General features: G+C 46.4%; 1 protein-coding gene, 1 long non-coding RNA gene and 2 pseudogenes across 2 annotated transcripts; 2 read left to right on the forward strand and 2 right to left on the reverse strand.

The window, feature by feature from the left end:
• Positions 1–4255: 4255 nt before the first annotated feature.
• On the forward strand, positions 4256–60138 carry LOC142563964 (juvenile hormone acid O-methyltransferase-like). The gene is made up of 4 exons (XM_075674719.1): positions 4256–4563; positions 35362–35926; positions 50310–50466; positions 59650–60138. Exons 2-4 carry the CDS (start codon positions 35402–35404, stop codon positions 59814–59816), a joined length of 849 nt encoding a protein of 282 aa, XP_075530834.1. The 5' UTR covers positions 4256–4563; positions 35362–35401; the 3' UTR covers positions 59817–60138.
• On the forward strand, positions 28026–28942 carry LOC142563400 (uncharacterized; annotated as a pseudogene).
• On the reverse strand, positions 28965–30581 carry LOC142563401 (uncharacterized; annotated as a pseudogene).
• LOC142564931 (uncharacterized) lies at positions 30682–32634 on the reverse strand. The gene is made up of 3 exons (XR_012824714.1): positions 32280–32634; positions 32021–32196; positions 30682–31356 (listed from the first exon to the last, which is right to left on the reverse strand). It is a non-coding gene; the product is annotated as an uncharacterized LOC142564931 (long non-coding RNA).
• Positions 60139–60948: the final 810 nt, after the last annotated feature.

Below are 60948 nucleotides of genomic sequence, written 5' to 3' on the forward strand. Positions count from 1 at the left end.
TTCGCCTCGCTCCATTGTGCGTAAAACCGTTAGCCCATAGATAATTGGTAAGAACGAAACTGGAATACGCATCTGCCATCTGGGATACGCATCAAGCATATCTCGCTACTGCCCTCGAGGCAGTTTAAAATCGCGCCACCAGATATATTCATTCCAAATACTCTTACCCCCCCTCCCCCAACGTCAGCATATCATCTTTAAAAAAAGAATCTTTTTTATCGCTTCTATCCCATCGTCGCCGCATTGTTACCATTTCCCTCTTCAACAGGTTCTACTATTCGACTCAATCGACCACTATAAATTGTTCCCCCAACGCGCCGGTCACGCCGCATTGGCCATCCCCAGCAGGTAGCACAACCACATTCACGCACAAATACATTTCCAGCCTCATTTTTCTACCAAGCATCTAAAGACTGGAATGACTTTTCTCATCAAATCGCTGCCATCACCTGCTCTTCACACTTTGCTCAAGGTGTAACTTTTTTATTTACAGAATTGAATGTATAGTAACGCTTGTTTATATATGTTGTATTCCCACCCCTTATGTAATACCCGTACTACGGGGTCTTCAAGCAAATAAAATAAAATGAAATTAAGAAGTTAAGTCCTTTCGTATACGGCAAGCATATTACTATTGTTACTGACTACGTTGCACTGCGCTTGCTCCAAACAAAAAGAAGACGAATGCCAAGCATACCTCTTGGGCCCTCAAACTTCAAGCTACAACTTTACGGTCGTTCATCGTAGTCGTTCTTGTCGCCAACTACTATGCGCCGACATTTGCAGTACTAGATCTCCGAGCTGCAGAATCAAGGGTACCGGCATCGTCTGGTGCCTCTCTGGTAACAGCAGTACACCTAAGCGACGCCTCGAGAGACTTTCATTAGCTTATAGAGTCCGAGGTGGTATGCTTTATCATCGACGTGCGTAAAGTGAGTCGTATCTATACTCTGGTTCATGTGGTCATGCGACCATCCATGCTTTTCATGTGTCTGCTGGTCACCTGAGTCGGCACAAGACTCTGACTCGCGTTAACGAAAAGTTTTGATGGTCTGGCATGCGTGCCGGTGTCTACTTTTAAGTGTCGTCCTGCACCATTTGTCACGCTCGTTAGGTCGTCACAAATCCACAAAGTGAGCCCTTACAGCCAATCGCCCCTTCTAACGAGCAGTTCGACAACGTGGGCATTGATTACATGGGCCCGTTTCCTCGCAGCAAGCGAGGCAACACATTTCTCATTGTGGCCAAGGACTACCACGACTAAGTTGGTACAACTTCGAGCCGTCCCTGATTCTGCAGCCGCTCACGTCATGACCTCCATTAACGAGTGCCTCATATTCCGGCATAGCACGCCTATAGGTAGCTGATTTCCGACAGTGGCACGGCATTTATGTCGCGTGCCTTCAAAACTTTCTCCTTTAAACATGGAATACTACACGTTGCAGCGTCCCCTCAACATCCACAAGCAAATGGACCAGTCGACCGCACCAACCGCACCATGAAAGACCTAATTTCTTCCTACGTCCCTCCCACACACGATGGCTGGGATGATTACGCCACTGCGGCAATTTTCGCTCTAAACACGTCCCAACAGGAAGTCAGTCACACCATGCCGTTTCAGCTGCTCTGCAGCAGGACATCAATGTTGCCACGAGAACATCTTTTTGGCTTCCACACGTCTCCACAAGAACGCCCCGCAAAATTGGATTCTAGCGAGACCCTGCACCAAATGTGCCTCCGAACTAGGCTAGCAATATTGCACCACCAAGCGCAGTTCAATGCGTCTCCTCAGAAAAGCCGTGCTCGCTCGTTCCAATCGGGCGATTTAGTCATGGTTCGATGGGCACTGCGTTTACCACGGCATTGCGAAATATTCTTACCCGGTTTTCTGGCCCTCCCTTTGTTGTGAAAGCTCTGGGTAATTAATGTGACGTTTGGTTTAACCGCGATTCCCGAACTTGACGACAATCATCGCGAACGCACTTTTCCTACTCATACAAGCCAGGTGAAAGTTTACGGCCGTCGTAAACCTGTACTGAACTCCTGTCTTACTCTTGTGCGAACTTGAAAGGAGACGGGGTGGCTAGTGTAACGGTAACGAGGAATGCTACAAGTGGAAGAAGAAGAAGAGAAGTGCAAGCAGTGTAGCAGTGGGTCAGGGGAATAGTTCGTTTATAGAACGGCTGAGATTTGGGCGGGTCGCCGACCGCTTCGAGCCCGTTCAAGGCGCCAGACTCCCGTTACATATGTAGTCACAATACAGTGACCATCTACATTGAGTAAATTCTAATTTTCCCTAGTTCCAGTTAGCACTTATATTTAAAATAATCTACCTCAAAATTAGCATTTTTTTTTATTGTACCCTTGCACCGCCCGATTCTCGGCCGATACACCAGAGAAGGTTTCGCCCAGGTCAATGAAGAACAAAAACTTCTCATATGCTTGGTTTCGGCATATGCGGTCGGCAAAGGCAAAATTTTATGGTGTCTCAAACTGCCTGAGTGTATCAGAATGTTGACAGTTCTGGTTGGCGCTGAAGAGTTATGGCATCCATTTCCGGCAATTAGGAATTACAATAAATATTATCATCATCAGCAGCAGCAGCCTATTTTATGTCCAGTGCAGGACGAAGGCCTGTCCCTGCGATCTCCAATTACTCCTGTCCTGCGCCAACCGATTCCAACAAGCGCCCGCGAATTTCCTAATTTCACCGCTCCCCCTATAGTCTTCGGCGCTCCTCGACTGCACTTCCCTTCTCTTGGTGCCCATTCTGTAACCCTAATGGTCCAACGGTTATCTAGTCTGCGCATTACATGACCTGCCCAGGTCCATTTTTTTCTCTTAATGTCCTTTAGAATATCGGCTAGACCCATTTGCTGTCTGATCCAAACCGCTCTCTGTCTGTCTCTCAACGTTATGCCTAGCATTCTTCCTTCCATCGATCTTTGCGCGGTCCTTAACTTGGTCTCAAGCTTCTTTGTCAATCTCCAAGTCTCTGGCCCATATGTCAGCACCGGTAAAATGCACTGTCGGTACACCTTCCTTTTCAATGATACTGGTAGGCTTCCAGTCCGGAGCTGACAACGTCTGCCGTATACGATCCAACCAATTTTTATTCTTTTATGAATTTCTTTCTCATGATCAGGATTTCCTCTCATTATTGACCTAGGTAAACGTACTCCTTCACAGACTCTAGAGGCTGACTGGTGATCCTCAACTATTGTTTCCTTGCCCGGCTATTCATCATTATCTTTCTCTTCTGCATATTTATCTTCAACCGCACTCTTACACTCTCTATGTTAAGGTCCTCAATCATTTGTTGTAACTCGTCTGCATTGTTGCTGAATAGAACAATGTCATCGGCAAACCGAAGGTTGCTGAGATATCCGCCATCGATCTTTACTCCTAAGCCTTCCCAGTTTAATAGCTTGAATGCTTCTTCCAAACACGCAGAGAATAGTATTGGAGAGATTGTGTCTGCCTGTCTGATCCCTTTCTTTATAGGTATCTTCCTACTTTTCTTCTGTAGAATTAAGGTAGCTGTGGAATTTATGTATATTTTCTAAGGTATTTACGTAAGTGACCTGTACTCTTTGATTGCATAATGCATCTATGACTGCTGGTATCTCTAATGAATCAAATGTCTTTTCGCAATCTATGAAAGGCATATAGACAGGCTTATTGTACTCTGCGGATTTCTCAATTACCTGATTAATGGCATGGATGTGATTCATTGTAGGGTATCCTTTCCTGAAGCCAGCTGTTCCCTTGGTTGACCAAAGTCCAGTGTTGCCCTTATTCTATTGTAGATCATATTGGTGAATATTTTATATAATGCTAGGAGTAAGCTAATGAGCCTACAATTTTTCAAATCTTTAACGTGTCCCTTTTTGTAGATTAGTATAATGCTTGCATTGTTCCAGTTTTCTGGGACCCTTGCAGTCGATAGACACTTCGTACAAACGTCGGCCTACAATAACCGTTTCAACCTAAAAAATAATAGCGGCTTTTTGTGCGATGTTTCAGCGAAGCTTCATTTCCGGTGTGTAACTCCGCCCTCCCCACATGTGAAAAAACCATCTGCGCTACCTTTATAGAACACATACTTTTCAAACTATAATATGTAGAAGCAGCCCGCGTAGAAACTATTATGCGAATCCGGACTTTCGGCTTCGACATATATTTAGCCGTTGCAATATTTCCACTTTTTTTTCCAGTTCTGCCGTTCCACCACAGGCACACATACGAGTACACAGCTGGGCCACATCGTATCCGCAGTAATGACAAATGCTGGCGAGCACGAATGGGGAAAGTTTCGCCGCCGTACCACGAATGCAAGCAAGAAGAGCAGACGCTAAATCGCCACGAGCGATTTACGTCACCTGATAGTCGGTGGAGCGCCGCCAGGTGCCTCATCGCATAAAAGTTCCCAGCGGGGTGAGAACGTAGCTTCAGTCCATTGCTGCCCGAACGCTGCCACAGTCCATCGAAGTTTTTCATTCCTACTCCCTGCTGTTGCTGCTTTGTCACAATCGAAAGGCGGACAGTACCGTTCCTGTTAAGGTAAGCTTAAGGGCTTGATACTTCAGTATAAAGTATGTTGCCTTGCTGCTAAAAGCAGTGAAGCGCTAGTTAGCGCTAAAAGCGCAGCAAGCGTGAACGTTCTGCAATACCTGCGCATTAGTAGGCTTCGCAAGTCCTGATAAGCGTCAGTTTAAGTGTGGTAAACTACACGTAATGCGGCATAATGAGTTCTTTTCAAACGTGACAACTTCCATTCCAAGAAGCAAACGTGCTGCCGATAATACGCGTCTCCGAGCACCACAAGCGCGGGGTTGAATCCAGCTGGGTGCAACGGCGGTGCCACAGTGTGCCCCTTTGGTCACACTGAGACATGCGACTTCTGGAGGATTGGGCAAGAGCGGTGCATCCCCAGTGGCACATGTACTGAGCGGCTACATCGAATAAAGTAAATCAAATAATCTGCGAAACATAGTTCACCAGTCTTTTAAGGAATCGGTGTGCTTTTAGAGATTCGTATAGTGGGACCTGTCCATGCTGGAGAATTAGCCAACAACGGGCACGTGCCCAGTGGCACACATACTGAGTGGCTGAATCAAGGAAAAGTAAGTAAATCGAAGAATCCGTTCAACATAGTTTGTCATTCCACCTTTTGTCAGTTTTCCCCGCTGATACAAAGGCGCCCATGCAAAAGGCACTTGCTCTCATAATTTCGGGCTGCGTTCTTCACCGAAGTGCTCTTTAAGACGCGCATGCTTTCGCGCGAGAGCTTTGGAGTACGACCACATGGACAACGGGGCACGACCACATGGGGCACAGGGTACGCGCCTCCGAGTCCGTACGCGCGCGACGAAGGGAAGGAGCGCGCAGCCACACGATTTGTACACAAGTCAGCCCTTCATTGCGCGTAGCAGTGCTGCTAGGTCACCGTCGAGGAAAACATTCGTGTTTGTATTTGAGGAAAGTTCCTTCTTAACTTGTGCAGAAGAGTTAGGCGATCGCAATCGAGAAATATTATACCGATCGAGCTCGATCGCGATAGACAGTGAGCCGCATATGACAGCCGTATAAGATTTTGTCACTTTGTAGTGGCGGTCAACGACACCACAGCAAAGCTAACTATTTGGCCGAACCTTTGCCCCTAAAAGCAAGTAACATTCAAAGCACAACGATAGCGGTGAACATAGACGGTGATCGTCGAAAATCTCATCTTCAGGTCAAGAGCGTCGGCTTTATTATGCACGACTCGACGAAGCTTCCAGCGTAATCGCTTGTGCCCGCGTGCATTCCACAAACTGCTACACAATTGACGTCGCACATACAATGAGATTCGGTGACAACAGAGAAATGTATGGAACCATCGATAACACGCGAGAAACTTCCGATTACATGCGAGCGCGTCCTGTGGCAAGCAATAACATTTACATATGGCAGCCGGCAAAAGCGGTCACAGGATAGAGATAAACAAGCACACGCGCCAATAGAGACTCTTACATATAGATTAGGGGACGCAAGCGTAGGAGCCCGCTAGCGTTTGGGGCCACGGTACAGCGCATGCGCAGCACCGTGGCCCCAACGTTTGCGTCCCCCTAACCTAAGCTCTCTAATGAACTGTTTTAGCAGAACGTTTCTGATGGTCCGCTCCGCTCTCGCATTCCCGCTCACAGTTAGGGGAGCGGTGGACGAAGAATCGGTTATAACGGAGCGCCCGGATGCGTCCAAAAGACATGTGCTCGCTTGCTGCGCCACCTTGCCGCAGTAGATATAACTGCTATAAACATACTATTGACACGTGTACTTTCATATCTCTATCGGGCGGCCACGTGTCACCGCCTAACAAATGTTATAGCACAGCGCAGGACGCGCCTGCATGCATCGGAAGTTTCTCGAAAGTTATCGATGGTTCTATCCGAAGTTGTATGAATTGCCACAATAAAACATTATTTTTGCATTACTCAAGTGTTTGAAGGCATTTCACGCAATACATTGAACTTTCATTTGTTATAGATGTAATCCTTACATTAACAAAGCCATTACGCTGCGTTCTAGCCAAGGCAAGGTCTTCTGCTGTGTCAATACTACTAACGCGTGGTCCGCATCAACAAACGTGCACACGCCGCGACAAACGTGTTGTTCACCTTCGATTTACGCCTCCACTGTTCTCCCGGAGTTTCGGTGCATCGCACTACTAGAGCAAGAAGGCATGACAACAAGGCAGAGCGTCTTGCAAGAACCGGTGCTGTTGAATCTACTGAAATGGAAGACAGTTTGCTGTATGAAGTTCTTTGCAGCACGCGAAGAGACCCGCTTTCGGTCAACGAACTTCTGGACGCGGGTACCATGGATGCTGATATTTTTAGGTCGTATTTCCGATTAAAAAAATGACATATTGAGGCTTCATAATGCCTTAAGATGTCATCACAACAGCTCAACGAGTGACGGCGCCAGGAGACGAGGGTTTGTGCATTACGCTACGCCGGCTCTCGTGCCCCAATCGGCTGTGCAATCTAGAGCACTTTTTTGGCAGACATTGTTCAATTATATCACCAGTGACAAATATCGGTCTTTGGCATATGGAAAGTAACTTCAAGCACCTTTTGAAGGACGCAAACAGTCACTCCTGGCTTGACATCGCCACCGTGGCGGAATTTTCACAGGTAAATATCAGGCGTTTGGGTTCGTCGCCCGTCTTTATTTATTGATGTTTTTTTCACACCTAAACTTTGCAGGCCGTGCATTCCAATAGTGCACCCCTGGCTAACTGTTGGGGCTTCATCGACGGCACCGCGAGGGCTATCTGCCACCCGTCGAAACATCAAAAGATGTTTTTGCTCCAAGCACAAGCGCACCCATGCTGTAAAATACGAGTCCATCATGTGTCCAAATGACATAATCTGCCAGCTAAGTAGACCGTACTTTGGCAGCAGAATGATGCAGATGAGTTGATACAATAGAGACGAGAGTTCCTATTCCCAAGTCGTTACTAGACGTGATCGACGCAGCCGTCATGTTTAGTTTCATGTTTATTATCGTAAATGCATTCACAATATATAGGTCAAGAACGGTATATTTTCAGTAAACGCAGCAAAGTTAGGAAAATAATACATGCGATCAAAGCACATAAGCAAGAACATCAACTGTAACACGTGTATTTCAATAAGGTAACAATCATGCTTAGTAGGCAGAATAAAGCAAGTACGTTTTCAAAAAATATCAAGCTGCTTTACGGCAACATTTTAAAATGTAACTCTGGATTTTTTCGAACGAAAGGTCACTGAAACGGACAAGTTTTTTCATAATTTGTTGTAACTTGCGGCAGGGGAATGTTGTTTGGTAAAGCAAATGTAGTTAGCGTGTATGAATGAATGCGTGGTAAAATGAGAGAAGTGTAGCAATACTGAATACTGAACGAAATTTAATTAGGGCTCTCCTGACAAAACCAGCATATTTCCTAATGACTGAATCAACATTAATATCGAAATTTTTATTGAAATCTGCAACGACTCCTGAGAACTCTCTATCATCAACTTGTTTATTTCAATATGGCTTATCAATAATTGTAAATTCAAAGCAAATAAACTTTACAGGGTGTGCGACTGGCACATTTGTGAGGAGTGATAAGGTTCGTTAAGTTCAGAAACGGTGCAAGCAGCGCAGGTTGTTGTCTGCCGGGTTGCACACGCTTCAAGGTTCAAGGGTGCAACTGTGCCACGGCAGCACCTTGTCTTGCACCCCGTGAAATCGAGGGCCCAGTTGCAGGCAGCACAGCTATACCACAGAGTATCAGGGCCTATGTGCAGAGAAACTTGGTTGAATAGAATAGACCTCTAGGTTAGTTTACCTTGTGTACTTTGAGACGTCAAATATGATGCGACATGTAGAGTGAGGTGATGCAACCGATAAAACTGTCTACTATTGCCTATTTTGTCTTGTTTGCAGCGGTTTTGGCAGATTTGTGCATATTTTTAGTGCAAAAATTATTTTGTATTCTTTCAGGCATATTCCTAAGAAGCAAGACGTATGATAAACTAGAAGAGCTCGTCCAGGGTCACAGCTACTGCATCTATGGTGGTCCTGCATATCCTCTGAGCCCACTGCTGCTGAAGCCCTGCAGCGGAACGTCTTCAAGTGGACACCAGTTGCTGTTCAACAAGGAAATTAGTGAAGTGCGCCAAGCTGTCGAATAGGGTTTTGCCAAGATTGCAGGCTTATTTGCATTTGTTGATTTTCGCGAAAATAAAAAAAAACTGTACCGCCAGAATTTGCCACGAATGTATAAGGTAAGTGCTCTTCTGGCCAACTGTCACACCTGCTTCTATGGCTCGTAGGTGTCCACTTACTTTCGTCTTGAGCCACCAACCATGGAAATATACCTTAATTCGCAGCACAGTTAAAGTGTGAGGCCTAGTTCTACCAAACATTTTTTCAAAAAGTAAGAATGAAGATGAATGTGTAAAGAAATTGTTAGCAAATGTGAATTGCACACCAGCCCATTAATTTTAATTTAGTGCATCAAGAAACCAATTTTTGGCAGTCGTATAAGTAATTGTTTCACTTGTGAATGAAAAGTTAGTAAAATCTGAAGAGTTTGGCAGCTTGATGATGAAGCGACAAAAAACGCACGATTTGAATAGGTATGTGTGATGCCGGCATGGCCGCCATGATCGCCCCACCAAGCACGTTGGACACGCCAGAGGCCATTTTCCAGTACTGTCTAAGGTATCAGATAACACATTTAAGCTAAATGAGGGCAGTATTTGAAAACTTCCAAATTATATCCCTGTGCATGCAGAAAGAGACGGTAATGGTAATCGGAACACACAGTCCCCTAGCAGTGTTCCTTTGTTTCAGCAAAGCTCTCAGTCCTGTTCATATAAGACTCCTACTTTGGTAGCTATCCCCATTCCTGCGGTGAAATCATCTTTAGCAGAAAGGCGAGATGATCAGGTACGTGTTCAAATTCCGACTGAAGTGCCCAGTCAAAATGCTTTCCTAGCAGCGTCGACTGCTGAGCGCTTAATATGAACTGAGGGTTCTATTCAGGCACCAGTTTCTACGTCATTCACAGTTCTACGTCCGGCTGTGGCGCCCAGCCATCATGAAATTCTTTTGCTGATAGGCGTGTAACTGAACCTAGTGCTTCAATGCAGGTACCGTCACAACGAGTGACTCATGTGCTCAGTCCCCATGCTCTCTCTGAAACATCTAACACTCATGCCTCTGAGCCTTCGTGTTCACATACAGTTCTTCAAAGTATTCGCTCCAAGCTGTGCCTGAGGAGCATGTCAGTGAATTTTCATATTCTTTTGAATCTTGTCTCTTAGTCGTCTGACAAGCGCTTCAGTGAGCTAGGGAGCTCAAACGTCGTCGGGTGCTCAGCTTAGCAGCAAACCTCATAAGTATCTTCGGAGTCAGTGCTGGCCCCTGTAGAGGGAACTCAACTTCATGTACCGCAATTGCCTCGGTGGTCAAAAAGGTGACGCCAGAAATCGCGCCGCCTAAAAAAAATTTGTTGCATGATTATGTTTCATGTCTTCAGATTTCCTGTTATTGTTTTGCTTTTCTATGTGACATACCTGGACAGGTGTTCAGATAATTTTTGGGCTGTTGTGAAGGCCGTTGTGTTCTTAATTTTAGTCGTGTTCTTAGTGACTATGAACACAAGTATGGTCTTTCTGGTGTTTATCTGCTCTGCAGTGCGCTTGCAACATGTCTTATTTTTCTGTTTCACCTCTTCTGCGTGTTTGCATTTGCACTGAAAGAAAAAACGAGTCATCTAATTTGCATCACTGTTCTCCTTTTCTTTTTGTTCTAGAAGAGGGGAAAGAGTTCTGAATTACTTCGGTATTGCATAATGGTACCATTAACGAATGTATAAGGATGTTCCTTCCCCTGACTTATTTTCAAAAAGAAGGGAATGAGGTTATATCGGGGTTTTGATTTCGGAAGCGAAGCTCCGATATAACAGTGTGCCTTGTTTTAGAAATGTTTACTTTTGTTGTTCATTGCTCGCCAACCTATGTAAAAACATAATGTGTAATGTCACTAAAACGTGTTTCCTCGAAAAATACGTGCTTGGTGTGTGATAGAACTGCAAAAAATGATTTAGGGAAAACAAAAAAATTGTTGAGACATTTGCTTTATGCAGTAAAGACTTTCAACAGTTAAATTGAGACATATTTGCAGTTTGTCGCCTCCAAACTTCTGTTCTTGTCTTTTTCTTTTTTCTTTTTCTAGCTTGTGCAGCACTAGTGCAATCAGAGGAGACCTTTGGCAAGTGATTTGCGAGATAATCTTTAACAATCCGAAGGCCAGGTTCCAATCTAACTTGTTTCATCGTATCTACTGTGCGTGTACTGCCATTGTTGAAGTGAATGAGTATCACTGCAGCAAACCTGAGAGTCAGCACGTCTAAGCAAATAATAGAAAAATCGATACTTATGTAAGAAATCTGGTATCCAACTTAGCCTCATGCCTTAAAGAGCTCCTAAACCCTTGTGACCTCGAAAATTTGTTGTTTAGCAGCAAAGGTGCGTCGGTTTCTGCATTGAACATCTAACCGCAAAAATGTTCTACTTGTAGTAACCGCAGCGGCGCGTAATGCTGCTATGTTCATAAAAGATTGTTGTTGCAGTTCCATGCGTACAATCTATGTTCAAAATGCCTAGGGTGGTGTGAAGGCCTTTTAAGAACACTACAGTTTCAGTAGTGACATCATGAACGTGTACCGTGTTGCTGTGTAGAAGTCACCACACTTTGATCACAAGGAAGCAAAAACAAAAGTGAATTACATGACCCAAAGCTCACAGCACAGGGACTCTGTGTAGCTTGCATTGTAAAACAGTTTATTACGGTGGAAGCTAAACAAAATGAGTTCATTACAGGATCGGGTGGCACTCTTTATCCACATGTCTTTCGAGTTTTTCCAGACGTTCCAGAAGCTGCTCCCTTTCTTCTGCTCGACACTGCATTTCATACCTGTGAAGGTGTCAAAATGATGTTGACAATTGAATCACAAATTGAGAAATACTCAAGCCACCCACAAAATGCTTCTTTGTGAGTGCAATTCATTTGGCTAAGAAGAAATTCATTATTAATCTGGCCCAAAATAAAATCGTTGCGAAAGTTGAGTGAATAATAAGCATTTTTGTAATGGCTGAAGTGTACTTAATTTGGCAACGATATATATATATATATATATATATATATATATATATACAGTCATATCATAAGAAGCCAACAAACACTGACACCAAGGACAACATAGGGTAAATTACTTGTGCTTAATAAATGAAATAAAGAAACGATAAATTAATGGCAATTTAAGTGGATGAAAAAACAACGTGCCGCAGTTGGGAACCGAACCCAGAACCTTCGCATTTCGCGTACGATGCTCTACCAATTGAGCTACCGCGGCACCGTGTTCCCATCCACTTTCTTGGGTATTTATGTTACTTTCCATTTCATTACCTATGCATTTACCTATGCAGCGACTGGCAACCTTTTTAGCAGTGCTCACTCGCCCAGCTAACGACATTCTGTCATGGGGACGCTCACAAAAACATTGAAAAATAAGCTTTGGAATGCGTTCTACAAGTAAGCTTGCTTGTGCCTAATCTTCTAAAACGCAAGCCAACGGGAGCCTGACTGATGGCTCCCGCTCTCCCGCGCCGGATGTCGCAGATAGCGCACGATGTTGGCCAGTCTTCTATCTCGTGTGGAGGTCAGTTCCTATACCTCTCATATTCTTCTACTGTGGGCAGAACAATCATTCACTGAGAAACGAGTTTCTTCAAATATGAGAGAAAGCCGACAATGCAAACCAGTAGTGAGAAATCTTTCACAGATATCTAAAAGCTTCAGATAAGTGCCATTTCACTGCGCAAATTATCTCACAAGGCTCTACAAGATTTTCTCGTAGGCAGTGTCTTTATAAGTTTCTCTTAAACAGTACTTTACATTCTAAATTATTATGTGTTCCCATGGCCTGTTCATGATTGTGTTCTTGTATTTTTATAACCGTGTAGACTTTGGCAGTGTTTTGTTATTTCATTACCTTTTTTCCTTTCCTTAGCAACAATTCCGGGATATCCGGCCATTTCTGTGGTGAAATTTCCCATGTTTCATAGCTATGAAGAAGCAGTGTACTACATTAAGAGTAAAAAATAGTGTGAGCATCCTGTGACTGAAGATATCTTATAAAGAATGCTGCGTGAGAAATCATTCCATACGTGACAAAAAATGCATGTAGCACTCCTGATAGACTCTGATCAGCAATTACTCAGTAAATTATGGTCCTCACTTCGTGCAGTTCCTGGAACGCGCTTTCGCTTGCGCCGAGTTTGCTGCACTTGCTGTTTGGTTGTTGTTATATTACCATCATCTTAGGCATGTTCTACTGGCCTGGTGTCCGGAGATGCAGGAGAGTTTGGCATAAGGCATTCATATATTGGAGACTGTGACTCCACAGTATAGATGCCGCAGAGCAACTCTGAAGCTAACTAAAACCCGCCGTGGTTGCTTAGTGGCTATGGTGTTGGGCTGCTGAGCACGAGGTCGCGGGATCAAATCCCGGCCACGGCGGCCGCATTTCGATGGAGGCGAAAACACCCGTGTACTTAGATTTAGGTGCACGTTAAAGAACCCCAGGTGGTCAAAATTCTCGGAGTCCTCCACTACGGCGTGCCTCATAATCAGAAAGTGGTTTTGGCACGTCAAACCCCATAATTTTAACTCTGAAGCTAACGACTCAATTTTTACAGAAGCAAAACAGCAAAAAACACTGTTAATGGAATGACAGATAAGGCATTCTGATCTGCTCAAAAAAAAGCTATGCAATACCACACTTTTTGTAGTAGTAGAAATTGGTGCGAAAATTATTATTACTATCTTGCTGTACTCTGTAGTTTGTCCTCCTTTTGATGTTACGCAAGCAGTCGAAGCAATACACTTGACACTAGAGCGATCATTTGTTTTTTCGCATGAACACACACGTGCACAAAAAAGCAGCATCTCAAAAAAGTTATGATTGTTCAACGTGAGCTGCTTCAATACAGGAGTTCCAGAAGCAGATTGCACAGCAGCAATATTTCATCCAGGCTTTCTGTTCTTTCAATGTGCTGCACTGTGTGATTGCCGCGATACCCAGTGGAATTAATGTATCAGTAATTGGAGGGCTACACACTTAGCCTCCACCGTTGCCTGAAGCACGTTCTGCTTGTTTTTCACTCTTAAAAGGGCCGTGTAGCAACTTTATTTTAGATATCAACGTCTAATAAAACAACAATTGCATGTTACTCAGAGCAAAATTGTTTTATAATTTTTTGATGCAAAAATAGTTGAAGCGCACTTCCAAGTTAACGCAAGCATCTCCATTTTTCCAGCTATAACCACGCGTGTGTCAATTCCGCATCCAATCCATTTCGCTGCGCCCCACTAGGATGGTGGCTACGTCAAAACAGCTGATCGGCTCTGCGGTCCGAATATTGCACGTTTGCCCGTAAGGCTGCCCGATTAGATGAAATCTCGGCGTCCGAGATGTACTTTCACCCGAGAAGAATTTTGGAAGCTGGAAACATCATGGAAACCGTGAAAGCCTAGTTCATGGTGAGTAAACAACATCATTCTTTCTTGTGCCTAACGCCTGGGCAATAGCATCTGAACATCTGCGGTGATCACGTGATGTTAACTTTTGCTTTTTGCACATAGGATACTCAAGAATCGATGAAGATTGAAAGGCAGTATATCTCAACGGATAGCTGGTAAGAAAACGTTTTTTGTGAACGATCATAACTATCTTGAAATGTCGACATATTGCGCAGTGATAAATTGCCCCTGCGCACAGTACAAATATTTCTGCTGGATTCAACTTGGACGGAAAAATGTTGTGGTGTCCTCCTTTATTTATCCCGATTTAGTCTGTACTTTTTCAGCGGTTTCTGGTCGGGATTATTTTTCTGAACTTTCCCATATGATGATGATACGATAGATTTTCTGCACAAGAGAGCATGAAAATTCCTTATCCTGTTTATTAATTTACTTTTAAGGACAATCAACCGGCATGAGCCCCACAGGCCACCTCGCCGACAGCAGCTGCAGGTTGCAGCCTGCATGGGAGCAGAGTATGCCGGCAGGTGCAGCTGGCGGAGAAGATGCAGAACTCGCGGGAAGCGACTGTACTCATCCCAGGCACCCTGTTCCCAGGCTGCCATTGCGCATGGCATCTGCTAGCCGCCTCAACTGCGATGGACTTCAGTGTTTTTTTTTTCTGCATATGATCCTTTAGTGCAACCAGACTACAAGTATAGCTTACCTTTCAATTCAGACTGACGCTGGGTTATTCGGTGGTGGTGCTCGCATGTCTTCACAAGCTATCCAGACCTGTGCCAGTCAGCCCTCTAAATTTTATGCAGGTAATGTATGACAGTGGCAACAAAAAGTGATAGTGCCATGACGTCGCTTCAAACACGAATGCACATGATATGTTTTTACAGGTCGTATGAAATGATGATGTGACTGTTTGCGGCTCACAGGCGAAACAGTGGCTTCACAATCTGATTACTGGCCCTACAGCAACACACAATAGGTTGAACAATGTGTGTTGCTATTTGATAACTTCTTTAAATATATCATCGTCATGCGTAGCTTCACTTACCGTACGAGTTTGTCCTAGTGAGAGAGTTATTATTAACTGCATGTCTAATTTTTTCACCTTTGGGTTAGGTGGGTCCTTTTATTTTTCTGTAACCGCAATGTTTCAATATGTACTGCTCTGCAGGGAACATGCAGACTGTGTGATCGTTTTATCTTGTAATTTAACCACAGCAGTTTTTCGGATACATCGACTATAGAAGCACTTGAATAGCATGCTGTGGTAGCTGCTATTGAATATTTCCGTAAGTGTTTTTACGATATATTTTGTAAAGTTTGCATTTTCACATCTTTAGTGCCTATCTTTAGCCACAAGTGGCCGTATTATAAAATTCCTGCTAACAGCGAGTCCATGTTACCAGTGATAGCAATATATTCTGGCCTCATGGTAATTAAGCACAGTCTGTGATATACCTAACGTAGCCATAGACGTGGCCACTATCTTACTACAGTTGCTGCCAGACTGTTCTTGTAGTTGTTACAAGAAAGATAATTGAAGTGAGAAGTATTTCCTCACTTGTGTTGTTTTCTACAAGGATGTGGCTGCTTTTTTATACTGGTGGTCCATAATAGGATAATAGTCATTGAGAAGAAATTCTATTTTGTGCTAGCATGTTGCATGCATAACAAGCAAGACTCGCAACACCTTTTGTACTGTGAAGCCGCTGGGAGAAGGTTAATGGTTGTGCATGAGTTTCAAAAGATCACTGTGTTTATGTGACATATATTTGTGTGATTTCACACTTGCCAACTGTCCATTTACAGTGTATTGGATCCCATGCAGTGCGACATCACGCTGTTATTTTGTTAGCATGAAATTGTGCCCTTTGTACGCAGAGCTGTGCATATGAATGACTATCATTTACGTTTATGAAAGATGCCACTGAGGATGTGTTATATGCCTTTATTTACTCCAGGGACATGAATAGACGATTTTCATCAAGGTTACTGGTACTTGACATGAATATTTACAAGTAAATGTAGAATTCTACAACAATTTGCAAATGAATGCTCTTCCAAGGGAAAATAATGGTTCTATCACAAAGGAACTGCGCGGTGGCTGTATGAGAAAACTACACAGCGCCTACGAGGTGTGTGTGAACAGTACATATGATGAAGCGAAAAGTTCTGTGCTTTGATGCAGCTGAAACAGGGAGCGAGGAGACGAAGACAAATATCCTCCGATGCACAGTGCAGATGGCGGTGACAGTGTCAGCGATGCCAGTAGTGAAAAGCGTCAAGGTAGCACTAGCAACAGCAAATCTATTGGCAAACGCCTTCTGCCCAGAGAAGTGGCTATGGTATTCTGCTGATGAACATAAGGCGTTCTCTTCACAGCTACTAAATGAAAGGCTCTCGCGTAATGTCACAGCCGATTAATGCAATCATCTCCAATAGCGACAGCTTATTGGCACAGGCTACGTGAAACACTGGTGATAGTTTAGCATATGTGATAAAAAACAGCAGACTATTCACTAATTGCCGAAACCTCTTCACCTTTGTTCCTTCTTCTATTAGGCATATATGCCTGACGTTACAGGCACGTGCTTAGCGCTGCTGTCGGTGCTGCTGCCGGCGCAGCCGCCTCTGCACCCTTCTCAGGTAGTGCTGATGCTGCTGCCGCATTGTCCCGAATAAGCTAATGACACCATCCCGGGCAGCACATCCACGGAGGTACATTATACGCGATGCGCTTACTCGGGGAACTCCCTGTAGGTGGAGGTCACCGTCGTCATCATCACAGCTGTTGTTGCTGCTGCCTTCATCGAAATCATCAAACAAGCTGTCACCTTCATCAAGACACGAATTGTGCAGCACTACACATGCTGCACCAATGTTGGCTGCACGGTTCGGTTCATACTGAAGGGCACGGTACCACTGAAGGCAGCGGAAGCGGCTATTATGAAGCCCAATGCCCCGCGCCACTACGAAGCGCATGCCAGCATGTGCAGTGCTGTACCTGCCTTCTGCACTGTGCGTGGGAGGATGGCCTGGTACCGGTGTCAAGAGCCATGGTTCAGGAGGGTATCCGCTGTCACCTGCGTGACCAAAAAAATATTAAGTCATATCTATCTACACAAGGTTGAGTGAGTGAAGCATGGGTTATATAACGTATGTCTACCACATAGACGCGCTAATGGAAGGATATAGAGGCTGAGAACCTGATACTGCTGTGATGTGTACCGATAACAATAGCTGGTACATAGTAAAATGCCACTATGTAGCATTCAGCAACGTGGTTCTTCAGGAAAGTTGGTATTTCATTTTTTAACCAGTATTAGTGCTAAAAAGAAGGTGGCAGGACACATGCGCTGTACTTTAAACTGCATATGCGTAATATTCTTTTTAGGCACAACACGTGTGTCGTCACTTTCTTTCGCGCTGATATTCATTCAAAAATTTTAACACTCCTTCAAGGCTTATGTCACTTACGTAGTTAAAACTTAACCTAAGCGGTTCGGGCTGGAACATTCTGTTGCTGCGCCAGCACACTTTAATGTATGCAGCCAAATTTGTAAGTGTATCAAGTTTTCCCTCTGCTCACCGAGGGCCTCGGTCGCTTGCTTACCTGCTCGGCGGCCTTGGAAATGTGTCCCTCCTTAGAACGACGACGCAGCCACGTAGTCTTCTCGACGTAAGTGTCGTGATCCGACCCCGGTCGCAGAGTATTCATGACAAGTATCCTCAGGCATGCGTCACAGATCTGACGAAAGCGTACCCAGCATCATCCAAGCGTTGCTATGACGGGCAAATTAGCAAATGAAGACCGATGCGTACGTGGTGTTAAGAGCATAATAACCCTTGCTACACATGGAAGCTGCCTTCTCCTCGCCCTTCGGTGCGATGACGGCGATAAGCTACCGTGCGCACATCCGATGACGCCGGCAATGGCGCCGCGTCGAAGGAACTCTTCTTTCACGGCCGCCTTTTCCTCCGACGACCTCGGGAAGTGGACCAACTTGTTGCGGGTCCCGGCGTCGACGATTGCCTCTACCACGCGTCGCACGCATTTGCAGGCTGGGTCACGTAAATCCGTCTCCTAACTTCGTACCGAGGCCTGAGAACTTCCAGTGGCGAAGAACCGCAACGCGCACAACAATGTCGCTCCACCGACAGCGCTGTTGCTGGCACGCCTCCGAGTCCCTCCTTTGCTTCTTCGCACAGCCACCGCGCAGTTTCTGTCTTCTGGCGAAAGTGCCACCGAAGCAGGTCGCCTGTCATGTCAAAGGCGTCCTCAGGCTCATACCCCCGACGCCCGAACTGCCAAGCCGCCACCGCTAACACCAATAAGAAGGCAGTCATTTTCTATTCCAAAGGAAACTGACGCACTTTCCGGGGAATCCATGATATTGCCTGGTTGGTTCGGCATAATTAAGCATAATTAATGCGTGAACGTCACTTTCACGTGTTGGTTTTTGAGGAGTGCTGATGTCGCTTGAGAGACAGGCAAAGTGTGCGCGGCATGAAAAATTTGGTCAAGTCAGCGAGGGGAAATGGCGGATTTGAAATAAAATCACTTTGGAAAAGCTTTAAGTTATACCAGTCCCGATTCTGAGGCACGCCGTAGTGGGAGTCTCCGGAAATCTGGACAACCTGGAGTTCTTTACCGTACACCTAATCTAACTACACGGGTGTATTCGCATTTCGCCCCCATCGAAATTCTGCCGCCGTGGCCGGAATTCCAACCCGCCACCTCGTGCTTAGCAACCCAGCACCATAGCCACTAAGCAGCCGGCGCGGGTGAGCATCAACGTAGGTGACCAGCGTTTTTTATAATTGACAGCGTCCATCGCCTTCGCGCAACAGGCACCCAGCTGTGACTCCCGGCGTTTCAGCCCGGTTCTGAGATCCCACCAACCTGTTTCCAAAGCCGCGCCCAAAGTTTACATGCCAGCCACGTGACGTCGGTGCACAGTCGGTCACTTTCGTTGCGCGCGCTCGAATGTGACACACGAAATCGAAACTTCGGGACGCGTGCGGCCTGCGCGTCTCCCCTCCCTAGACGCGTAGAACAAGTGCGCACGGCGTAGCGGATGCGTGACGCGCGTCCACGATCAGCCGCGTCTGGTTGGGCCCAGACGCGCGCGATGGAACGCGTTCGCACGCGTCGCACTCACCCGACGACACGTGGCGCCCAACGGAGATAAATTTCAAATAATATCATTTTATACCCCAGAAAGAAAGTGTTCTGGAGAGGTGCACTGGCTAAAAGCTGTTACAGAGAGCTTGGCTACGCCAATGAACCCTCCGCAAGGCAGTTTGGACTACAAGAATAACTAAAACGTATAATACGTAATATCGTAAAATAAAGTAATGAAACGTTTTCTACCATTCTCTAATACGAATGCAGGAAATAAATGAAAAAAATTACTTATGTCAGTACGTCATATGCGATTATATGTCTGAAAAAAGGCATATACACCAGAAAATACGCAGCAAATGGGGAGATCCAACCATAAAAACACATGATTGAAAAGAACGAAATGTCACAGAAATAATGTACTTATACAATCTCAATGTTCTTACTATAAAGGGCACGCACCCAAACAATGCACGAGTTCCCGCGCGTCGCCACCCGTTTCGTCGCGTCGGCGGAGTGATGCAAGGTTGCCGTGATCTAGGTAGTCTAGCCTTCGCTAACCGGCCACGTTAAGCAATGTGTTAAAGACGGCAATAAAATACAATAACTTATAACTTCAACTTCATTTTTATATCTGAAATATATCTTTATATATACTGCAGGACTTCTGGTGGTTCGGTCAGCTCAACTACTGTAGCTTAACCCTGCAGCCAGCCTGTAGCAGCATCGGCGTAGCATCCAAGAATGATCCAAATAGGTCGTGAAGCTCCGGGCAAAATGTAGTTCAGAAGCAATTGTGACCGATATCAGCAACGCTGGTTATGGGAGCAGGAATTCATGTGCGACTTTATGAGAAGGGAACAAATACTGAGAATGAGAAAAGCGCTTTTCAATTAAAACCAGAGAGTTCGGTTCATTCAACGAAAAGAAAATTGCAGGGTCTCTTAAGATTTCTCTTAAGAGGTGAATGGCGAAAGCCTACTCTTCCTCCTTTTATCATTCGCCTCTTTCTCTTTGCCTATTTTCTTTCTAGTAAAGCAATGAAGGGGGCTAGTTGGTGAACGTTCATGGTTATACTGCGCTCAGTTTTACAAACACGATACTAAGGAAGGACAGGACGTGGACGGACGAAGCGCAAACTACCAACTGTTTGATACTGTTAAAGAACGCGCTTATATACAAGGAGATATGGTGCAGGGGGGGGGGGGGGGGGGGTTGGGGGCTACATATAAAAAGATATGACAAGGTGACGACATGTGATTATAGTTTGGGTCAGGCATACATCCTTCACATGCACCCGTTCGCCCTGGCGAACTCGACCTCAGCTTTGATAAGCGCGATGGACGGAGTGCTTACGCACGTCTCTTTTTCTTTAGCTATCGCAAGCGCCTCCCATATTTCTCGCTCCGTTTTTGTTTTTGATGTTCCGATGACTGTGGTGCTTTCTATTAGCGGGGAGCATTTGCACTGTTTGCAATGTGCGGCCAAGTTGCTAGGTGCTGTCAGAAGCTGGCACGTGTATTTGTGCTCCCGTAACCTATCGTTTAGACAACGTCCAGTTTGCCCAATGTATACTTTCCCGCAGTCTAGTGGGATTTGGTAAACAACTGAAGTAGCGCATTCCACGTACTTTTTTGCGTGCTTAGTCTGACAGACCGTACCACTAGGGTTGGCCTCTTTGGATCCTGCGTTCACCTTCTTGCACATGCCTTTTAGTTTTTGCGGGGCGGAGAACAGAACTTGAACGTCATGGCGTTGGGCTGTCTTTTTTATCCGATGTGACAAGCCATGGATGTAAGGCAACACCACGCGTTTTTTCAATTTTTTCTGTGTTTTCTGCCTTTTCCTGTTGGCTCTGATTTCGGGCAACAAGTTTTCACAGATTTGCACCACCATGCTGTTCGGGTACCCACTGTTTCTCAAGCGGCTTACTTGCAGATCGATGCTCTCCCTCACAGCATGGTGGCATGATTTTTCAATTGCTTGACTGATGCAAGCCTTGGCGATGCCTCTTTTAATGATTTTAGAATGGCAAGAGTCGTACCTCAGGATTTCTTTTTCTCCTCTAGTTTTGTAGCACCAGCACATGTGGGAGCCTCTGATCCTAATGTTTATGTCAAGGTACTGCAATCGACCTTCGGTAGGAGTCTCGTACGTGAACTCTAAACCTTCATGTGCTTTTTTGAACATGCTGATGACAGTTTCTACGCTACATGGATCGGTTTGGTTTTCTTTCATGCACACCAAATAATCGTCATGGGAGACAGGAAACTTGCCGCCTTGTTTGGAGACACGAACATAACTACCTGTTTCAGATATGTTGACGATTATTTGGTGTGCATGAAAGAAAACCAAACCGATCCATGTAGCGTAGAAACTGTCATCAGCATGTTCAAAAAAGCACATGAAGGTTTAGAGTTCACGTACGAGACTCCTACCGAAGGTCGATTGCAGTACCTTGATATAAACATTAGGATCAGAGGCTCCCACATGTGCTGGTGCTACAAAACTAGAGGAGAAAAAGAAATCCTGAGGTACGACTCTTGCCATTCTAAAATCATTAAAAGAGGCATCGCCAAGGCTTGCATCAGTCAAGCAATTGAAAAATCATGCCACCATGCTGTGAGGGAGAGCATCGATCTGCAAGTAAGCCGCTTGAGAAACAGTGGGTACCCGAACAGCATGGTGGTGCAAATCTGTGAAAACTTGTTGCCCGAAATCAGAGCCAACAGGAAAAGGCAGAAAACACAGAAAAAATTGAAAAAACGCGTGGTGTTGCCTTACATCCATGGCTTGTCACATCGGATAAAAAAGACAGCCCAACGCCATGACGTTCAAGTTCTGTTCTCCGCCCCGCAAAAACTAAAAGGCATGTGCAAGAAGGTGAACGCAGGATCCAAAGAGGCCAACCCTAGTGGTACGGTCTGTCAGACTAAGCACGCAAAAAAGTACGTGGAATGCGCTACTTCAGTTGTTTACCAAATCCCACTAGACTGCGGGAAAGTATACATTGGGCAAACTGGACGTTGTCTAAACGATAGGTTACGGGAGCACAAATACACGTGCCAGCTTCTGACAGCACCTAGCAACTTGGCCGCACATTGCAAACAGTGCAAATGCTCCCCGCTAATAGAAAGCACCACAGTCATCGGAACATCAAAAACAAAAACGGAGCGAGAAATATGGGAGGCGCTTGCGATAGCTAAAGAAAAAGAGACGTGCGTAAGCACTCCGTCCATCGCGCTTATCAAAGCTGAGGTCGAGTTCGCCAGGGCGAACGGGTGCATGTGAAGGATGTATGCCTGACCCAAACTATAATCACATGTCGTCACCTTGTCATATCTTTTTATATGTAGCCCCCAACCCCCCCCCCCCCCCCTGCACCATATCTCCTTGTATATAAGCGCGTTCTTTAACAGTATCAAACAGTTGGTAGTTTGCGCTTCGTCCGTCCACGTCCTGTCCTTCCTTAGTATCGTGTTTGTAAAACTGAGCGCAGTATAACCATGAATGTATTTTCTTTCTATTCTTCCTTTTAGTCAATACCGCTCACTACTAAGCATTTTTAGTCATTTGTAATCAGTTGTGTCCATCACAAGCCGTCGTTAGACATGTTGGTCATATCATAGTCATTAATAGTCATTACAAGTCATTTCAGTCATTATTGTTATTACTGGCGGTTATACTAACATTTTTAGTCATTTCTATTGAAATGTAGTCGTTAGAAGTTGTCGTTAGACATATTGGTCATTTCGTGGTCATTACTAGCCATTACAAGTCATTTCACTCATCATTAGTCATTACTGCTCACTACTAAGCATTTTTATTCATTTGTAATCAATAATTGTCATCACAAGCCGTTGTTAGACATGTTGGTCATTTCGGAGTCATTAGTAATCATTATTAGTAATTACTAGTCATTATTAACATCTACCAATCTCTATTAAAACGTTATCATTCACTAAGTCTCACTATCAATAATCTTTCATTCTTTAATCTGTCTTCGTATGGCGGCCACTCCAGCGGTCAGGTCTGCTGTCACCATGAGCCTAGAAAGGCTTTCACCATTAGTAAGATTCCTAATCCACTTCCTACACGCGTGGCGAGGAAATAAAACACAACTCTACTTTATCGTTACCCGCCGTGGTTGCTCAGTGGCTATGGTGTTAGGCTGCTGAGCACGAGGTCGCGGGATCGAATCCCGGCCACGGCGGCCGCATTTCGATGGGGGCGAAAACACCCGTGTACTTAGAGTTAAGTGCACGTTAAAGACCCCCAGGTGGTCGAAATTTCCGGGGTCCTCCACTACGGCGTGCCTCATAATCAGAAAGTGGTTTTGGCACGTGAAACCCCATAATTAATTACTTTATCGTTATCAATAAGTGTATCTTTTTTGGCACCCACTATGAAAGTGGGCATTGACGCCGCTATCACTTGCAATGCAATGCAGCTTTTGAAGTGCGCAGAAATAGGCACTCGTAAAGTTCACTTGTTACAATACTCTCACCCCCTCACACGCTCTGTTATTTTGCTTGTCATTGGTTCTCTGAATTTGGTGACGCATGTCGTTCCATCCTTTCTTAACCTGTTCAGTCAAAAGTAGTTACGACCGCCAGATTATTGTTCATTGCACCTCTTTTCGTGCGGCTGCGCTGTCCGATGGGCTCGGCGTCCGGCAATGCGACTAGCACTCTACACCCAAAGCTTTTGTCGGCCTCCATAGAAAGTACGTTCTCTGCAGGAGTGCCATTTCGAAAACCGTATGGTTAGCCTTTTGCTGCCCCCCTCCCCCCCCCCCCCATTGCTTTCCGCACTGAAATCTCGAAACGCCCATCAATGCGAATTGAGTGGCATTGTAATGGAATGTCACAAAAACAAATTTTCCGCCTTTGAGAACAAAATGACGTGACGTCTGTTTTTAACGGCTATGGCGTCACATATTTTTTTTTTCGCAGGAACTGTTCCCTTGTCAGACAGATGGCGCTAAGCCTCATCTAAATGTTCGGCCCCGTAGAAACGGAATGCGTCAAAATATACAGAGGTCATCGTCAAGGATGTCCTTTGTCGCCACTCCTATATATGTTATACGTATTAGCTGCAGAGAAAGCCCTCTTACATTTAACTTAGGGTTTCGGTCTGGAACACAGCACAAGGGAAATTGACGAAAACGGGCGCGTCCCAGGCTTGGCCTATGCAAATCATGTCATATTGATGGCGGAGAATTCACATGATTTTCAAGCACTTTTTGACATCGGTACCGACAAAATATAGACGTTGGGCCTCCACTTCAGCGTACGCAAGGCCACAATCCAGGCTGCGGGCGAGTTAGTAGATTGTGTGGCGCGGCGATTTTGCGGAGGGATACGGCGTTTTGACTCATCCCTCAAATTCCTAGGCGTACACTTTTGCCCGTACAGTTATATGTATAGAGTGCACAAGGAGAAGACGGCTTGAACAGCCACTCGATCACAGAACATGCTGCCACGTAGATGCCTGTGGGGCTGCAACAGCTACATGAAATGGTCAGAAACCTGTGGAAAATTGTCCATGTCCTGGCGTTAACCTTCGTAAGTGCAGTTGTATGCATGTCAGCGAAAGATTGGGATCAACAAGAGCATCGACAACAATAAGAAGGTCGCATTGCTATGGGTTGCCATGGAGCTGTCGCCAACGAAGCAGCCCAGAAAAACCTAGGCTAGGGAAGCTCTGAAGCACGAGAAGCGGCCAGCAAGATTATATACCATAATCACCTACAACGCATGACGGGGGCAGATGGACAAGTTGAATGGTTCAGTACTTGTTGGCAACATGCCTCCGCACTAAGTACGTCGGTGCGTACACTTGCTAGAGCAGGAGCACGACCTCCTCCGCAGGCCAATTCAAGTGGATTCGGCCACTTGAATTGCGGTACATTTACCTTGTAGTATCTCTCGTCACTCGCTTGTTATGCGTGCTGCGCGCTGTGCCAGGTTTCAAACTGCAATGCAAGGTTTCGTCCTTTGCCCTTGGTCTTTGTACTTCGTTATTCTTGAATTGGGAGACCAGTGTCCAGAAGAAAAAGTCGCAGTTTCGCTCAAAGGGCGAAGCATCGATTGCGATAGCAAATTAGTGGAGAGCTATACAAAGTGTAGTAGTTTTGCCGGCCATATAAACTGGTAAACATAAGCGTACTCACTGAATTAACAAGCATGGTGTCATGCGTGCACAAACAAATATGAACACATCTCACTGGATGACCGCGGAAACTCGCTGAACGATGAAGTGTGGAAGTGCGGCAGCAGCTTCTTGTTGGTTTGGCTCATTGTTGACTTGGGGCAGCCGGCGCCGACACTGTTGACGTCGAGTCTGATGCCAGAAGTGACTGCGAGACTAGTGCCAGAGATGACTGCAGGGCTGGTGACGATACCTTTGATGCTGACATCAAGCCCGAGATGTCCGATACTTGATCTTGCGTCGAAATCAAGTTCTTCATATGAACCGGGTTGCAAACACAACTGCACACTGTGGCCGCTGATAAATAAAGACGATTTATTGGCGCGCTTTGGTTACAACCAAGAAGCGAGCCGGCGCTTCCTATGCCGGTGATGGACGTATCCATTTCTTCAATGAAAGAAAAATGTCTTGGAACTAAGGCTTCACTCACACTCCACCTAGTGTCATGGCTTTCAGCGCTGTCTTGAGCTTCGCCTTAGTGCCTGAGGTTGGGGTCCTGTGCGCATTGGCGTTGCCGATGCTCTTGAATTGAAGCTGAGGGAGCGTATATGTTCTCTATTGCGACGCAGCCTTTAAAATCTGCGTTTGCACGATGTAGGACCTGGGTGTAGCGTCTTCTGCGGTTACGACTGCTGGGGACAACTCGGAGATTCGGCTATCGAATACTGCGACCGCAAACGCCGGGTGCACACGCTCCTGGGTTATTGTGCATGGAATGTAGTATGTCTTTTGGCGCTGGCATGTCTCCTTAAGTTTTGCAGTTGCGTGCTGGGTTTGCAGTGTCTTAGGCTCTAGAAATTTGGTGCGTATAAGCAGCTGCGTCCTTGTCCATTCCATCAGACGCTGGACTGGAGTGCAGGAGCTTGTCTGCTGGCATGTTTCTCCACTCCAGCAGGGCGCTGTAGAACTTTAGTGTCGAAAGGTGTATTTCTCAGAAGCTTCTTCGCCTCTTCGCCGGCTCGCTCTGCCATTCTGCCTGAACGGGGGTAGTGCGGGCTCGATGTAATGTGGACGATGTCGCATTGCTTCATGTATTCAGCAAACTTGTGGCTGTGAAACGGTGGCTCGTTGTCACTGATAAATTTGCGGGAAGGCTATGCGTAGCAAAGACCTCTTGCCAGAACCTAATGACAGCTTCCGCCGTTGTGTGCTTCAAGCGCCGAAGCTCAATATAACGCGAGTAAAGGTGAACCATGATCCCATTTTCTTATCTCGCTTGGTGGAAAAAATCCATGAGAGCTGCCTGACAGGGCAGCTTGGGGACGTCTTGGCTCATCATTGGTAGATGTTGGTTCCAGTGTTTGTGTTGCCAGCTGAGCGCACACCTTTCCACTTTCCACGTCGGTCTTGAAGGCCAAATTCGTGCGTCACGCGTGCGTCTCGCAATAGGCTTACTCCACAATGAGCGAGGTAAGTTATCATTCTTTCATGCTTCGAATATGTTTGGTGCGTAACCACTACCCGTGTACTTGCAAAATATTGAGACTATTTATAATTATCGATGGCTTAGATGACATCGTGGCCACTGGCTAGGCGGCGTTCCTTTGTTGCGACCACGGCTTCGGGTCATGACTATTCGATGCCATGTCACCGCGACTTGGGCAGTGTTTCGCTTAAATTTGTCGCTCGGTGTAACGACCCGTTTCTTTATGTTGTTTAAAACCCGCCGTGGTTGCTCAGTGGCTATGGTGTTAGGCTGCTGAGCACGAGGTCGCGGGATCGAATCCCGGCCACGGCGGCCGCATTTCGATGGGGGCGAAATGCGAAAACACCCTTGTACTTAGATTTAGGTGCACGTTAAGGAACCCCAGGTGGTCTAAATTTCCGGAGTCCTCCACTACGGCGTGCCTCATAATCAGAAAGTGGTTTTGGCACGTAAAGCCCCATATGTTATTATGTTTTTTAAAAAAATTTGTAAAGCGCAAACAAGGGACACAGCAAAAAAAGGAAGATCAAACACAGGACAGGTACTACTTTTAACTGCTTATTATACAATGTCGTCGGAGAAATGCGCAGAAGCGTGTATGTTTATGCACTTCTGTCATTACTTGGTCCGCACAGCTTACTTACGCCGGCCGGAAAGCCGCACTGTGTTTTTTCCTGCAGACCCTACAGTTTTGGTAGCCCAGCTACTCTTCGTCCTCGCTTGATTCTACAGAGTAGTCGTAGTGGTGCCGTGCCGCTAGGTATGTTTACATTAATATGCTGGGCAACTCAGTTCACTGCTTCATGCTCCTAACAAAGAAATAGATCGTGCACAGCTCTAGCTGACCTCGAATTGCATTCCGAAATTTTGTGAAAGGTAGATGGTGAGCTAATAATGTTTATTAAATTGTTCCCTCAATTTTGTGCAGTATTAAAATGCCTTGCATGCGTTTCTTTTCTCATCGGCTGGATGCCAGCAGAAACATCACACAAGCTCACTGCAACTGTAGAGGGTGGTGTCTCAGGGCAGTGCAAGCATTCAGCAGCAGTGATTACATATGCCAATCAAGAGGACACATCAACGAAGACGGCCATGGCAAATGTGGGGAAACGGCCATCGGCGAAGCAGCTTGGGATGTATAACAAGGCAGTATTGTTTTCGGAAATGTACCCACCTAAGCGTCCAGATGACACGCTGGTGAAGCAACCTGTGCCCCGAGCCATCATCAATTCAAACTGCCACTTGGGCATAATGCTCCGCCAAGAGGCGCAAGTAAAGGAAAATCTAGCAAGCTTGGACAGACTGCTCGGGCGCCTGGGTCAGCCCAACGAAATATTTGGAGCAGAGAGCACTCCAATTGAATAAGTGAGTGACGACATCCTTTTTGAGGTAGTGGTCACAGAGGATGAACGCAACAAGATTCCAAGACAAACGATTCTACAGAGTGGATGCCCACAGTGGCATTATGAGAGGGCACTGAGAATTTCAGTGACTTTCAAGACTCACAGGATAAAGACATGTGAAGCATACTTTGAAAGCTTGGGAAAACAACTGGCAACGTCACACTGCATTAAAAGCGCTGCATGTGCTTACGGTGTGGCAAAAGAGCCAGTCGCATGGCAAGAGTACATATCCAAAGAGGGGCGCAAGGTGATTCAAGTGGGACTTGTCATCAGCACTGCGTAGCCATGGCTGTGCTGTAGCACGGATAGTTTGGTGGACGAAAAGCAAGGATTTCACTTGCTGGATATCAAGGCCCCTTCCAGATGCGAGCCACAGCCCATTGTTAATGAGAAGATAAATGTGGACTATCTCCACTACGAAGAACAAAAGCTGCAACTACGGGAAAATCACGTCAACTACACACAAGTTCAATAAGCATGTATGTTGTAGGTGCGAGCATATGTGACTTTTACGTGTACTCACCAAAGGGGGCGAAGTGTGTAGAAGTAAGAAGGAACGACTCCTTTTTGAAAAAAGTTGTGCCGACACTGGAGTGGTTTTTTAGGCACTACTTCCCAGCTGTGCTGAGGCGCCGAAGTCTGTATTAAACTTTAGCAGTGTTTACTTGTGAAGCATGTTCTTTTTTTATTAACGAACTGTGGGCACGTTTGCACAATACAGCAAAAATAAAAAAAGCTGCCCAAACATTTTCTTCTGTTCAAAGCACTCACACAGTCTTGATGACAGGACCTTGTAGGTTAGCCAGCACACTGCACACATGCACTATCTTGTCGATGTGATACTTGAGTTCTGGGGTTAGCCTTCCATTCAAGATTGGAAAAACTCTTGATGCGTTGGATGCCCCTCTCCACACGAATGCGGTGAGATGAAACCTTATAAGTTTCTTCCATCTCCGCCTTGGTAAACTGCTCGTTGGCCTTTGCAAATGGTGGTATGACAAATGTGACGTCCTTACTTTTCAAGTCGCACTTTACATGGGGAAAACCTTTGTCCGCCATCACCATATCCCACGGTTCCAGCAGGTTAATCAATCCAGAGTCGGCGATGATGTATGTGTCGCTCGACCTGCCACCAAACACATCCTGAATGAATGTTATGTAGCCGGATGGCGTGATCCCAACTAGAAATTTCAGTGTAAAGCCGCTCTTGTATTTGCTCCAGCAGTTTACCCTATCTGCAACTTTACCTGGCTTCTCAATTCTGACTTTCGAACAGTCTACAATAACTCTACAATTGGGATAGTTCAGGCGGAAAGAGAAAGGCATCGATGCTTGTACCACGTCCCTCGAAAACCACTTGATCCACCCTCCGGTGCTGACGGACAGGACATCCAGAGTGACATAGAAAATGCGCGACGCGCTAGTTCGATGTACGCCGAACAAAACGCCTAATGCAGAAAATGTGAGGTCATGCTTCATCTTCATGAGAAACAGCAGAAGCTTGCTGTCCACCGCCAGGTCCAAGTATCTCTCGCCACGCACCTGTAAAATGAAAGGTATTTTGTGAGAACAACCTTTACAGTAGTGATGAAACCAACCTTCAAAGCTTTTTTGTTCTTACTAATTCAGAAACTTCCACAATTTTGCAACGAATGTTCAGCTGATTTAGTGCTTTAGGTGTATGAATGGTTTCTTCAAACAGTCCAATGTCTGAACACAAGCAGGCGGTATTTTGTTGCGGGTAGAAATCCCTCCCAAGTTTGTTCAAGCTCCTCTGGCCTGTGCATCTGGCACATTGATGCAAACACTCCTGTGTAGTGCTGTTTTGTGTCTCACGCGAACGCTCTTATCTGAATGTTGCAGTTTACGATGTTTAAGTTAATCCTCCTGGCGCCTTGTGCGACCGCATTGTCAAAGGCAAGCTTGAAATCACCAGAGTATGAATTTAGACATATGTTTCTCTTTCATTCTCCAACCACAGAGTCCGAAATTAGCAATCCTGATGCAGTTGATGGTCTTGTTCACTGTCAAAATGTTGTTAGGCTTGAGAAGACCAGGGGAACTTGCACTCTTGGCTTATGGGATCCCAACCCATCTGACACGCCTGAGGTTCAGTCACTTTGCAAAACTTTTCTGGGATCTATATTTGGAACTCAAAATCTGTTTTCATAAATAATGTGACACACTCATGCTCGAGGACCATGCTACGGGTAAACACACGCTAGTTGCCCATTGAAGTGCGTTGTGAAAGGATTAAAAGGTGCGCCTGATCTCACTGCACCACCATCTCCTTCATCAAAAGTTCAACAGATGTACGCACAATGCCAGCGTTTGAACCCAGCAAGCGTGCGGACTGGGGAAGGTGCCGCAAGAATAGCTCGCACAAAATTGGAAGCTGGCTCTCGTTTGCGGAGTGGCCACCCAGCAAGTGACGCAACCGGTGCAGGAGTTGCGACGGTCATTGGTCGCCGAGTTCCTCAGAAAGGAGCTGTTGAAGCCTACTCTGTTGCGATGGGTTGAGGCGTTGCAGGACCGTGAGTTTCAGGTAGTCGTATGCTATAGCCGAAGGCGTACCCTCTAGCAAGTCGTCTATGGCATTAACGATGTCGGATGGTAGCGCGGCGGCGACGTGCAGGTACCTTGCTGTCTGTGAAGGGATGCGTCGGAATTGAAAATGGCCCTCTACTTGTATAAACCAAACTCGAGGATTCTTGTGTCAAATGATAGGAAGCTCAAGCTCTGCGGCCATGACAGCTAGGAGACGTAATCGTGGCGTCTTCTCTGTCAGCAGCAGTAGGAGCAGCATCATCCATGGCAGTGTTCTAAATAAACGTAAATGCCCTGGGTCACCACTTGTTGCGTGCTCGGTTTAGCGGAGGGAATTAATACACGTTTTGAGCGGTTGAGAACGGAAATTCGACTGGCTTTATTCCACACTAAAAGCGGGCTTGTCGAGTGGCTGTGGCTGTGGTGGCTCCCTTGTCGGGCAGTCACCTCACTTTCAAGAAAGAGCAGGCGGCAATTATTCCCACATGGAGGCCAGGTGAAGTAACGTGAGTTTCCTAGAAGCGGGGACAACGTGTAGAAACAGATGGTCACTACGCATCAGTTATTGCTCACAAGTGTAATAGCACTGTGGCGATTCCAACAACAATGTTTCACAGCCTAGACATGTGGTATCTACAATGAAAACCACCTGCATATTGCAATTTGCTTGCATAAACGCGGAAATTGCCTACTTTGTCCCCTTCTTTAGTTACTGTTGTGAGCAGACGTGCCTCAAGAAGCTGGGTGGGAGAAACATCGAGCACGTGCTCCCTCCCCCTCTACAGTACACCCACCTACATCTCCCTTCCTGCCCTGATCAAATGCGAGGCCATTGGTCCCCGGAAATAATTCCTGGCTATGCCACTGGTGCATATCTAAGCACGGGATGGCTGTACGTGTGTCTTGTAACCCCTTTCTTTGTCTGCGTCAGCTAAAACAAACGCCATTTATACGACACTGTAATTTCTCACATTTATCTTTACACTTTTATCGTTCATAACAGTAGGCCTGAACAACTGTACCTGAAAATTATCAGCTGGTAAAAGACATACTAGCTAGCTTTAGGATGAGGTAAATTGGCCTTTCGGAAGGAACAAGCTTCCTAGCTTATGCCTAATTAAGGTGATTTCCATTTTGCCAGCAAGACTTTTGCAATAACAAAAACTGTCGCAAACGTACGGCCTGATCACCACTGTGCCTCTTAAAAACATAAGCAGCTCGAAAGGCCAGGCCGTGTTGACAGACTCGACGTCCTTGGCGAGCGCCGCTCTTTTGGGAGTGCATGCAGCCGTTCAAAATTATGTTAAATTGATCGCGCAGCAATTTCCACTGCTATTGCGCCAAGTCCAGGGCCACTGCAAAGACATATGCAAAGGTGTTTAGTAGACAATTGTTAGCACAAAAGGCTGACAATACGTTGCCTAATCTACAAGCTTACCTTGCTTGCCCTTTGATATCTGGCAGGAAGGTGGCCAGCACTTCTCTCCACACTGCCGCTTTCACGTTGCGGTCTTTATGCTGCTTGTACGAGGCCATGTATAATGGGGGCCGACGTTTCGCTTGGGCGATAATTATTTCATTATTAATGCAGCCGGCTGCAGCTGAAACGTTCAAGAGCTGCCACGATGGACTACCGAGACGCGCGCAGAACGCCGATCCCAATGCACGCATCTTTCTTGCACAGCACGCGAAAAAGTAGTTCTGCAAGTCACATTGTTTCGCCGTGGTCACGTGAGGCGCGTCACGTGGGCGTAGAAATCCTAGCAGCACAAGGACACTACGCCTACGCGCGTCGGCACGCGACGCAGCCTCCGCCGTGCACACCCAGATGCGGTTTGCCGAGTGCAGACAAATTCCAACGTGTATACGCGTTCGAGCGCTCTCTAGCCAGATGTATACATCTGGCTATTAGCTTCGAGAACGACCTAGAGGGGCGCTGCGAGCGGCGCTCGCGTGACGTCAGGGCACGGACTCGCACCTGTCGTCTGCTACAGTTTGAGCGGTGTCCGGGCGCCTTCTGCAGTGTTTCCGTTTGTTCGCTCTCGTGCCCAATGCTTGCATACTTATGAGGGGCCCCTCCCATATATATTTTACGATGTCTTCGTTTGCGAAAATGTAATCAAGGAGCTTATTTCCTAGACGACAATACATTTCTCGAAGGCAACGCTATAGTGCCACCTGGGGGAGCTCAGACCAGCCCATTACGGGTTTTTTATGCGCAGATCTACACTTTTCAGTGGTAGCTCTAGTGAATAATAAAAGCATAGACGCAAAAGCACAGAACATAAGAATCTAGTTAAGATTTCATACCCACCATGGTGCAATATGCGTGTCACAATTAAACGCTGAATATATATGACTTCTACAACATTTATCTTGATTTTAACCCGCTAAAGCATGTTTGTTCACGACGAATAGTTGACGGTTTAATATCGAATTTGTTTTTTTCACAGAAACCCTCGGCAGTAACACAAGGACTTAACTACCATTGCAATTTAGATTCGGCCAGCACCACTTGCGTTTTCAACTGGTTCTCAATATTAAGTTGTTCTTCACCGGTTAAATTTAAGTGGCGGTAACTTGAAGCAAAGCTGATTGAGGTTTACACCTGTTTGCAGCTCACAGAAAGGAATGTACCAATATTTATTCCCTTTCCGTGCTACACGTTCAACTCACTTGAGCAATTTACTGGTGCTTCTTGCTTGAGAAACAGACATGATAAATCTGTTTGGACAACTGACACAGGCTGCTCCGGTCAAATATTTGAGTGAAATATGCCTTTTGGACCGGTTCGCTGCAGCCAGCAAGAAGCCGAAGGCCCATTCATTAGTAGCGTTGCACATATTTAAGATATCATTGTTCCCCAGTGGAGGTCAAGTGTTCATGTGAGACTTGTGGTGTCTTCTTTAAGAGGCGGGTACGCGAGGTTTTCGTTTATGCACTGACGAAGCAAATAGCTTTTAGTCTGTGTAATTAAACAACGCAGGATCCAGACATGTTGAGGCCGAATGTGTTTACATTTTCCATTTTAACGCAGCCTAAGCTGCGCTGTAGTGCCTCGAATATGCTATAGCCATTGCAATTGGAACTGTAAAGAGGTACTTCATGGTTTCAATTGGAAGTTATAGTGAACTGCCGGGTTTCGCGAACAATGCGCGCATCACCATAACGACAGTCGGTTGCTTCCGTTGCGGGAGAGGTGTGCCATATCGTCGATAAAAGCTACTGAGGGTCACAATGACACATTTCATCGCTTGCATTTGGTTACTTATCGATCTTAAACACGAATGTTTCCTTCATGTGATTGCTGTTATGGTATTCGTGAAGTATGTTTATACTATTCACGATGCGCCGTCGTGTTAACAGCCAATGCGTTTTTGGGTGCCTATTTCAGAGAACGGTGAAAGTAGTACCAAACCTTTTCACACGAAATGCGCGCCTATCTCTTCCATTTAGGCCTTAATACAGTTGCCACATTTGATTAGAACAACTCACCAGACTGATAAGAATTATGATGAAAGCTTCGCTGGGCAGTGTCCTTTTAACACGGATTTATAGTGTTGACACCAAATATCAAGGTATTTCTTCCATGTAAAATGCTGTGTCTCTCATACTTAGGTAGTAAGGGAATGTTAAGTGTTTAGAGGAGCACCATAAATAAGTTCGCGTGTTGAACTTGCAGGCGATATTTTTAAGCAAAGTTTATGAAAAGACAGGGTGTATATATGCATTGCAAGACAAGTAGACCCCTTCAGCGTTACATAGCTTGCGATATCCAAGTCGCAAACTTTTATGACTCACGCGGTTTCAAAGAAGAAACTGCGGTCCACGCATGGCAACAGAAATAATCCGAAATAACCTTGTGTAAGTTCGGCGCAAGCCGCCAATACCCCAAGGACGCACCCAGAAAACGAACGCGCGCGGAAGCCGAGCGAGCCGGAGCGAGCGGCGTCCTGGCCGTGACGTCACTCGCGAGAGGGCGCCACTCCAAATTCTCGCCGCTAATAGAGCGCTCGGGAAGGACACACCTCCTCCTCTCCCACGGCCCTCTCCTCCTGTAGCGGCTGCACCATAGGGCTCCAGCCGCGGGAGAGGAGGATGACAGTGCTCTGCTACGCCCTCGCTCGCACTGCGCTGCGCACAACAAACTTATGACGAACTGACTTATATGTACAGCAACCTCTATTACCAGTTCACATCTGCTGGTTAGCAGCTTGGATCACTACAGAATTACGCAATAAAACTATAAATGCGGCCTGAATATCTTCACTGCAACAAGTGTGCGCCTTCAAGCGCATCATTAATTTAATAAAGCGAGTAGCTTCCTAGAAGAGTTCGCATATGCACTTAGATTGGCCATAACCACCTATGGTCTCTACAGTCTTGTCAGTAGTTTCTTTTTTCGGTTTGCAGTTCAGTTCCGGTTAATACACTGGTAGTGTAGCGTTAAACTTTCTTGGCAAAGCAAATTGTTTTTGTATTTTGCTTCACTCCGTTACTGCATTTCTTTTCCATTTCAGAATACCAGCACTTACCATAGAGCTAAAATCCAGCGAGAACATGACCAGCGTTTCGAAGAATCCGAGATACGATGCCGGCCTTTACGCAAGCAATAACGAGGCACAGCGACAAATGAATGTTCAGATTCTGGAGTTATTCAACATGACCTTTGCTCCAAGTAACACGGAGTGCGAACAGTTTCTCGATCTCGGCTGCGGTACGGGCGACTTCACTCGCAGCGGCCTTCTTGCAAGCTGCCCACCATGCCGCAGAATCGTCGCAGTGGACGCGTCCGACGAGATGCTGTCCTACGCTCGGGAAAACTCCGCGCACAGCAGTATCGTGTTCGAGCACCTTAACATCAACGACGATGTGGCTGACTTCGCCGCTAAGTACGGAACTTTCAGTCGCGTCTACTCGTTCTTTTGCCTCAACTGGGTGAAAGACCAGGCGAAAGCGATGAAGAACTTGGCGAGCCTGCTCGCACCTTCGGGCGAATGCCTTCTGGTATTCCCCGCCTGGTCGCGTACGAGGATGCTTTGGAGGAAACTCGGACGCCTTGAGCGGTGGAGCAAGTATGCGCAGGTGAGACTGTCAGTGCTTGTTTGTTGCGCGCACGGATGTTGCAGTGTAGTCAGGCGTGTTCAGTCACCTGCTCCTGAATTGGCGCTATCACGCAGGAGTTGTGTGCCTGATTGAAAGATTTTCGTTAATTTATTGTCCGCAGGTTCAAGGAAGCTTTGGAAACGGAACCTACACAGAAACCTCGATCGGGCACCACTGTTTGAGGGCGGTTTATCAAAATTTTCTATTTGACGTAGCTTAAAGGAGCCGAAGACTCTGTGCTGAGTGCATCAGCACGTACAGTAAGTACACGGACAGTAAGTAACGGACAGTAAGCTGATCGGTCTATAATTTTTCAAGTCTTTGGCGTCCCCTTTCTTATGGATTAGGATTACGTTAGCGTTCTTCCAAGATTCCGGTACGCTCGAGGTCATGAGGCATTGCGTATACAGGGTGGCCAGTTTCTCTAGAACAATCTGTCCACCATCCTTCAACAAATCTGCTGTTACCTGATCCTCCCCAGCTGCCTTCCCCCTTTGCATATCTCCTAAGGCTTTCTTTACTTCTTCCGGCGTTACCTTCGGGATTTCGAATTCCTCTAGACTAATTTCTCTTCCATTATCGTCGTGGGTGCCACTGATACTGTATAAATCTCTATAGAACTCCTCAGCCACTTGAACTATCTCATCCATATTAGTAATGATATTGCCGGCTTTGTCTCTTAACGCATACATCTGATTCTTGCCAATTCCTAGTTTCTTCTTCACTGTTTTTAGGCTTCCTCCGCTCCTGAGAGCATGTTCAATTCTATCCATATTATACTTCCTTATGTCAGCTGTCTTACGCTTGTTGATTAACTTCGAAAGTTCTGCCAGTTCTACTCTAGCTGTAGGGTTAGATGCTTTCATACATTGGCGTTTCTTGATCAGATCTTTCGCCTCCTGCGATAGTTTGCTGGTATCCTGCCTAACGGAGTTACCACCGACTTCCATTGCACACTCCTTAATGATGCCCACAAGATTGTCGTTCATTGCTTCAACACTAAGGTCCTCTTCCTGAGTTAAAGCTGAATACCTGTTCTGTAGCTTGATCTGGAATTCCTCTATTTTCCCTCTTACCGCTAACTCATTGATCGGCTTCTTATGTACAAGTTTCTTCCGTTCCCTCCTCAGGTCTAGGCTAATTCGAGTTCTTACCATCCTGTGGTCACTGCAGCGCACCTTGCTGAGCACGTCCACATCTTGTATGATGCCAGGGTTAGCGCAGAGTATGAAGTCTATTTCATTTCTAGTCTCGCCGTTCGGGCTCCTCCACGTCCACTTTCGGCTATCCCGCTTGCGGAAGAAGGTATTCATTATCCTCATATTATTCTGTTCCGCAAACTCTACTAATAACTCTCCCCTGCTATTCCTAGTGCCTATGCCATATTCCCCCACTGCCTTGTCTCCAGCCTGCTTCTTGCCTACCTTGGCATTAAAGTCGCCCATTAGTATAGTGTATTTGGTTTTCACTCTACCCACCGCCGATTCCACGTCTTCATAGAAGCTTTCGACTTCCTGGTCATCATGACTGGATGTAGGAGCGTAGACCTGTACAATCTTCATTTTGTACCTCTTATTAAGTTTCACAACAAGACCTGCCACCCTCTCGTTAATGCTATAGAATTCCTGTATGTTACCAGCTATATTCTTATTAATCAGGAACCCGACTCCTAGTTCTCTTCTATCCGCTAAGCCCCGGTAGCACAGGACGTGCCCGCTATTTAGCACTGTATATGCTTCTTTCGGCCTCCTAACTTCACTGAGCCCTATTATATCCCATTTACTGCCCTCTAATTCCTCCAATAGCACTGCTAGACTCGCCTCACTAGATAACGTTCTAGCGTTAAACGTTGCCAGGTTCATATTCCAATGGCGGCCTGTCCGGAGCCACTGATTCTTAGCACCCTCTGCTGCGTCGCAGGTCTGACCGCCGCCGTGGTCAGTTACTTCGCAGCTGCTGGGGACTGAGGGCCGGGGTTTGATTGTTGTGTTCATAGGAGGTTGTGGCCAAGTACTGCACCAGGGTGGCCAATCCTGCTCTGGTGAGGGAGTGCGTTACCGGTTCTGGTCACCGGGATCAGGCCACACTCCAGGCCTGTTTGTGCAATTTTATCAACACGCGGATTTTTTTTTTTTTAATCCGGTGGAAAATTGCCGGCACCGGGATTCGAACCACGGACCTCTTGCACGCGAGGCGGGTGTTCTACCTCTACGCCACCGCTGCAATCCATTATTAGCATGTAATATCACAGAATTTCAGTTTTTTTAATAAAAAAATTCGTATATTTGCAGCACTGGCGGACGGGGACAAGTTGTCGATAATCCGTGATAAAACATCTTGCCGAGCGAGTAAATGAGAGTCTACGCAGCCTTGGTAATGAAGCACTATCGCAAGACTCATTCACACAATTTCCCGTCGGTTAAGTGGCACTGTTGTCAAGTACAATTTTTAAATTTCGCTCACAATGGTGATGCAAACTTGTTACGACGAGAAAAATCTTTTTTTTTTTCAGTGACAAGCCGTTTTTCTCGAACATTAGTTGCACCACGCTCTATCACGCTTCGCAATCGTCAAGCATGCTTTACACTATTTTCTTGCAAGTAAATCTCATTACTGCTTCACAATCCAAAGTATCCTTTCTTTTAATTAGCATAGGGCTATCTTATTCAACGCACTGTCAGGCTACCGAAGAGCAGGTGGCCCTACCCGAAATTTCAAGTTGGCCTACCGCCAAATTTCAGTTAGCTCTCCCCCAAATTTTAGTTGGCTCACACCCGAATTTCAAGTTGGCCCACCCCCAAATCCCTCCCCCACATTTTTAATTGGCCCACCCACAAAGTTTATGGTGGCCTACACCTCAATTTCAGTTGGCCCGCACCCAAACTTCAGTTTACCCACCTACAAATTTCAGGGCACGGCAGCATCTTCACCATGCGGTTCCCTAATCACTTCGTTTTCCTTGTGCAGGAGAGGATGACGGCAGTGTACCCACTCTAGTTACCGCGGTCCTGTGGTGCTGCTGTACCCACGGCTGAGTGACTTAGCGTTCGAATGCGCTTTGTTTTTGAAAAAAAATTGTTGTTGCTAGGTGGTGACGTAGAGACTAACTCTGGATCTGACCTGGTCCAAATTTCCAAGCAAATGAAAGATATTTCCACTGACATTAAATAAATTAAGGAAAAAAAGAGCGGTAGACAACGGCAACACGCTGCACGCTCTAGGCGCGCTCGAAGATAAAGTTTTCTGCCAAGATCAGATATATTCTAATAACACCATAATCCATTCGCTTGAGCAGAGAATTGAGGAACTTGAGAATTACAGCCGTCGGTCAAACCTAATTATTCATGGCCTAGAAGAAATGAGAAAGAGACATGTGAAAAACTTGAACACGCTGTCAACAAATACATTATAAAAAGTATTCTTCGGCTGCAGCCAGTTGAAATTGAACGAATTCATAGACTGTGCACATACGCCCCTAACAAAGCAAGGCCAGTAATTTTGAAGTTTCTGGTTTTTAGGCAGGATGGGGGGATTCTAAAGAAGGACTTCAAGCTCAAGGATAATAAGCTAGCTCTAGGGGAAGATTTTTCTCGTGAAACTCGTGAGACAGATAAAAAGCTTTGGGACAGCACCAAACCCAATCGAAAGAAAGAAAAAGTTGGGTTAACATTCACCAAGCTTTATATTAACGACATCACTTATATCTGGATCGTTGAAAATGATGCAAGAGTTCCCTTGCAAAAAAGCGACGACAAAGTAAACCGACCAAATACTCGAAAAGCTCAACCGAAGAGATAACTTTACTAATCATAAACGCTCTGAGCATAGTGAGTAAAACATGACTCCTTGAAGAACTACTGCTTGATCAAGAACCACGCATAGTGGCTACCACGGAAACATGGTTCACGCCTGATATCTTCAGTGAAGAAAAAACGCCCCCCCCCCCCCCTCAGAGTACGCAGCGATTCGGAAAGATCGGCCCATGTGTGGTGGCGGTGTATTCCTGCTGATAAGCAAACTCATTCCTTTTGTCCCGCTTTCCTATGGGCACTGAGGCGGTATTCTGTAAGATTAATTGCGATGGCGTTGACGTAGTCACCGAGTGTGTTTGCAGAAGCCCCTCGTCGGGGCATGAATGCATTATAGCCGCTCAAGGGTATCTTCAGAGGCACGCTCATAATCCTCGCCTGATCGTCATGGGTGACTTACCCATGACGATCCCTACCCGACATCGATTGGAATATGCGCTTCAGCTCACAGTCCTCAGAAACACTAATTAAGTTAGTGTTAAATTTCAGTGTACACCAAATTGTGCTAAACCCGGCCAGCATAAAAGATGAAGCAATAAGCATATTCGACCTTACATTGATTTGTGATCAGTTTCCGTTAAATAAAACGGTCGTTAATATTATTCCAGAGATGTCTGATCACCACATACCAATCTGCCTGCTCCAACTTGGAGTTTGCCTAATAACAAGCGTGGGTAATCAGTGTATCAATTTCCATAAAGCTAATGATGCTAGCATTCTGGCCAACTTCGCTCACGAATTTGAAATATTTTGAGACCTCGCTATGAATCGGACGACTGATGCTAACAGCTTATGGTCGAGCTCCAAGGCTGCTGTTATGTATTGCGTGACGCATTTCGTAACACTCAGGGCCACAAGAATAGAAGCCTTGGATGATCCGCGAAGTAATGCACGCAAAGCGCAAAGTGAATGCGTCGTGCAATCAAAATGAAACGCAATAATCCCACAGGCGAGTCTAACTTGGCACGCGCTATTGTAGATTTCAAACAAAAAGCGAAACTGGCAAGAAGGCAATACTGTAAAGCTCATGATGCTAGCATTCTAACCTACTTAGCTCACGAATTTGAAATCTTTTGAGACTTAGCTATTGATCCAACGACTGATGTTGTGGTCACATCAAAAAACAACTCTCGCGGATTTCAGAAACATTTTCGACCCGGCAGAGAAACAAATTCCTCTCTAACAGACGGCGAAAAAATCGATCAGGCTAATATGTTCAACTATTATTTTCAGTCTGTCTTTACTAACGATAACGGTGTCGTGTCACTCCCCCAGTCACTCCTGTTTCATTAGGGCCCATCCAACCGTTAGTGATGAGTGACTAAGGAATTCTAAACCTTCTATGAGTCTTGATCCCAGGAAAGCGTATGGCCACGATGATATCGCAAACGGTTTTCTGTTACCATATGCAGATTGGTGCAGTAAATATCTCGTCATCATTTATCGCAAATCTATTGAAACAGCTAAACTGCCATCGGAATGGAAAATACCAAAAGTAATACCAATCCATAAAGCAGGAGATACCGCAGCCCACTGTAATTTCCGACCTATATCACTCACCAGTAGATCGTGAAAGTTGCTCGAGCACATTTTTAAAGCATTTCTATTTTTTTTAAATAACAACCTTCTGTCTCACCATCAACACGGCTTCAGGAAAGGATTATCTACCATAACTCAGCCAACCGAAGTAGTCCACGATCTTGCGCTTAGTCTGGACAATCGTAGACAATGGACATAATTATGTTTGATCTATCGAAAGCGTTTGATCGGGTGAGTCATAAGAAACTAATTTCAACACTACAAAAGACAATTGAGGGTGGAGAAATTACGAATTGGGTGAAACACTTTCTAGGCGACCGAGCACAGTTCGTGGTATTCGAAGGTGCATCATCAAGAACAGCTTCAGTTAACTCAGTAGTTTTCCATAAATTCGTCCAGGGACCATTATTGTTCCTCATTTTTTTAAAATGACATCACGGCTGACGCAGACTGAAAAATTAAGCTTTTCGCAGACGATTGCGTCGTCTACGCTGAAATTGATATTCGTCATGATAACTCGGCATGAAACCTTTCACTAGGCAAGATAGCTCACTGGTGCGAGGAGTGGGAAATGTCAGTCAATATATCAAAAATAGTCTGTATGGTGATAACAAGCAAAAATGGAACCATCCGAATTTACTTGCATAATTAACAACCCACCATTGCAACGAGTTACGCAGCAGAACTATCTCGGTGTTACCTTGATTTCCAATCTGAAATGGGATATGCAAATTAACAACGTCAGAGCAGCGGCTCTGCATAAACTGTCTCTCCTAATAAAGCGCCTACATTCGTACCCACGCATACCTCTAAACCTAAACAACATTCGTGCGCCCAATCTTAGAGCATGCTAACACTGTATGGCTTCCGCGTAGTGTCACTAATTTAGTCAAAATTGTACGGGTACAAAGGAAGGCCATTACGTTTGTTCATAACAAGTACAAGCGAGCCGACTCGCCCACTAACCATTTAGCATTTTTCGGACTACCTGCACTCGAAACAAGAACAATACTGGCACATCTGAGGCTTCTGTACCAACTCCTGCATAAGCACAGCCGGATCGATGCGTCTAAATACATATTTCCTGTAGAATATCGAACACTAAGAAACAAACATGTGTACACTCTCAGAAAATACGCTTATAACAACAATTGGTTGAAACATTCCTTTTTTCCACTGACAATCAGTGAATGGAATAGGTTGGACCTATTCATTAATAACCCAGAAGCCTTTGCGTATTTCACCTGGAAAATTGAAAGTATGCTTATTAACGAGTCTTCCGTACATTCATTTTTTATGTATTCTCTTTCGTAGCAAAGAGCAAATTGGCTGCTTTCAAGGTATGTGCGCATCTTTTGGCGTACATAAATTGCTCTGCTGTACTGTTTTTAGATAACTAGAGTTAGTTTCTGTTTAAGAATAGGTATTCTTTTTATGCTGTCTGCCAAAATATGTTATGTTCATTTTATTGTAGTGCTAATTCCCTCCTGCTTAGGTCTTGAAACAGACTGGCAGTATTGTCCATAAAAATAATTTCAAGTTGGCCGACCCCCAAGTTTTCTTAGGCCGACACCTGAACTTCAGATTGGCCCACACACAAATTTTAAGTTTGCCCACCCCTGAATGTCAACTTGGCCCACTTCCTAATTTCAGTAAACCCACCCCCAAATTTCAAGTTCGCCCAGCCAAAAATATCAAGTTGGCCCACCCACAAATTTCAAGTTGGCCAACCAACATAATTTGAGTTGGCCGACCTCAAAATTTCAGCTGGACCCCCCCTACTGTAGGCTTCCCCATGCATTATCTATGGATCCCTATGCATCCCTATTGGTATTATCCGGTCATGTTTTTTGTTTCAATTGTTGCGGATCGCTTATAAAGCTGCCAATCATCTTCACTTACACTATCATAACAAATAAATGTTGTAACATTGCAAATTACCCGTTTTTGTGTCATTACAGTTTTCGTTACAGTTACAGTTTACATTTTGTCATTACATTACAGTCTTTACAGTTTTCGTGTATTGAACATATCTTGCAGCGATAGTCACTAAAAGAATGCTTACGCATTAACACACGCTGGGAGTACCTACTAATCAGCAGGCATATCTTCGCACTTCCACGTTTCCACTGCAAGCGTACCGTGCGTGGTTTGCTGACAGCAGACGCTGCCCTGGAGGCCCTTCCCTCGCACACCCACCTGGCGTAAGAGGCAGTCCAGCAGGCGCTTGTCTATCAGCCGTATGCAGTTATTCTAGCGGCCTATAGATGACTCAACTTGCGAATGTGCTTCCCCTTCCTGCCACTCTAAGCAGCCTTCGTAGAGCACAGGCCACGTGTTCGCCTGTTACCTTTCAAGGAACGTGGCGCGCGTCCTCCGCTGTGATTGGTTGGCCTATTCGGCTAGAGAACAGCAACGAAGCAAGCATGGTCATGAAAACCCGGCGAGATTCGCAGAGAAAAGTGCCGATTTTTAAACTCCGGCAGAACAAGCCTTACGATGAATGTCGATATTAATGCGATTAACATTGAACCAATGCAGCGACACACCCTATTGCGACCGCCGAAATACTTCATATATTAGGCGTACATGCATTCTGGTTCCTTTCTCGGGATTCCCCTTTGGACGCGCTGGACGATATTGTGGCACAGCCGCGATGTTCGGGCGGGGCTGCCGTGAGAATATGCATTCAAACAAGCAATTGTTTGAATATATATGTGACATGGGCTCGATTTCGCCCAACGTCAGAGAAAGTGTAAAGTATTTTTTTTTTTTGTTATAGAGTAACTGAACGTACTCAGCGGCACATAGCCAGTGACCGAAGTTAGGTTGAAAGAAGTTCATTGAAGGGTGCCACATACCCAATTTCTCATACTCAGGGATCCAAGTTGGCGCGAGTGGTTTATTGAAGCGCGCCACATACCCAGTGTCCGAAGTTAGGTTAAAGGAAGTTCATTGCAGAGGGGCGCATACCCCGTTCCTTATACCCAGTGACCCAAGTTGACATGAGAGAAGCTTGAAAAGAGGATCGAAGTGGTAACATACCCGGCGTCCCAAGTGAGGGTGAAAGAGGTAAATTGAAGAGCGGCACTTAACTTGTCCCTCATAATCAGGGACCCAAGTTGGCGCGAGAGGTTTATTGAAGTGCGCCACATACCCAGTGTCCGAAGTTAGGTTAGAGGAAGTTCACTGCAGAGGGGCGCATACCCCGTTCCTTATACCCAGTGACCCAAGTTGACATGAGAGAAGCTTGAAAAGAGGATCGAAGTGGTAACATACCCGGCGTCCCAAGTGAGGGTGAAAGAGGTAAATTGAAGAGCGGCACTTAACTTGTCCCTCATAATCAGGGACCCAAGTTGGCGCGAGAGGTTTATTGAAGTGCGCCACATACCCAGTGTCCGAAGTTAGGTTAAAGGAAGTTCATTGCAGAGGGGCGCATACCCCGTTCCTTATACCCAGTGACCCAAGTTGACATGAGAGAAGCTTGAAAAGAGGATCGAAGTGGTAACATACCCGGCGTCCGAAGTGAGGGTGAAAGAGGTAAATTGAAGAGCGGCACATAACTTGTCCCTCATAATCAGGGACCCAAGTTGGCGCGAGAGGTTTATTGAAGTGCGCCACATACCCAGTGTCCGAAGTTAGGTTAAAGGAAGTTCATTGCAGAGGGGCGCATACCCCGTTCCTTATGCCCAGTGACCCAAGTTGACATGAGAGAAGCTTGAAAAGAGGATCGAAGTGGTAACCTACCCGGCGTCCGAAGTGAGGGTGAAAGAGGTAAATTGAAGAGCGGCACATAACTTGTCCCTCATAATCAGGGACCCAAGTTGGCGCGAGCGTTTTATTAAAGTGCGCCACATACCCAGTGTCCGAAGTTAGGTTAAAGGAAGTTCATTGCAGAGGGGCGCATACCCCGTTCCTTATGCCCAGTGACCCAAGTTGACATGAGAGAAGCTTGAAAAGAGGATCGAAGTGGTAACCTACCCGGCGTCCGAAGTGAGGGTGAAAGAGGTAAATTGAAGAGCGGCACATAACTTGTCCCTCATAATCAGGGACCCAAGTTGGCGCGAGCGTTTTATTAAAGTGCGCCACATACCCAGTGTCCGAAGTTAGGTTAAAGGAAGTTCATTGCAGAGGGGCGCATACCCCGTTCCTTATGCCCAGTGACCCAAGTTGACATGAGAGAAGCTTGAAAAGAGGATCGAAGTGGTAACCTACCCGGCGTCCGAAGTGAGGGTGAAAGAGGTAAATTGAAGAGCGGCACATAACTTGTCCCTCATAATCAGGGACCCAAGTTGGCGCGAGCGTTTTATTAAAGTGCGCCACATACCCAGTGTCCGAAGTTAGGTTAAAGGAAGTTCATTGCAGAGGGGCGCATACCCCGTTCCTTATACCCAGTGACCCAGGTTGACATGAGAGAAGCTTGAAAAGAGGATCGAAGTGGTAACATACCCGGCGTCCGAAGTGAGGGTGAAAGAGGTAAATTGAAGAGCGGCACATAACTTGTCCCTCATAATCAGGGACCCAAGTTGGCGCGAGAGGTTTATTGAAGTGCGCCACATACCCAGTGTCCGAAGTTAGGTTAAAGGAAGTTCATTGCAGAGGGGCGCATACCCCGTTCCTTATACCCAGTGACCCAAGTTGACATGAGAGAAGCTTGAAAAGAGGATCGAAGTGGTAACATACCCGGCGTCCCAAGTGAGGGTGAAAGAGGTAAATTGAAGAGCGGCACTTAACTTGTCCCTCATAATCAGGGACCCAAGTTGGCGCGAGAGGTTTATTGAAGTGCGCCACATACCCAGTGTCCGAAGTTAGGTTAAAGGAAGTTCATTGCAGAGGGGCGCCTACCCCGTTCCTTATACCCACTGACCCAAGTTGACATGAGAAAAGCTTGAAAAGAGGATCGAAGTGGTAACATACCCGGCGTCCGAAGTGAGGGTGAAAGCGGTAAATTGAAGAGCGGCACATAACTTGTCCCTCATAATCGGGGACCCAAGTTGGCGCGAGAGGTTTATTGAAGTGCGCCACATACCCAGTGTCCGAAGTTAGGTTAGAGGAAGTTCACTGCAGAGGGGCGCATACCCCGTTCCTTATACCCAGTGACCCAAGTTGACATGAGAGAAGCTTGAAAAGAGGATCGAAGTGGTAACACACCTGGCATCCGAAGTGAGGGTGAAAGAGGTAAATTGAAGAGCGGCACATAACTTGTCCCTCATAATCAGGGACCCAAGTTGGCGCGAGCGTTTTATTAAAGTGCGCCACATACCCAGTGTCCGAAGTTAGGTTAAAGGAAGTTCATTGCAGAGGGGCGCATACCCCGTTCCTTATACCCAGTGACCCAAGTTGACATGAGAGAAGCTTGAAAAGAGGATCGAAGTGGTAACATACCCGGCGTCCGAAGTGAGGGTGAAAGAGGTAAATTGAAGAGCGGCACATAACTTGTCCCTCATAATCAGGGACCCAAGTTGGCGCGAGAGGTTTATTGAAGTGCGCCACATACCCAGTGTCCGAAGTTAGGTTAAAGGAAGTTCATTGCAGAGGGGCGCCTACCCCGTTCCTTATACCCACTGACCCAAGTTGACATGAGAAAAGCTTGAAAAGAGGATCGAAGTGGTAACATACCCGGCGTCCGAAGTGAGGGTGAAAGCGGTAAATTGAAGAGCGGCACATAACTTGTCCCTCATAATCAGGTACCCAAGTTGGCGCGAGAGGTTTATTGAAGTGCGCCACATACCCAGTGTCCGAAGTTAGGTTAGAGGAAGTTCACTGCAGAGGGGCGCATACCCCGTTCCTTATACCCAGTGACCCAAGTTGACATGAGAGAAGCTTGAAAAGAGGATCGAAGTGGTAACACACCTGGCGTCCGAAGTGAGGGTGAAAGAGGTAAATTGAAGAGCGGCACATAACTTGTCCCTCATAATCAGGGACCCAAGTTGGCGCGAGAGGTTTATTGAAGTGCGCCACATACCCAGTGTCCGAAGTTAGGTTAAAGGAAGTTCATTGCAGAGGAGCGCATACCCCGTTCCTTATACCCAGTGACCCAAGTTGACATGACAGAAGCTTGAAAAGAGGATCGAAGTGGTAACACACCTGGCGTCCGAAGTGGGGGTGAAAGAGGTAAATTGAAGAGCGGCACATAACTTGTCCCTCATAATCGGGGACCCAAGTTGGCGCGAGCGATTCATTGAAGTGCGCCACATACCCAGTGTCCGAAGTTAGGTTAAAGGAAGTTCATTGCAGAAGGGCGCATACCCCGTTCCTTATGCCCAGTGACCCAAGTTGACATGAGAGAAGCTTGAAAAGAGGATCGAAGTGGTAACATACCCGGCGTCCGAAGTGAGGGTGAAAGAGGTAAATTGAAGAGCGGCACATAGCTTGTTCCTCATGCTCATGGACCGAAGTTGGCACTACCCCTCTTTAATGCCAAGGGCATTAAAGAGGGGTAGTGGTAAATACAAAAGAATGAAGAAGACAAATACAGTTGGTTACATGAGTGTTTAAATGGCACCTGTATATACAATATTAGCTAAGGCTTCACGGAACTGTTCATAATTAATAAGGCCTACAACTTCGGCGAGAAGATGGTTGCATTCACGTGAGGTTCGCGGCAGGAATGATTGTGAAAAACTTTTAGTGTTGCATGACAAAATGCCGACTTTGTACTGATGATCAATTTGACCGGATGCATAAATTGAATGGGGGATGAGGTTATCCCGTAGAGTATGATGGTGGTACAACTTGTGGAAGAGGGTAATACGAGACACTTTTCTGCGAGATGCCAGCGATGGGAGGCAAAGATTAGATTTTATGTTAGTTATACTCGCTGTGCGGTTGTAGTTAGCAAGAATAAAACGTGCAGAGTTATTTTGAACCATATCGAGGTCAGTGAGTAGGTTTTCAGAAGCAGGGTCTCATACCGGAATCACGTATTCGAGTTTGGGTCGTATTTAAGTTTTATATGAAAAAAGTTTCAAATTAGTAGGTACGTAGAAAAAGTTGCGACGTAGGTAGCCATGCAGGCGATTAGCGTGTTTAATTATGTTCTCAGTATGAAGAGACCAGCTTAGGTTAGAAGTGATGTAAACGCCAAGATATTTATATGACGAAACTCAATCCAACAACATGTTGCTAGTGTAGTACGACGGTATTGTACATGTTTTCCTATAAACACGCATTACTTTGCAGTGGTTAATATTTAGCTCTATTAACCATTCATTGCACCAGTTCCCCATAGTGATAAGGTCCGACTGAAGTAATTCAATATCGTTAGCATTGGCAACTTCTCTGAAAATGACGCAATCATCAGCGAACAGATGGATATGGGAGTTGATAAGCGAGGGAAGATCATTAATGTAAATTAGGAACAGTAGGGTTCCAAGGACGGAACCTTGTGGAAGAAAAATAGTCGTCATATTTTCCTCGTGACACACGTGCAAAAAAGAAACTGTATCGCTAATTTCGCTAGAAACGAAACGCATACCTAACCATCCAAACCGCGTTTTCTCGCCCTTAATTCGGGAGCCCCAAATCCAGCTTCCGCATTTCACTAATGGATGCGCATGGCCCTGCCACAAAACCGTGCGGTAATGCCCAAGTTACAACCAAATTTTGCGATGTTGAATGTAGGTTTCAGTATTTTTTTTTCTGAAAATAAAAAGGACTTTTACCTGAAGGCTGCCACGTGCCGGATGTTTGGAAGCAGCGCTGCCGTCTTCTTATCATGCCTAAACATAGACCAACGTTTCGGCTTTTTCGATCCCTGCTTGTTTTTCCAGAACAGGCACGTTACAACTAGGCAAAAATTAATATTTTTGCGAATAATATGCAGTGCACACATTCTTTCAAGAATAATTTTGGACTTTTATATTGTCACGCAACAGCGACGGGAGAAAACAGCAGCGAAACTGTGAATAACGAAACTTCTTATTGGTCGAACCTGTGCCCACAAACGCAAGGTACACTCAAAGCACAACGGTAGCGGCGAACACAGCCGGCGATGGCCGCAATCTGATCAGCGGGTCAAGCCAGAACCACTTAGACTAGGAGTTCTGGCCAAGCGCGCCTGCTTTTATGCGTCATTCGTCGAAGGTTCTAGTGTAATCATAATCGCTCGTGCCCGCGTGCTCTCGAGAAACTACTACACAATTCGTGTAGTGCATGCCGTCTGATAATACCTTGTTCGGCGAGGACATGTACAACAGATACAAGGAACGGTAACATTCGCGAAAGTTCCAAATCACGAAGGCGCGTCTTGCGCTTGGCGATAACGTTTAACAATGCGTGGCCGGTCAAAAGCAGTCACCGGAGAAAGATAAACAAGTACGCTCAATTTTTAAGCTAAAATTACAGAGAGAACCCGATATATACCAAACGTGGTAATGTAAGTTTTATGACAATGACAACAGTATTCCTAAGAAATTTTTCTAGCGCATGCGTTGGCAGAATTTGAGAAAGCTCAAATGACTCTCAAGTGCACACTTCTCTTTTTTTTTCTACATTGAACATGCCGGGGAAAGGGTTTTACATTACCAATTATCCTACTGTAAAAAAAAAATAACATCACTGATGGTTGAGGGCGAGGGTCGTAGCAGGTAGCCTGTAGTGACTAAGACACTAATATTGCTCTCTTCGTTTATGTTTTTTAGGTTGTTACTTATCTTCTAACTTTGCAGAGTGTCCTGAAATATCTGACTTCTTGTTCGGAGAGACTACTCATCTGCCTGCCCTCTTATTGGCACTGCGTGTTTAGGTGTGGCGCTCAATATAACAGGATCTGAAGAGCAATAAAGTGTTATTATTATCTTGGACGCGGAATAAACGCCGTGACAACTGCTGCGTCACATTATTATTATTATTATTATTATTATTATTATTATTATTATTATTATTATTATTATTATTATTATTATTATTAAGCGTGGAATAATAGGCCGAAGCTGTGTGCTTATATTCGTTTTCATGTCCAAATTTTTGGGGGTACTTGTTCAATCCGTGTTTTGATGCTTTCAATACTCTAGTTCTTCGAAGGTTTTGTGCCAAACAGCCAAGACCTCGATAGCGATCAGGCAAGATTGGCTTATCTTCGAGATATTCTGAAGACTTCGGGCCTGACGGCGCAAACCTGTGAGCTGCTGTATGGAAAGCCGCGAAAGAAAAGCGTCGAAACCATCCTGGGTGAGTATTAACTCGCTCTTTCGTCGATTGTTCATGTCCTATAGCATGAGTCCCGAATCTTTGAACTCGTGACTAACGCAGAATTGGCTGTGGTTATGAACATGAGAAGCTCAGCCACTCAAGTTCAATAGTTGCTAATACTTAGCAATACCTTGCTAAGGATGCGGCTCATCTTATTTGAAAATGAAACGCCTATGTTTACCAGTGTCAATTAAAACCTTTAAGTAGATTTACAGCGGTACTTTTTGACGAATGTAAAAGGCATCCACATTACGAAGTTTTCACTTCTTTGATGCTTAATATTTTCCTAAAGGGCCCCTCTGCGTGACAATTCGTATTTTTATTCTACGCTTGCAGTTGTAAAGCGCCCTCGAGAACACGTTCTGCGCGAGTATTTTTTTTTTCAAATTGATTTATTGTTCTAGGAGATAGGAGAACTCGAAATTATGTGTCACCATGCTGCCAAAGCGAGAGCAGCACTGCCAACAAATGCTCTCTTTGAGACGAAGTCATCGACTGTGCGCCAACACGTGCTCAATTTGATTGGTTCCTAGTCTTTACGTACTAAGGCCAGACTGGTTCGTTTTGCCTGGCATGCGAATGTCGCCACGTAGAGAATACGCGTGCTAGCTTGCAGCTGCAACTATCGAAAACCCAACAAATTCAGATAGAAGGAAACACTTTCATCCCTAAACGACCAGTATGCACCGAACCGGAGTGAGAAGTTACATGTTCTTGACTAAAAACCAGGGAAGTGAGAAGTTTGTTCGAGAGTGTATGGTAGAATTTCGCAAGGTTGCAGAGAATGTTGGCTCTAGCCTAGAGCGTATGCTCCAGGACAAACATTGGAGGCCGAAGTTTTAAACCTCCACGTTGAATACACTGTCGAGCAGCACTATAATCGGATACAACTCAAGTGAAGCTCCACCCACGCGCTCATAACCGCCAGCCCCTGTTCCTCCGCGAGGCTGCAAGTAATTCGTACTTCAAACATTCTCTGTTATCTAAATAAGGCGGTAGTCACAAAAACAAAATTAAAAGCGCGTAATTTTGTACGTTTTCATTCGTCTGTTATAGCCGAACGGTGAAAGCCTAATTGTTTACTGAAGTTAAATTGCTTCGCTGCAACTATTTATTGTAATGTTTCACTCCAGTTGGCAGTGAGGTTTCATGAGTAAAACGAGGTCAGCAGTGAAATGAACTATTCGTGGACTTTTGAAGAGTGAAATGCTCAGGCTTCATACACTTTGTCCGTGTCTCTTGCCCACCTCACCATTTCCGCTGAAGAAAAGACTCTTCAAGAACAGCAGACGCTCCGGAGGTATCAAGTACGACGCCATTTTGAAATGGTCGCATGACGACGATTTTGTTTACTTCTGTGATTGGCTGGAGGAGTAAAAGTCCCGCGGGGGTCCGTGTGCCTTGGTCGCCAACTGCTGTTCTTTGAAGTTGTATCCCACTGGTCCTTCTTGCCATTAAGCGTAGCTGCACGTAAGCTCAACCATCGCGGGATAATCTCTGTCTCACTACAGCGCGCAGCGCAGACTGGTGCCTCTAGGCGTGGCCTCCAAGATCGCATCGACGCTGATGCGATTTCGGAGGCCATGAGTCGGCCCAACCCAGCCGGCGCGGCGAGGTTTGTCGGTATCATTCACACGGGAGCCAGCTGGAGGCTCTGGCGGTGGATCAGCCGGAATCAGCTGCGTAGTCGGCTTGCCTTACTGTGTGCCACGTGCTACTCGACCGCCATAGACTTGGAGCGCGTCGCAGCGTGCCATCTGTTTATCTCGACCACGTGGTTGTTAATCTGGTTTCACAAATCGAGTCAAGTGGAAGGCGCAATCAAAATACAATCATATGGAAACAGAAAGCAGCTATTGTAGAGGCAGTCACGTGAGATTCCAAGAAGTCCGACATGGTGCAGGCCGCAGATTATTTTACGGTTTCATGAAAATTTCGTCGCATACGCGCCCTGTAGTGCTTCCGCAGGCTGTAAGCCCATCGTTTTCTATCTATGCTTAAAGTCGTCCACCAATTTAGCACATATTGAAGTAAATAGATTTTCTTTAATTATGGTGTTTTACGTGCCAAAGCCACGATCTGATTCTGAGGCACGCCGTAGTGGGCGGGAATCCGGAAATTTGGACCACCTGGGCTTCTTTAACGCGCACCTAAATCCAAGTACACGGGTGTTTTCGCATTTCGTGCCCATCGAAATGCGGCCGCCGTGGCCGGGATTCAATCCCGCGACCTCGTGCTTTGCAGCCCAACACCATAGCTACTAAGCAACCACGGCGGGTTAAAATATTACTGACAGATATTACGAAGTGATAGATGACACGAAGTACTTTTGGTTAACTCCTGTATAACGAAGTTTGCCTGTACTCCAATGCATTGTTTCGTTTCCAGGTCCACATGCACTTGCAACAGCGGCTAAATTCAGACCCCAAAACATACACACGCGGGGACTACTCCACATTTGAAACCGGCTACCAAGCAATTACACGTCGCACTTGCATGTAATTACACGTAAAATGAGTTCGTTGCTGTTTGTTTCAGTTCGTATTTTAATTTTTGAGCACTCTACAACTCCTCCCTTGCGCTGATAGCGATGCTTTGCGACAGCGACAATGCCAATATTTCTTGTGTACCTACGTGTTGGTTCGGTTCTGTTTTGTTTACCTATATTGACGCGGACCTACGAGAGAAGTGGAAGTGAGTCATTCCGCGCCGAGAGGCTTCATTTTTTTCTGGAAACGTGTTCGCATGTGCGAAGAGCATCTTGTTGCCAAAGACGCTGTTCGTGCCGACGTGTGTACACTGAACTAAAATGTCGTGACGTTTCAATGCGAGCGATATAAGCTCAACGCAGACGCCATTTCGAGGATTTTTGAAGGCTTGCTGGCTTTCTTCCACGACTTAGCCGAGTGAACAGCCTCGTCCAGTGAGCCGTATCGTCCACTTACAGGATATCTGTTTGACGTTACAATCTACTAAGTGCGTTATCATCTCCGCCCTGCTGCTATTTAGTTAAACAAGTGGATACGTTGCGGTACAGATCACGTCCTTCCCACGAACCCTTTAATATAATTTTTTTTCTACTGCGCCACAGATGCATTTTTTAAAAAACGTTAAAAAGAATAATGCTTATGTTGCCATCCACCCGGGTTCGTGAACGAGGGAGGGCTCGATCGGGGTACCCTCCGTTAGACAGACGCTCCGCAGCGGGGTGGTGATGAGCGATGTCTGATCGCCGAGCAGCTGTGCTCATCGCTGTTTATTTGGTGTGGTGACCAGTGTTGCCCACCGAGCCTGGCAGGCCACCGAGTCTGGCGGGCAACGAAGATTATGCCCGAGGGGGGCATCACATGCTCGTTACTCCCCTTACGCCCAGTTTGTTTGGTCGTTACAAACAAAATACATCCAGGCTCAATGTATAACGCTCTGCCACCATCCCAACCGAGTCGACGGTGCCTGCTATCCAGGCGAGTAATGGTCCGGCGGCTTTTGTGGCCGAGTACTCCGCCTGGGCACCGGTTTTGACGGGCCGGGTGTGGCAACGCCGGTTGCTGCCTGAACCAGCCTCGCTCAGTCCGGAGAACACGCAGTGGCCGGCCTTGAGAGTGGTGCCGGACTAGACGCCCGCCCCCCCAACGGGTGCCGCACCACTAGCAACGCTTGCCGCCTCCGAGGTTGGTGATGCTTCACTGGAAGCGGCTGGTGTTGCCGCTGGTCCTCATGCGGGCTGGTCTTCTGAAGCGGCAGTTGAGGGTGCCAGACAGGTCCCAGGGCGAGGCCTAAAATGGTCGGTGTGACGGTGCCCTGTGGTCCTGCCCGGCATGTGGACGAGCAGAGATGAAGCCCTAGAAGGAGTTGCGACCTGTCCGGAGGACGAGGGTAGGCCAGGACGAAAGTTCCTGGCGAAGACTGGAGCTCCCGACTCCGACAACGGTCCAGGATGGCATGCTCGGTCAGCAGCCAGCTTCTGCTTCAGCTGCTTCAGGGGCGCTGTGGATCGAAGGTCCAGATGCAAGACGTCCGAGGGAGTCTTGACCATCCGACCCAGTAGGAGCTCACAGGGGGCACGGCCAGTGGCATCGTAGCACGTGGCCCCGTACTGATACAGCGCCCGGGCAACTGCGTCCAGAAATGTCCAGACTGGCTCTTCTTGAGCTTGCCATTGATGGTCTGCACCACCCGCTAGGCTGCACCGTTTGAAGCAGGGTGAAACAGCGGAACCATCATCCGGCGGATTCCGTTCTTGTCAGCCAGGCCAGGTACGTACTCTGTGCTGGCGAAAGCGGGACTATTGTCGGACATAATGACGTCCGGCTACCTCTGGGCGGCGAAGACGTGTCACAACACCGCAATGGCCGCGCCTGCTGATGGCAGGCGCGGCCACATACGGACCGGCATACGGACCAAAAAGTAATGGCCCTTGAAGGGCCCTCAAAATCCGTATGCAGCCGGGACTACGGCCTCTGTGAGAACGGGCAGGGGGTGATATCCACATGACGTGAGGCCCGCTGATGCTCCTGCAGACTTGGCAGCTCCGAACCATGTGAACTATGTCCTGGTCCAGACCGGGCCACCAAACGTGGGACCGGGCCACCATCTTGATCTTTTCCACGCCAGGATGACCCGCAGCAGCAACTGAACCGGAGAGTGTGGGATCGCCCTCCTGGTACCCCACAGAAGGCAGTCCTGCTGAAGGCTCAGCTCGGCTGCTTTGTGGCTATAGGCCCGCTGAATGAACTCCTCACCACGGGGCACCGCCTACACCACCTGAGGCAGGACTGGGGTCTCGGCTAGTCGGCTGCGACACTGCAGATCTAGAGAATACGTCATTTCATTTCCATCGACGGACATAAACGAGAGCTAAGGAAGAAAGGCACGACGAACCGCCATCCCGCGACAGGGCTGACCGTAACGTTCTTTTTGAGGGCAATGAGACTTGGCTGGTCAAATGCATCACACAACGCCATGGTGAATGACATAAGCACAAATGTGCCGCACGCTAGGTTATTTCGCCTAAAGCTGTCCATTGCATGTTTAATATGCAAACAGGTTGAAATCAGTGTGGGAGACGCACTTTTCCTGGTGAAACATTCGCGTCATCGCGCAACCTCAGCCATCAAAGCTCGCTAGGTTGATGTCATTCTACTGACGTCGACGCCTCTCGAGGCCCCTTCTGTCCCTAGCGAAATTTCCGAGGAAGTTTCCTGGCCAGAAAAGAAGTATTAAAGGACACTGATGCAGCCATGCAAGAGCCGCAAAATCGAGACAGTTCACTTTAGGAAATCGCGAGCATGGTGACAAGGACGTCCTTCACAGGGCCGAACGGTGTTTTGGCGGTGGGCGGCAAGGTCACTTCGACAAGTAGTACTGTTCACCGACAAGGCGTCAGATGCCATGTCGCAGGCAGCGCAGCGGCAGACATGCTCTAATTTTTTACAGCACTGTGGCTTAAATGAGAGACTGCGACATCCCGACAATTTCTTGTCGTCCACCAAGCACAAAAAGCTCATCTCGTTCCGTCCCTCCGTAGGATCGTTCATTGGTATGGCGTTCCTTTGAACCTGATCACCTACGTGGGTGATCACGCGATGTGTATGTAAAGTATCGCTCCAGCTAGCCGCTTCTTCTCAAGTGCGGGTTCGACCTTGGCTGTCACCTAGGGAAGGCGCTGCCTATTATCGGACAGTTGTACTTGCAAGCCGCGTTGCGTAGAAAGACGATGCTAAGCCCATTGACTGTCACCGGCTGCACCGAGCCAAGCCTCTGTGAAAGAGGTTTCATTCAACAACTCGCCCTCTTGCCAATGTCGTTTCTTGGCATGACAGAAAAGGCCCTTGAAACATGTAGACATGGAGTATCAGACGAGTTTCCTGAACTGCTTCAGCCAAAATTCGGTCGAATCCAAGAATCATCCGATGAAATTCTACATCAAAGACGGAGTCCAGCCTGAGTTGCACAAAGTACACATGTTGTACACAAGTTGCACACCTCCGAGAGAAAGTTGAAGCCGAATTGAACGGGTTGGAACAGGAAGACATATTGTCGCCAGTAACCCACAGGAATGAGCAGTTCCAATCGTACCAGTAAAAAAGAAAGATGGTTTGCATCTGTGGTGATTTCAGAACAACCATAAACGCTGCCTGTATAGCCTAGCAGCACCCGTTGCCCAGTATCGTGAAGACTGCGCTCTGCCTTACGCAAGATTGGTATTCTTACGTGTACCAACTCGTAGATTCCCACAAAACTCTTCCTAGGCAGACGCAGGAAACGTACACTATAGTGTGCAGAAAGCAGAGGCAAGGCGAGTGCCACTACCAACAGTTAGTGGAGGAGCCGTGCTATCTCTGTATGTATACGTGTGTACTTACGCCTGTCTTATTATCGTTATGCTTCACAAACTAGCCCAACAGTAAATAGTTCAGGAGTCCCAGATGTGAAACAAGAAGTGAAACGGTTCTCCCTTTTTTCTTCTAATCACGTTTCAGTGCGATTTTTGGGACATCTCTCGAACGCCGTATTAATGCTTGGTCGGGATGAAAGTTCACCATATAGGTGGCGCCCGAAAGTGTAACGTGTGGCGCACATTTTGTTCGGATTTAAACGTTCAGCTGCTCTTGCTACTCTTCGTGCTCTCAGCAAACAAACTTCTCTTTGACTGAACTTCCCGCATACCACGCAGAAATAAGAGCGCAGTTGAAAAGTGCCTCAGCGGCTTTCAGAGCTCCGTTTCTGAGGTTGCGGGTTGGTCTCCCGCTCGCGGTACCCGCACACAGACGAAGGAGGAATGCAAAAGCGGTTGTATGCCATGCTTCGGCTGCACGTTGAGGAACCTCCAATTTACAAAGTACATCAGCAGCCATTCACTACAGCGTCTCTCAAAGCCAGTGCAGTTCCTCTAGGACGTTCGACCCCGTTGATAAATAAATCAAGGAACTAAAACGAAACGGGAAGACTAGAGTTTTAATAGCAATCACATGGGCAACGAAGGCGAAATTTCGTCGTCACCGTCGCAGTGATGTTAGAGCTTTGCACTCGACTGTACATGTGTTGTCGTGCACGGTTTCTTACTAATCGTAACCAGTTGCCGCTAAATTTCTTTTTTCTTCTAAGCCTAGGCATACAGGTTGAAATCAAGCGTACTGCGCACGTGCGCCTCCTTGACCGGCGCCGTGCTTCTTACACAATTTCAGGTTGCACGGCTGTGCGAATATTTTTCTCTTTTTTTGCGTATGCCATGGTCTCTAGACTTTTGCAATCGACTGTACACGAATTCGATGTGATTATGTGTGCCGTGCATGTGCTAGGGAGCTGCTATATTATTGAAACGCCAAAATTTGCTCAGGCCAGGCTTTACGATCTTGAAGACATTATTCATCCGATGGTACCTCATCTGAAAGTAGTGTAATTTCGCTGGTGAGGGGGGGGGGGGGCGGCAGTGCTCCTTACGGGCAGAGCATCAGTCGTTACACACCCTACTCAGTATACTAAACCTCTTCTAAAGGAACTCCAAAGACAAATACGAACTCAGATTAGACTGATGAAGCCTTCTGTGAAAACTATATTTTCGTGTTTTCTTTTGCGGCATTAGAGAGTTTTAGAATAGGGGCCCCAAACGTTTTGGGGCATCAAAGAAATAGCGTCGAAGCCACTGCGCATGCGCGAGACGCGAACTGCGTTTGGGTTTTGCGTTGAGAACGCTATTTCACCGATTTAGCGAGAGCCCAAATAGCAGCCCCAAAAGATTTGCGTCACCAAACATGGCAGCACCCATCGAAGCGACGGCTCCAGCCTAGCACCAAACTGGGTTCGATTCGTGGTAACGTGTGAAGTTAGCAAGCTGGGAGAAGTGACTGCGGTCATCGCTTTCTCTCACCTTGCGTGTGTTATGAAGACTGCTTCATTAGACGCCCCTAATTCCGAATTCGATACGGCTCGTAGGCCTAACACGGCTAAGCTTGGCTGGTGAAGGCAAGTAAAGTTGGTTTGCTCAAAACTAAGCGCAACTAATTGTTTGCTGCTTACAGAATAACCTTTAAATTTAAACTAAACGCGAATACACGCAAGTCAAGATCACTATTCCTGTTATAAAATGGTATATTTTATTTTTTTTATTTCTTATAACTTTTCTTTGACGCCGTAGTGGCGCTGTCAGCGCAAGAAGCTATCCGGAAACGCAAATCGCTATTCTAAAACTCTTTACTTCTGCGTGCCCTTACGCTAACAGCCGCAAAGCTCTTTGGGGCCCCTATTCTAAAACTTTCTATTAGGTCGATTATTAGACGCAAAGATGAAGGTCAAATTTTTTTTCTTTTTCCGCCGAAACCGTAGCGTCAGTACGTCAGCGTGACGTAACGTATTTCAACGTATTTGTGCGTGTATGTGCCGCATTGGCTCAGCCAAAGGTGCTGAAACTTGATACGGTCAGCCTTTTTCTTCTTCATAGCACGATCTAGCCCATTTTTGGAGATAAACAACAAACTAGGCCCTAACAGACACCATCAGAATCAATGACGTCACGGCATGCTGGTGCGGAAATTTCAAGGCGTCGTTTCCTCACGTGTTTTCTTTTTATGCCTTTTATAACATGCCAGGCCTCTTCTCGGGGTAAGTGGCGGCTGAAGAACTTGCGAACACAGACGAAACCATTTTAATTCGTTAGCATTAGAAATGCCAAAGTGGAAAAGAACATGTAGGTGCCTCAAGTGTGGGAAGACTGCCACGGGGTACAAGTACAGAAGCAATGGGAGAGCTTAGGAGAGCTTGCATAGGTAATATCTATATATGCTTCGGACCACGGTCAGTTGCGCTTCGCTCCTCGAAGAGGCAAAACATGTGTCGAGTGAGCTCCCAAACAAAGCGTAAATTTCAATGTGGTGAACGCGGTTGAAATTATAGATCCGGTACCTCAAAGAGGTGCGACGTAATACTAGCGCGTTTCTCTCGCATTTACCGCCAAATTTCCAGTGATTTGTTTTTTTCTGTTCTGTGTCCCTTTAAGGGTGCCAAAAAATTTAGCTCACGAGCGTATCTCGCGTCCGAGGAGTTCGCCGCCAGAGCTAAACCTTGCTATCGCGGTCAGTGCTTCACCCCTCTGGCGAAATAAGGTCACTTTTTATTCGCAACATTTACTGTTCGCTTATCTTGCTTGCATGTATCATTTTTCAGAGAACCAAATCTCTTTGAACCCAGCAGCGAAGTTGATGACACCCGAAGAGATAGAAGTCCTGAAGGCAGACATTATCAGCGAAGTATCGACGTGGACAAACCCCGATGCCTTTTCAGGACGGCCCGCCCTCTTCATCGTGCACGCGATAAAAGAACCAAACATTTGACTAATGAAACCATAAAAGTGGCCGCTAAAGGTCGACGTACAAAGGTTGTATGCTGTCTTCGGGACGACAGGGCCTCTTCACCATAGCAATAACAGTGTTTAAAAATAAGCTTTACTGTAGTTTGTGTGGGTGTGTATTTGGAAATTTATTCGCACAACGTAAAACGCAAGCCATACTTAGCCAAGGCAAGTCACGCGGATGGTCTTACCAGGTATTTCTCGTTCTGTATTTAGGGGTTTTTGAACTCTTGTCTAATAAACCTGCTGACTTAAGAGCGAAATACTGCTTTAAGCCACACTGAAGTATTTTCACTATAGCGCTGTATGCAAATTAATGAAATGTCAACAAGCTTTGGTAAAGGGTTTTCTCTGGTTTTCGTACATTTGCGTCAGTTTAACAAGCGAAGAAAGGTAAAGGAATCTGTGCAAATTAAGGATAATCTTGTTTGCTAGCTCGTGTCCGCGAGCTGGCTGTTAGAAAATTGAATTGTGGTTGAATTGTGGTTTTGTGACAACCCGAAAGTGCCAAGTGGATCACAAGAGTAAGCCGCAAGAGGATGCTGCAGAATAATTTTGACCGCCTGTGTTATGGTGCACGCTTTACCGTCGACAAACGGATATGTGCCACGCATGCGGAAGGTTAGGCGACCCGGCCGACGTCTGCCCGGCACCCGGAGACGTGATCTGCAGAAGTTGCGGGATGCCATGCCCGTCCGAGGATAACACGTGTACCCCCCAGTGTGCCCCGTGTGGAGGGCCTCACCCTACTGCAGACAAGCTGCGCAAGCAGCGATTCCAAGTACCGCATGTGGCTCGCACAAGAAGGCGCGAACGTCAACGCGCCAAACCACCTGCGCCCACCGGCGCCAACCAGGTGCGGAGCAGCAGCAGATCCCCGTCGAGAGCGCTACGCGCTTCGTCCAGGAGCGGACGCAACTGCTCCAGGGAGCGCACGTGATCCAGGGGACATGGTGCAACTGCATGGTGGCAACTGCCATCACCCGGTTTCAAAGGGGACGCTCCTACCTTCCATCCATCCATCCACCCATCCATCCATCCACCACCTGGCGTTCGACTACAAGCATCGCCCGCTGGGGAGACTCGCTGGGCCGACTGTGTCAAGGACGGTGTCA

The sequence above is a fragment of the Dermacentor variabilis genome, chromosome 11 (genome assembly GCF_050947875.1).
Source record: "Dermacentor variabilis isolate Ectoservices chromosome 11, ASM5094787v1, whole genome shotgun sequence".
In the NCBI taxonomy this organism is placed as follows: domain Eukaryota; kingdom Metazoa; phylum Arthropoda; class Arachnida; order Ixodida; family Ixodidae; genus Dermacentor; species Dermacentor variabilis.

What these genes read in the sequence shown, in the direction of transcription:
- LOC142563964 (XM_075674719.1), top strand. Translation starts at nt 35,402, where the DNA reads ATGACCAGCGTTTCGAAGAATCCGAGATACGATGCCGGCCTTTACGCA. An exon ending in GGTGGAGCAAGTATGCGCAG is followed by an intron (nt 35,927 to 50,309) that starts GTGAGACTGTCA and finishes TCAATACTCTAG; the next exon opens with TTCTTCGAAGGTTTTGTGCC. An exon ending in AAGCGTCGAAACCATCCTGG is followed by an intron (nt 50,467 to 59,649) that starts GTGAGTATTAAC and finishes ATCATTTTTCAG; the next exon opens with AGAACCAAATCTCTTTGAAC.